We start from the raw sequence: 52,192 nt of genomic DNA on the forward strand, positions 1-52,192 counted from the left end.
TATTCCCTCCGTCCACAATATTTTGCCACTTTTACCTTTTTTGTTCGTCCATAATATATCATTGCCACTTTCATTTATAATAGTAGGGTCCACAAACTCTACTCATAATAATAGTGGGATCCAAATTTCACTCACAAAAATAACCATTACTATCAACTACTCCCTTTGTCCCAATAATAATGTCTCAAAAAAATGAGGCACGCAAATTAAGAAAATATAAATAAAGTAAATGATGAGAGAGATAGAGAGAGTACTAAAAAAGTAAGAGATAGATAAAGTAAATAAAGAGAGAAATTGAGAGAGTAGATAAAGTATTTTTTTTTTTTTTGATTGAGACGTTATAAACAAAACGCTCAAAAAAGAAATTTGAGACGTTATTATTGAAACGAATAAAGTATTATTCACCACTTTCTTAAAATTCGTATTGTTCACAAAATAACAATGATATTATGGACGGAGCCATTATTACTTTTGTAAAGTGTGAGCATGACCAATATTTTAGAGGAGACAACTTAGAATGCACAAAATATTAAATTAATTAAAAAATAATGGGCGCACGGACGAGAATAATGTGAAGGATTAATAAAGAAATGGGTAATGGTGTTGTGGAATCCAAATCATAGTCTTAAGCTCCTTGTATTATGCTATAATGTTTCACTAACCTTAGACAAGGAAACAACTCTATCAACTCAACAATCCCCTAAACCTTCTTCATTATTACATCATCATCCTTTTCCATTGGAAAACTCGCTTCTATTCACAGTTTTATTGTCTTTTTATTTTTTTAAGTTGCAACTTAGATATATTTGTAATCATGGACGAATTGTCTCATGAATTAAAATATGTTAAATTGTAAAAAATTGAGAGGATTGACAAGAAAGTTCACCGCATTCTAACCTCAATAATATTTTCTTCTACTCTCTTCGAGTTTGTGTAACTGTAATTGGACTATTTGTAGATATTTATAATTGATATATGTAATTATCATAATTCCTAATTTATAATAATAGAATCACTAGTCAGGTCATCTTATAAAAATTGAGGTTAAAATTGAACTTATGAGCATGTTATGTAACTCATGAAATGGATCAAATTATTGCAATTAAACTAACCTAAATATACACATGCTTAAATCCTCTGTGAAGAATAAAAATGGGAAAAGAGAGGGGGGTATTTAAAGACCCAACTTTAGTATGTCTTACTACAAAAGAAGGGATATGATTCCCACTTTGCATATTGTGCTAATTAAGCTACTATATTGACCTCTTGCAAGGATCATTATTCTACTCCCACAATTTACCATATCTTAATATGCATCATAAGATATTGATAATTAATCCCACTTACAAATTGCATGGAAATTTTTACATATCATTTATATTTTAATTTAGGGAAAAACTATTGACCACTTTTTCTCAAATTGAACATTGCAAAGATAAGTTTGACTCTTTAGTTCCTTGGCTATTTGGGATGACTAAATCAGTCAATATGACGTGAGTTATGCGTAGAGATGGAAAAAAAAATACTGTACAAGTTAAAATAAATTTCAAATTATGAGATTTTGAAAATTTGACTCTTTATTTTCTTGGAAATGTGATTTGTGGGCAATAATAGCAATGATTAGATGATTGACAATTAAGTAGTAAAATTGGAGTAAAAAAGACAAACCACTAGCATTCATCAGATATGGGTTTTGTTTGCTTAAAACCTTTCAGTCAAAAATAAAGATGAGAATTATTTTTCTCTAAAGTTGATGTGAGTTGGGGATATGAAAATGACTCTTAGGTCCTCTCAAAGATCTCTTAGTTCCCATTATTTTTTTGGTAAATTTAATTAGGGCCATTATTATTAATGATAATTAAAGTTAAGCCAATCTTATCGAGGATTCTCTATCTTTAAACTGTAGATTCCATTTGGATTACTAGATTTTATACCACTCATTTGTCAAATTTGGCCCTAGCCCTTGATCCGATTATGTATTCTTTCCGATTCCAATTCTCCAATAAGGATTTTATTATTATTATTATTGTTAAAAATTATGGGTATCTTTTGAGAATCTTCCAATACCAAATTTCTCGTCTATTTACCTTTTTTGTGATTCGTTGTGAAAATTATTATATCCAAGCATGTCTCTAGTAATATTTTTTTGATAAATTACATAAATAAATAAATAAATTTTAAAGACCGCACGATGGAAGATTCAAACGCAAGAGACCTCAGGTCTTAAACATTAATCTACTACCACTAGGTCAACATACACACTATAGTATATATTTTTGTGCATTAGATATAAAGTCATGATTTATGGGTATAAATAAATTCTCCTTCGGTATTCAGATCGAGCTGTCCAAAGCAAATTAGTAAATTTTGAAAAAAATAAATTTGGAAATACTGTAATTATTAATGTGTACTAGACTAGTGTGCTAAATTGCTGATCCAGCATATAATCACTAAGTACTTATATTAATTATTTATATATAATTGACAAGTTCACTAAAAAGACTCGTTTTGACATATGTAAATTGTCGACTTAAAAGACGAATTGACGTAGGCTATATATTACATATATTTTAATGCATTCTATCAACATAATAATTAATATAACATATAGTAAAAAATATTTCAATAAAAAATATATCATCTTATCTTATATTGTGTACCAAATGAGCCCAAACGAATTTGGGTGTGATTTCCTGAATCCCAAAAATACCCTTAACCATAAACTTGCGACTTCAAATTGTAATTGCTGTATTGTAGATATCGATTATTTGGGAAATTGTGACTAAATTCTCATCATATGAATCCAACAAAAATTATTTGTTATTATCGAATCAAATTTCAAACTAAATCATACCTACTAAATAATCATATTAAATACTAACTATTCAACTCAAATTAATTTAACTTGATCAAAAAATATACAAGTAGATTTCCTTCCCCACCCATGCCTAGAATGCGCATACATCCCACCAACTCCATCCCTATTGGCCCAGGAAATTGTATGGAAGAACCCTAAAAAAGGAGTCTAGCTAGTTTTCACTTTAAAATATTTTTGCACAATTATTGGAATTTTTTGGCTACCTTATTAAGTGACTCTTATAGCTCGTGGGCCCTCCATCACCGATCAAATGTTACTTAGTTGTTAAAATTGATAAACATATATGTATATTTTCCATCAAACAGACCGCACCATTATGGTAAAATTAACTATATATATATTGATAGAGAATTACAATATTTCCACAACTTCATCATTTCGTTTCATATCCATCAAAACTTCGTTTGTTTTCAAGATAGAATCGATTTCGATAGTCCTAAATCACTTTGACATGAATTCGTATGCGGTCACAATTCATAAACATTTGATGTGGAAAATTAAATAGTTTATGTGTAGTATTAGAAAGGGTTGAGCTATAATTAACTTAAAAAATGGTGAAGAATTGGGACGCTTTTGTTGAGAGATAGAGAATCAAAGATGGCAGCACTAAAACATTTATTAGAGTACAATTATGGTGACTCAGTGGCCTGTATGCTACCCTGGTTTAGCAAGTGGATTCCTTTACTTTAATTTTAAATTATTTTTGGAGGGATTAATAATTGATTGAGATTTAGGTCCTGGCGTCCGTACAATTTGACCAACCTTTTGATTTATGTTGACACTTCCCTAACCATTGGATTTGCTCATCAAATGGAGAATCTTCTAGATCCCCACTTAAGTTGATTTAGGGTTTCTTTGAATTAATTCTTTTTAACACAAGTGGAAATCTTCAAAATCCATGTTCAAAACGCCTCCTAATTGCTTCCCAAACTGATACAAAGTTTGTGGTACAACTTCACTATGCTATATATGTGTGATTGACAAACTATTATATTATTTTTCGGATTATCTCATTTCATTTGATGTGTTTCATTTTGAAGTAATCATTTTACACTATATTAATAATAGGTTCACATGCCTTTACACTATAATATTACTCTCTCAAATAATCGTATAAAAAAAAGTAAGTAAAGTAGAGTTAAGGAAGTTGTACTTCCCAAAGGCCCTAGGCCCAGATAGAGGCCCATTAATGCGTTTTATTTTCAAGAACATTGATACTTTTCTGGTGAAATATTGAATGAAGGAAACCTTACGTGTATATGTCATTAGCATGATGCGAGCATCGTTCAAAGTTGAAACAATTTTTAATTTACTTAAAAGGTTTGGCTAAAATGTTATACACATTTATGATTACCAAAGATTCTATCATTATACCACTCACTATAATTATATTAAACAATATCATTAGTCTCTCGAAAACTTCTCCCATTACCTAACAGAGAGGGAGAGAGCTACCTTCAAATGTTATTTTACCTTTACTTGTATTCTCCACCACACCAATAAACATATCATATCAAATGCACAAAAAGCTCCCAATTGTAAGAAGCAAAAATAATATAAAAGCACAACTCATTATCTTAAGAAACCCGACTCATAGATAGATTGATAGCACAGCATAAAATTAAAATTTCATCACAATAAATGATAAGACAGAAATCGACACATACAGCTTGAGAAAAAGCAAACTGTTAATGACTTTAGCCCTCAAGAAAAAGAAGAGACTCGGTTTCTGTCTGTGTTGCTTCACATCACAGAACAGAACAAAAAGAGTTCCATGCAACTATATATAGAAGCATGGTAAGGAAAACCGACAGTCACCTTGAACCAACATAGGTAGTTGTTGACAGTTCCATCCAAGGGGACTTAATCTTGACCGTATGAGCCCACAAAACCAGAATTTTTTTGAGACATACCGACTCATCTGACTGGTTGGTTGGATTTAAGAGCAGTGGATAATGAAACGACCCAGACCTACAACCAAGACCAGAAACAATCCAATTTCCTTCATCCAAACATGATCCTGGAAAAAGAGAAACACGTTAGGAACTGAAATGACTAAACTAGACTTTTTGGAGCCAAAAGTTAGTAAAGAGGATGCAAACAAACAAAAGTATGCACAAAATGCTAGTGCCCTTAAAGTTATCAAATAAAATGCTCCAAGTAAAACGAAACGATGTATTTTACTTTTTACAGGAATGGTGATCCCATTGTGCAGACCATCAGAAACAAAAATCACGAAAAAAGGCTAATTACGTTTTCCAGTGACTTTTATGATTTTTAATGTGCTTCTAAAACTGACTTCACTAAAGCTCAGAAAGTGCTTAGACTAAGGCAGATGTAAGGTGATACAGTAGAATTTCATTGTTAGTATTGTTACAAACCCTTCTCTGAAAGCCGTGGCATTTTAGAAGTCCATAGAACTATCAAATCCAGTGGCATGAGATAATTACAGAAAGCATCCAGGATTTCTCTTGACCCAAATATAATAGAGTTGCAGGCTAGGCAGTCATTTGTGGAAACCAACATGATCTAGAAACTAGTCTTGCAGTCTGTTGGTTTGAGCTAAAGGGGGTACAGAGCACAAATCTTCCAGGCAACAATTAATTTAAGAAACTTATCTAAATTATTTACTCAACAAGTTTTTCATACAATCAGTCAAACTTTTCCCAAGTTCATCAATTAAACAATAAAAAGGCCTAATTGACAGCCTCATTCAGGTCATATTATCACCTATAAGTATTTGTCAAAACATCATATTGGCAAGCAGGAGTTGATTTTAACCGGAATGGCGCATGACTATTGAAAAAGTTATTATAGGTTATAATTAATATCTTATGTATATTAATTATGAGACATTAGAAGTAGGTTCATGGCCTTTATAGCAGTCAATAATGATCAAACAAATAAATATCCAAAACATCTCCAAGACATGCAGGTAATATTTAGGCTCTAGCTTATATCAATGTGCAGCCGATGAGAAAACAAGCATATATGAAACAGGAGATAAGTTCAATAAAGAATTCTAGATGTCAGCATAGCATATTTTTCTTTTCCATTCTCATATATGTAGCCTTTTCATGGTTCGGTACGATCAACACCAGAAATTGTTGTCCCAACCAAATAACACTTTAAAAAATCATTATGACATGGTTGAATTATATTGGTTATCAATAATACACCAAACATCTTAAAGACAACTTGGGCAACAAGTGTAAATCTCACTAACAGGGAAATTGGAAAACATGTAATAGTTCCAATCTTGTTAGTTGTTTTTATCTTTTGTCGTGGTTTGAAACATAGCTGCACCCATAAAGGTTGCCTTAGACACTGACCCCAAAAGTATGAAGTGGAAAATTTAATTGATATCACCACTTTCACATGCTACCCACATTCTGTTGCATCCAAGGCATATTGCACTAGATTACGAAGCAGTTTGTAAACATCCTAACTGTCCAAAATAAGAATTCTTACTGTATCACCCTTAGCTATATGACATCTAACATATAAGACAATCCACAAAGATCAAGAAGTCTCAACTGTTCCAAATAATATAGGCAATAAACAATTCTCAACCTGTAAAGGGGAAAATGAGTGTTTCAAATGGTAAGACTTACACAAGGTAAATTACTCCTCAAACTATGGTGAGATTGTAGGAGCTGCAAAGTTGAAGTAAAGCAGTTTGATTAGCTGGATCAAGATTTCCAGCGATGATCCGAGGCAAAGTTCCAGGGGAACGAGCAGAAAGATTTGCTAAAGATGCAACCAAAAATTGCTTTGGATCTTTGATGTCCGGCAGAGGGTCCTCATCTTTCCTCCCAGCATTGCGCAACAGGAAACGTGCAGCATTAGAACCAATAGTTTCACTAAAATCTGGATCCTCAGGCTCCTCATCCACTCTGTCCTCCTCTGGTCGTGAAATGAGTGTAACAATGCTGTCAAGAAATTTTCCCCAACGTTCTGAATGTGATGGTGACAGATACTCACATAAGATCCTAGTTGAAGCTACTGAAGTTAACTTCAGCTCCTGGGGACCTGTGATTGACTTGAGGTCGGGTATCCAAACTTTCTCCAAAATTTGGATAAAAACATCAGGCTGCACAGCATTCATCGAACCAACAAGTTTCTCAGGACCATGTTTCACCAGGAAAAGTGACATAAATATTATAAGAGACTTGACAATCTTTGTTGTTTTGTTGTTTTGCAGCCGCTGAAACAGGGTAAACCATATATGGCTAATGTAGGCAGAGACAACATCATAACCAAGATTTTCAATCACAGTATTGAGCACATAAAATCCTTGTTCAGCAGTACTCCGTGATGAGACTAAATTTTCAAATATTCCAAGGATATTGGATAAACGCCCCTGCTGATTTAGTTCATGTGGAGCCTTCCTAAGGAAGGCCTGAAGCAAGCGGACAAGAGAAGGTACATTTGCAGACTTTTTCCAAGAATCTTGAAGAAGGAGTATTGCAAATATATCCATATAATTCCCTGGTAAAGGAGATCGATTGAAGTCCACAAGCTGAGCTAGCAGCTGGAATGCATAAGGAAAGAACTCAGTAATATCTCTCGATAAGATCACCTGTAGGATGGGCAGTAACCTTGTTTCAAAAGCTGAAATAATAGATGGGTCTTGCTCACAAGCCCTCCTGATTAAAAGAGCCACCGAATCAAACAGATGATGATTAAAGTCGGGGTTCTTTGGGTTTTCACAAACTCTGTTTAGAACAGTTGCCAGACCATTGATGCAAGGTACCGCAACCTCATGTGAAATATTAGCAACTCCAAGAACCCTCACGATGCACTTCATCACATAATGGTTCTCCTCAGATTCTGGCCTTTGTAAGGCACCAAAAAGATTGGTCATTAATGCTAGCAGAAATGGGCTGATATCTTCAGCTGAATATCTAGCCCTCCCTCCCTCATCCTTGACTAGAAGAAGCTTCTCAATGCAGCTGGCTGCATATGAATGAACGACATTTGACTCAGAGACCAGGAAGCGGACAACATCGGGTAGCAGTGAGACAGCAACACCTTTGGGGATCTGATTCCTGAACATTGTGAAGAACTTTAATGCACCAGCTTTCAACATCGGAAATCCATTAACATCTTGACTTCGCAGCTCTGGCACAATTACAGACCCAAAGAAGCTCTCAACGTCAACAAGGTCAGTGGAAATTGAGGTGCCACTGGCTTTCTTTGTGGCAAGGGACACAACCAAATAAATAGCACAATCTTTGTGCTTCCAGTTAGCGGCCGGATTCTGTGAAAATGAGGCTAGGAGACTCTGTATCTGAGCAGAAGCCTTTTCGGCCACCCTCTCCTTATAGTTTAAAGCAATTCCCTTGAGGAGTTCGCAAGCAATCCTCCTCCTAGTTTCCAAGTCACTGCCTTCCATATCTCTTCTAATGAACTCAATGTAATTCATCTCAAAAAGCTCCTCGTCCTCATCCCTTAGCATCACATTAGGAATCACTATACTCTGACAAATCTGCTGCAAAATATCCTCCCTTGCAAACAAAATATGATGAACACTTGTACTAACCGTAGTCAAAAACTTAATAGCAGTCACGGTGAGACTCTCCCGACTAGAAGAATTAGACGCAGCCACTAAGAGTCCCCACACAGCCTCCACAAACCCACCCAAATACCCCTGAAATGTTTCCTCATCTCTCTTCATATACAGGCTAATATTCTCACAAACCACAGCTCTCAAGTCATCAACTACAGCAAGCCCATCACTTCCACTATCTTCTAAGGCAGAATATTTTACTGTCAAATATTTATTGAACTCAACCATCCATTCATTCATATGATCCTCAAAAAACTCCGGCAAATCCATATAATTGAATGAATAAAAGATCCAACAACATAACGTCTGTGACTCTATATAACCCTTCAGAACGACAGCATTTGCAGCCCCAGAACCCACAGCATGGTCTAGATACCGTGCAGTCCGCTGAAACACTTCTAACAGTGGCCGGGCAAAGTTATCAAGACAATACTTCAGATCAAGTAAGAGATCATTTGTCTTATACTCGTATCTAAACTTCTTCAGCAACGAATCAACCGTAGCTAAAATCCCATTCACTGAAACATAATCATTTGCCTGACTCAATTCATCCAAAGTCACAACTAACTCAGGCAACAAAGCCCGCCATTGTTTTGGGAAATCATGGTTCCCGATGACAGTCAAAGCTTCACTAAGCTGAGCTTGAATTTTCGGCGTCGCAGTAACCATCAGCCTAACAATCAAACCTTTAATTTGCTCCTTCTCAGTGTCCGGCATAACAATCCGGTCCGGGTCATCGGGATTCTGCGCCCAGCGAGCTTTGAGGTGGTTCTTGAAGTTAACAGCGGCGGATTGGCGGATCTGCTCATCTACAGCAGGCTCCGCGACCAGCCGGAGAACCGCCAGCCCATAGTTGGCCCGATCGGCGGCCTCTGCCAATGCTGCTTCCGCGCGGCGGCGGGGCTCAGGGAGCGGCGACAGCGTGTTGATGAAACACTGGGACAGGAATTGTAGGGTTTCGGCGTTCCACTCCATTGCCATTTCACAGTTTTGGGGCTAGGGTTTAAGCTAGGTTTTCAAATGATACTCTAAAAACCTATAGGCAAGAGATATTGCTCAACACATGATAATCTATAGAAATTCGAATATCAAATGTAGAGAGAGATAGAGAAAGAGAGTACCTGAGCTGGAAGATTGATGATGAGAGAGAGAGAGAGCAGAGGGCACAATAGAATTTGAAATAGGGCAAGGAAGAGGAGGGAGGGACTTTAAGCAGCGTAGTTGCAACTATATATAATAAAAAAGAAAATTTAAAAAGGAAAATAAATAGTGGGCTGAATAAGTAAGTGGCCCATTTGCCCTAACATACAAAAATTGCACCATTCTACTTAGAGGTGTTCGACCGGGAAATGAAAGGACGGCCAAGCAGGGCCGTCTCTGAGGGCGGGCCAGCATGGGCGATCGCCCAGGGCCCATCATTTTTGGGGGCCCAAATTTTTTTATATTATCTTATATATACTATTATTATTATTGGCCTAACTTTCTTCTTGTGTATACTATTAGCATTGAATAAAAAAAAATGAGGCCCAAAAAATTTCATTCTGAATAATTTTGGGGCCCCCAAAAATTATAAGGTCTAATATCATTTTTTGTGTATACTATGCGCATTGACTTTATCATGAAACAATTAGAAGGTCTAATATCTAATACAAGTTTGACTATTGCTAAGAGTTTTGCATCTAATATGAATATGGAGCCAATATTTTTAATAAAATGTCATTTAGGATTTGAATATTTTGTAGTTGTTGTGGACATAACGATTACTTCTTTAAAATGTAGATTTAAAGAAATGAAATCATTTGATCATATATTTGGTTTTTCATTTGATTCGAAAACTTTAAAATTTTTGGATAGTGAAAAATTAAGACATTAATGTGTTAATTTTAAATTTACTTTTACTCATTATATGAGTTAGATGATTTATTTATTGAATTAAAAATATTACAAATGAAATTATCAAATAAAATAACTTCAACTATTGAAATTCTTGAATTTATGAAAATTACAGATTGTTATCCAAATGTTGCAATATTGTTAACTATGTCTGTAACAGTAGCTTCGGCTGAGAAGAGTTTATGGAAGTTAAAATTATTGAAGACATATTTAAAAACGTGGATATGGCAAAAAAGATTAAATAGTTTAGCAATTTTTTGTATTAAAAAATATATCTTAAAAAATATTGAAACAAATGTTCTTATAGATGACTTTGCAAGTAAAAAAGGCGAGAATAAGTTATTTTTTTTATAATTATTAATATATTTTTTACCAAAATATTATAATATGACTTTAAAAAAAGTGTTTTTTTGTGTTGTTATGATGGTAAATAGAGGGCCCATTTTTATTGTTTCGCTCTGGGCCCATTTTTCGTCAGAAACGCCCTGCGGCCAAGGCAGGTGGTTGTTGTTGTTCGACCGCCGATTGCAGAGGGAGAGATGGCAGCTTTGCAGTCGTTGGCAAAGGAAGAGATGGGGAGAAGGTTTAAGATTTTGATGAGAGAAGGTGAAGGCCTTTGATGTTGATTTGGGACTTTGGAGTAAAGATAGATGATGAAGGAGACGAGAGTAATAGGTTTTTACTTTTTAGGCACTAATAACTAGTTTTAAATCATGTTGGGCTTTGCTTATTGGATTTGGAACATTAACGTTGAGCTTTAAAAAAATCATCTTGGGCCTTTACTTAATTATAGAAATTGGGGTTTAGAAATATTTAATTTAAATATTAAATTGAATGTTTATGAATATCAAATTGAATATTACGATTCTATATTTGTATGAATCGAATAATATTATTAGATTCATTAAAATTCTAATATTATATAATATAATAATTTTTTATTGTTAGTGTTATATAATAATATGTATTTACAACAACTGATTTATATATATATATATACAAAGAAGAAGAAGATCTAAAAGATTTTGATTATTTTAAGGAGTTTGAAAAGGATGAAAAGGCTTATGATATTCAATATTATAATGATGACATCTTCCTTCAAAGAGAAACAAAAGAAGAGATAAAATATCCATATCTTGGGTTTTTAAAATATTTTCCAATTGAAAATTACCTAAAAGGTTTGCCACCTTTACAAATTGCAAATATCTATTTATATAAGGAAATGCAACCAGTATATGGAAATAAAACTCGAGAATACTTCGAAAAAATTCTTGTTGATACTGGATCCATTACAGTTCAGCATATGGAAAAACCCAAAGAGTTTGCATTTTTCAAACTCATTATTAAGAATATTCTTCCCGCTTCAAATTGGGGTCTTCCACTTTTCCAATCCAGAAAACTTGAAAATTTTCAAGGAATGACGAGAGCAATGATAATTTTAGCTCACTCATTGAGAAATGACGAGAGCAATGACGATTTTAGCTCATTCATTGCTTTTTCCTATTCACTTTTTGAAAGTTGTGGCAAAAGATGCCTTCCACTTTTCTTTTTGACAACTTGAAAAAAAAAATTGTTGGATGCCCCTTTTCTATATAAGGTTGTATTATGTATTAAGAAGGATACGCTTGAGTTTGTTCACCCCCTTCTTTCTCTCTCCTTGTAAAATTGTTGTAATCATTTTCTTCTTGCTTGAAGTGTTGTAATCATTTCTTTTCTTGCTTGAAGATTTGAAGAAATTCTTCAAATGTAAGATATATAGGAGAAGGTTCAATGAAGAAGTAAATGTTTGCAAAAAAAAAGAGAAGCAATCTCAGCCGTTGATCTTATCTAATCTAACGATCAACGTTCGTTCGTTTAACGTTCAATGAGAATTGTGTTGAACTTATACAGGGTTCGAACCTCCAAAACCCCAAACGTTCAACAAAATTATTGGTATGTTCAACCGTTTCTACTGACATGTTCATGACATGTTCAATGTTTCTTCATTCTCTACTTATATATTCTTCTCCATGGAACTTAACCACATATATATACATCTCAAATTGTGTTATTATCATCATAATTTCACTTTTTTATAATTTAATTTTTTTTATATATATCAATATATAATTTTATGTCTGTGTATGAAAATATTTATTTATTTATAGTGACGTAAAATACTCTATAAGAATAATGTGTAACGCTAATTTTCATTATCAAATAAATTTTAATTATTTAATCATAATATTTATATTTATATATTTAAATATGTCGTTCAATTTCGATGTTCGCCGTGCAACGCACGGGGGACATACTAGTTATAATAACGGTGTACATGATTGGTGGTTATTATATTACATAAATTCTCTTGTGTGGACATCTGCACGATACAGACCCCTCACATACTTTAATAAGACACAAATAAATATATTAAAGTATGTGAGCGGTCTACACTATGCGGATATCAGCACAAGAAACATCATTTTTATATTATCTTTGCTATTTATTATTACTCTCTCCATCCCTGAAACATCTTCCTAGGGGGGGCGGGGAGGGCAACACAAGTTTTAATAAAAGTAAGTCGTGTATTTATGAGTGGGGAAGGGGTCTCATAAATTAGAAAAAATAATGATATAAAAAGTGATGATAGTGACTAATGAAACAATTAAAATAAAAAGTGATGAGTCCATTTGCGACATTTGGTGTAAATATGTGAGAATTGTAAATAATAACTTATGGAATTGTTTCCAAAAATGGACTAAGAAAATATTTTGGGAACAAAAATGAAAATAAATGAAAATATTTCAGGGACGGAGGGAGTATATTTTTTTAAAGGATCATTTATTATTAAATTCTTTAATTTACTCTATGTACTAACTAATCAAAAATTATATATGTATATTTAGAGGCTCATTCCATCCACAAAACATATTATTAAGGGAAGTGCACACGAGTTTTAAGAAAGCAATTTATGTAGATGGTGAATGGAGAAGGGGTCCACAAAAAAAAATTATGATAGTTTATAGGGTTACTTCCAAAATCAGTGGGTTCATTAATGATAATGTGTGTAAATATGTAGACGTGAAATTGTTGAGTCTAGGAAACTAGAGTTTAGGAACGTGGTTTGTCTTTTTTTACGGGAAAGATTTTTTGTCCTTATTGTCAAAAGGTATATTGTAATTTTCTCATGGGATCTTATGATATGGATGCGGAAGAAATGGCGAAGCTTGTTCATAGTCGCAAAATCTCATCGAATGCGAAACAAGGTGTCATCACTTTTATTGAGGAAGAAGAGTCTAGATGGAATAAATGACTATAAAAGAATAGTGGTTAGCAAGAGTTTTGAACTAATTTTGAGAGAATAGATTAAGGGAAGAAGCGAGATGTTGGGTCCATGAGGGTCACTGATGTGTGTATTTTAGTTGTTTATATTATTGGATTATTTTATGCTTTAATAGAATTTAATATACACAATTAGGTGATTTTTGGTGCAGGGATTGAAGAATTGATGTCAAAGAAGTTGAGTGGAAGCAAGAGAAAAAAATAAGAGATTTTTAGTGCAATTATGGAAGATCTCGAATTATGGAGTTAATCTGTTGGTGGAAAGGATTTTACACAAGTACATAAATGTCTCTACTTTAAGAATATAAGTATTATTTAATTTAAATTAGCCACAAAAGTTTTAGTTGGTCTAGGAGATTAATGATGTTTTCTCTTAGCCCATTAACTGACGGCAATTTAAATTAAGAGGACTTTGGAGAGATGGGACTTATCTTGAGCATTAGGTTGGGACGACACTTTTGAACTTTAGCGGCTAGGTAATTAGAATAGGAGAGAAGCGCGAGACTTGGCGGCGGTATTTGAGATTTGGCAGCAAGAAGAAAACAATTCTTTTGAGAGATTTGTTCATCGGACTAAACCTCCAACGTTCAAAGGAAGCCAAGTACTCCGGAAGTACAGCCGCATTAAATGCAGAGATCTCAGGATCGTCATTTCCGGAAGTACAGCCGCATTAAATGCAGAGATCTCAGGATCGTCATTTCTCTGCAGAGGAAACTCCTCTTTGGAGATTACCTTTTCAGAGATGTCGCATCTCCTGCTCTTCAAGATAGCCATTCTCACCAAACAAGGAACCTCAAAGATTGAAGCCTCAGCCCAAGTTCGAATTACTCTCTCTTCTCCGCCAACGGATCTATTCAAGACTTCTCCTATAAATAGTGCTTGAGGATCACTTCAATCTTCACCGATTCAACAACATAAGCTGAAACTCTGCCAAAATTGTTTATCAGCTAAGGCCCAAACTCTCCAAAGTTTGAATCGAAGAATAGACTCCCAAAGCCAAAAATCAGTCACTGCTGATTACATAAATTCTCTTAGACCTTAGGTAAACCTTGTTTACCCAAAGCCTAGGTCAAACTAACTCCAAAGAACCTGTTCTTTGAAGTTTAGTTGGCAAGTTTTCAAACCTCCCTTCGACCGATAGAATCAAGTGTTTTAGTTGCAAAGGAGTTCAGGAAGGTACTCTGTCTCCGTGAGATCCTAGTGACCAGAGCGTGCTAGGAGTGAGAAATTCAACAAGGTGTGTTAGTACTGAAGATTGGATCTTCAGTTGTTTCGGTTGTGTGCACCCGCAAGCACACGTTCAGGTTTGCTGTGCACCCGTAAGCACGAGCATCGGTTTGCAATGCACCCGTAAGCACTTGCAGAGTGAAGTTGTTGGTCTAATCAACTGACCGTGGATGTAGGAAGTGTTTTTCGAACCACGTAAAAATCTATGTGTTATTTACAGCTTTCAGTATTTACTTTCTTACTTGTGCTCTTCCTTTCATAAACTGAAAACTGATTAATTGCAAAGAGAAACTTAAGACTAACAACGTGCTCAACTCACAGGCTATTGCGAAACAAAAGTTTTCCGTTGCGTGTGTTATCAGTCTGACTGATCTATCCTCTGATAGTCAGTAAGATTTATAACATCTCTGTTTATCAAACTCGACTGAAGCCTTACGTGCATCAGTTAAGTTCTTTTGACTTAACTGATAACTCCTTACTGAAGAGTATTCAGTATCAGTCGTCAACCCAGTTTTGGTCAAAACTCTTTTCAGTAAATAGGTGTCTGAGTTTGTGTTCAAAGTTTCGTTTTGATCTCTATGTTAAGATCGAAAAATAGCCTATAGGTGTATTCCCCCCCATACACCTATTCGAGACCCTACGGACCTAACACTCTCATAAACTGAAAGTAGTCTTGACTAATAGTAAGGATAAGACGACACAAAATTTCAGTTAAGGTGTTTCAAGTTTGAGAATGAGCACTAGACTGGGATTGAAGAAGGTTCAGTTCAAGACACAGATCAATACACAATTGATCTTATTTTAGACTTCAGTCTAGTGTGAGTTAAAGCATATAGGTGTTACAGATCTTACGGACAAATCAAAGATTTGTCTGTTCAACCAATAGCACACGCAGCGAAAAAACGTTCTTTTACAAAATAGCCTTTTTGAAGGTTGGGTTATCAGTTTACAGAATTCTCTCTTTACTTATACTAGTTTCAGTTGAAATAGAGATTATGCACAAAGGAAAAGTGACAATTGAAAGCAATAAAGAACACATAGAATTTTACGTGGTTCAGATCAACATCCTACGTCCACAGTCAGCTGGTTAAACTGACAACCACTAGCCTTGTGCTTACGGGTGCACAGCAAACCTTACAACCGAAACAACCGTTTCAGTGCCAACACATTGGGTTGGACTTCTCGTCTATTTTCTCAATCTCGCAGGTTTGCTAAGACTTCACTCGTCTTGTACGCGGGGGTTGAGAACTCTTCGAGTTTAGATAACCGTCTAAGACTCTAACTCTCAAACACTCTTTTTGCTCAATTGAAAAGAGAGTTTGTACAACCAACTACATTACAGAGAACAGGCTCTCTGTAATCATCTAGGCTTGAAATTTACAAATGAATGCCTAGAAGTAGGGGTGTAATCGAACCGAGCCGAACCGAATAGTGGTGTGCTCAAGTTTGGTTTGTTTAGTATCGAATCGAATCCCGAACTTTACTTACCGAATACTTTGAGGCTCACGAGCCTATATGAACTTTCTAAATTTATATTTAGGGTTAAGTACCAAATACCCCCCCAACGTTGGGGCCCCTATCGCGTATAGGACCCTATAGTCAGGGTCCGCGCTGTTTACTACCTCAACGTGGCTAAACCTAAGCAAATCCCCCCCTCAAATACCAAATACCCCCCTGCATTAAGTCACCGTTGGGGGGGGGTATTTGGTACTTAATACCTGACTATAGGGTCCTATACGCGATAGGGGCCCAACGTTGAGGGGGGGATTTGCTTAGGTTTAGCCACGTTGAGGTAGTAAACAGCGCGGACCCTGACTATAGGGTCCTATACGCGATAGGGGCCCCAACGTTGAGGGGGTATTTGGTACTTAACCCTTATATTTATATTCAAAATATTGATTATTTTATTTTTAAAATAAATTATTTTATTCAAAATAATAAATATATTAATTATTTTCTTATAACAAACAAAATTAATTAGAGATTTAATACAATTATTATTAATTTTAGTGGATAAATATAAGTTGTATCTACTAATAATTTATATTTTTCAAGCTGAATCACTTGACGAACATGTTCACGAGCTAACGAGTCGAATACTACTAAGCTCAAGTTTGGTTTGTTTATTTATCGAACTTCTCTAAACGAACTTGAACGAGCTTTTTTCGAGCCGAGCTCCGAATAGTTCGCAAGCGGCTTGGTTTGTTTACAACCCTACCTAGAAGTTCTAAGAGAATATATGTAATCAGAAAGTTGATTTTAGGCTTGGTGTATTTTCTTCTTCGATTCAAACTATGGAGTAGTATGAGTAGGCTGACTTGCGGGTTTGGCAGAGGTTCAGCAAGTTGTGCTTGAATCGGTGAAGATTGAACTTGGACGAAGAACCTATTTATAGGCAAAGTCTTGAATAGATCTGTTGGTGGAGATTGTATTCAGGATTTTGTCGTTGTGAGATAATATTGAATTTGGGCTCAGGTCTTCAATCTTACAAAGTCTTGAATAGATCTGTTGGTGGAGATTATCTTCAGGATTTTGCCGTTGTGAGATACTATTGAATTTGGGGTCAGGTCTTCAATCTTCTGGTCTCCTTGGGTCTAAAAGAAGTAAAGTCTTCTTTCTTGGAGATGGTGTTGTAGGCCGATGTGACACAGTAGAAGAGGCTTTGTGTCAGGAATGACGATCTCCTATCTTCGGCATTTAATGTTGTTGTCCTTAGCACTAATTGCATCAAATACATCGGTTGACTACTTTAGCTTCTTGAGGAATAGACTGATGTATTCTAAAGCATCAGTCTGAGTAGTCACGTAGTCTTTAGTGCCATTCCTTCAGCCTGCTATGCTGATCATGCGTCTTCAATCTCTTGCTTCAGTTAACATTCTCTATTATTCAGTCTGGTGTCTTCAGTCTTGCCGCTTCAGACTAAACTAGTGAGGACTAAAACATTTAAGTCTATAAAGAGAAACATAATCTAGAAGGATACTCTAATAGTTTTGGTATCATCAAAACCAGGAGTTGGATTATATCTTTTTATGTCCCAACACGGGAATTGTGTTAGATGTGAAAAATAAAGTGGAGAAAAAGTTGTATATAGAGAAAAAAGGAAATTAAAAGAAAGGGAGTGGGAGGAAGAGTCGTTGCTTTGCAACGGTAAAAAAAATAGCACAATCATTTTTTTAATTATGCATGTGTACAGCACACGCATCGCTTTTCTCCTCACCATGCTCGGCACCAACGAAGGCACCCAGCATGAGATGTCCCGGATCCTCAGCACGACGCACATAACGCATGTCGGCTCGGTCCGGCACGCAAAAAAAAATACTAGAGATGCTCTTAAATAAGGAATTTGAGTAGTAATGGAGGAGGATAGAAATGATAAATTATTATTTATTCCATTCTTTATTTAATGGGGAAATTATTTATTTCATCTTAATAAGATGAACATAAAATTTGGTTTGTATATTAATACAACATTCCTAAATTCCTAATATTTGAAGAAGAGCCAACTTTTGAGATAGTCATATTAAGTAATGGAACTCAATATTTGGCCCTCCCATCTTAAAAACATAAATTTTAGCTATATTTTACAATTTCGGACTATATTGCCCTTAATTTGGACGAACCAGATCGAATTGGGTGTGCGGATTCAGGTGGTACTTTTGGCACTGTTGTTATAATTTATGTCAAAAGTACCAATAGAAAGCAAAACAAAAATACTAAGTAATTTGTGTCAAAAGTACCAAATTACTTGGAACAAATGAGAATATTAGTGCCAAAAGTAACAACATAAATTAAAAAAAAAATCAAGTAATTTGGTACTTTTGGCACGAATGACAATATTAGTGCCAAAATTACCAAATTACTTGGTATTTTTTTGTTCTAAGTAATTTGGTAATTTTGGCACACATTATAACATTAGTGCCAAAAGTCTGCGTCCAACCTGTGCTCTCAAATTGATCCGATTCATTCAGATTAAGAGTAATATAATCCGAAATTATAAAAAAAATGGCCAAAATTTATATTTTTAAGATGAAAGATTAAATATTGAGTTTCAATCTCCAATATAACTATACGGGTGCATATATTATCTTTCAATAATTTTATTGCCTTACATGATTGTGACGAAATGGCTACCTCTAAGAATAAAGAAATAATTTTACCATTACATTAAGAATATTGTTTTTTCGCATATTTACATCTTTTATAGTACTCCGGAAGCAATAATTTCAAATATAGCAAAAGAGGCTTCTGATTTACTATATTAGTATTATATATGTTGACAAAATCTCCTGTACACCCGGGTGTACGGTACACCCGAATCGTACCTGATCCGAATCTAACTCAATTGAACTATCCTACCCGAATGTCAACTGTTACTATCATTTCGATATAATGTTAGTGTCATTTACACGTAGTGTTAATGTCATTTCAATATAGTGTTAGTGTAATTTTATACGTAGTGTTAGTGTCATTTCAATATAGTGTTAGAGTGCGTTCTCTTTGATTGTAAATTTATCATAGGAAAATAAGGGATAAACAAAATTTCACCCTTTAAATCATTCCAATCTTTTTTCTCATTTTCTACTTGACCCTTACTTATTCCTCCTTTACACTACACTACAAATGAGGTGTTGGGAACCTTGTGGAATATCCTAACCCTTGTTTTGATGATACCAAAATTCATAGGACTTAAATGTAATAGACTAGAATCGTTTTTGAACTCAAGTGTTAGAGTTCGTTTCTAGTTTAGTTGCGGTGTCAAAGACTGAAGACTGAAGACTGAAGAACGAAGACTGAAGACTGAAGACTGCAGTTACCAACTGAAGTATCAGTTGAAGAATCAGTTGAAGACTGATTATTTAATGCGCGCCATGGACTGATACTAAAGTCAAGTATCAGTTGAACATTCCTCCTAGGACTGATCTTCCAACGTTCAGAGGAAGCCACGTACGCTCAAGTACAGCCGCATTAAATGCAGAGATATCTCAATATCTTATCTCTGCAGAGGTCATTCCTATCTGGTGGTTACTTTTCAGAGATGTCACATCTCATGTCCATCAAAGAGAGCCGTTTCCACACAGACAAGGAACCTCGAAGATTGAAGCCTCAGCCCAAATTCGAATTGCTCTCCAACGGAAGAAATCTTGAGGACGATTTACGCCAACGGATCTATTCAAGAGTTCTCCTACAAATAGCGCTCGAGGATCACTTCAACCTTCACCGATTCAACGACATAAGCTGAAGCTCTGCCGAAATAGCTACTCAGCCTAAAGCTTAAACCGCCCAAAGCTTGAATCGAAGAAGAGAATTCCAAAGCCAAAATCAGTCACTGCTGATTACATACATTCTCTTAGACCCTAGGCATATATTCTGTGTACCCAGAAGCCAAAGGTCAACTTGCTTCAAAGAACTCGTTCTTTGTAAGTATAGTTGGCACTCGTTTAAACCTCTCCCCCATAGGAGTGTTTGAGTGACTCAGAGTTTCAGAAGGTGTTCTGAACTCTGATAGGGAAGTCTGAACACGAGGTGTGCTTAGCAAGGAAATCCTGCGCGAGCTGTGTAGGTGCTGAAATCCTGCGCGAGGTGTGTAGGTAGGGAAACCCTACGCGAGGTGTGTAGGTGCTGAAGAGAGAGTTTATCTTCAGTTCACGGTTTGCAGTGCACCAGGGAAGTACTTGCGGAGTGGATTGTTGGTCTGATCAACCAGCCGTGGATGTAGGAAAGAGTTTTTCCGAACCACGTAAAAGTCTCTGTGTTATTTACAGCTTTCAGTTTTACATTCATAACTGTGTTATTTCAATTGATAAAACTGAATGCTGACTAACTGAAAAGAGAAACCTTAATCCAACTATCTGCTCCACCGAGGGCTATTCGAAACTAAGTTTAATTTCCGCTGCGTATGATATCAATCTGACTCACTATCCTCTGATAGTAAGGAAGAGAGATATCATCTTCATCTTTGCAAACACGACTGAAGCCCTTACGTGGATCAGTTAAGTTCCAGTGACTTAACTGATAACTCTTTACTGAAGAGCTTTCAGTATCAGTCGTCAACCCTGTTGGTCAACACTTATTTCGGTTAAACAGGTGTCTTGTTTGCTTGTAAAGTTTCGCTTCTATCTCTGACTGAGATCCCTCTGATTGAGGTTTGTAGATAGTCACAAAAATAGCCTATAGGTGTATTCCCCCCCTCCCATACACCTATTCGAGACCCCCCGGACCTAACAATTGGTATCAGAGCAGGTTGGTCGCAAGAACTATCTGTCTCTGACTAGTTCTACTTGAACTAGATCCTTATTAAAGGTCTCGAAAAAGTTTTGCTCTTTCTTATTGTTTTGTGCTTGCTACTTGCTTTATCTGCTGTTACCTGTTCTCTCTTTTTTTGATGGAGACTAACCACAGCAGATTATCTTCTCTACCTATGTTTTGTATTGAAAAATACGACATATGGAAGTTTCGGCTTGAAAGCTTCCTCATTGCCCAACATTGTAGAATGTGGGAAGTCATCACCAGCGGTCCAATCATTATCACCGAAACTGTAAAAAGGGTTCCTACTGACATCCGTCAGGAACCTTACGATGAGGACCAGCCCAAGTCAAAGGCAGACTTCACCACAGAAGAAATGAAGCAAGATGAGCTAGACAACCTCGCCAAAAGCATCATCTCCGGCACCGTTCCTGACAAGTATGTCATGAAGATCATCAAGTGCAGGACAGCAAAGGAGATGTGGGATATTCTGGAAAGAATGTGCGTAGGTTCTGAGGAGATCAAGGAGAATAAGCTTTCCATAGCTTGTCAGAAATTCGACTCCTTCCTCGTGCTCAAGAATGAATCTGTCGAGGAAATGGAACAAAGATTCAATCTCATATTGAATGAAGTTCAATCCATTTCCAAAGACAAATACACTCAACGAGAAATCAACTTGAAGATTCTTCGAGCACTGCCACGAGGAGAATGGCAGATCTACTCAGTCGCTCATCAGCATAAGCCAGGATTCAGTCAGCTCCCGACAAACAAGCTTTTCTCCGATCTCATGGCAAATGAGTTCGATCTTCTGAGAAATCTTGGTAACAAGAAGGCTGGAGGATCAGACGAAGATGGTCCATCAACCTTAAGAGGAGTTGCACTAAAGGCCTCAACCAGAGAAGGCAAGAAGCAGATCAAGGAGCCAACGGAACTCAACCCTGAGGACTTCTTCAGTCAATATGCCTTGTTGACTGACAGATTCAACAAGATGGAGTCCAAGTTCCGGAAGTACAGAAGGTTCCACAAGCAGCACTACAAGGGAAAATAAAGAGAAAGGGACTCCAGACATTCCACAGATCGAAGCGGAGAAAGGAAGTCAGCCGCTTACGACATCAAAGAATTGGAATGTTATGGATGTAGAAAGAAAGGACACTTTAAGCATGAATGTCCTGATCTGACTCCAGCTGAGCGCAGGGAACTGAAAGCAAAGAAAGATCGCAGATCTTTGAAGAAGAAAGCGATGGTTGCTGATGATGCTGACTCTTCCAACGACACATCAGAATCATCCGACTTCGACAGTTCCAGCTCAGATGATGAGAGCCGAGCCCTGATGGCCAACGAATCAGAAAGTGTAGCTGACAACAGCTACGACAATGGAATGAATGGCCCAGAGGTAAAATCTCTCACGAAAACTCCATATACTGATAACTTCCTGATGCTTTCAGGAGACCACTCAGAATCTGGAGATAGCTCATCCGTTGAAACTGACGAGTTTGATCAGCTCCTGACTGATCACTGTCAGCTGAGGAAAATGTTCGAAGATCTCCTCAAGCAGAATCAGAAAAAGGACAAGGAGATCGATGATGAACGAGCTAAACATCAGACAATCATCTACTTTCCGGATGAAACATGTCTTGATCAGCTAATCATGGAGAACAGCCGACTGGAAGAAGAGCTCAGAATCTCCAACTCAGAATGTGAAAGAGCTTCTCATGAAATCAAAAGGCTTAATCACAAGCTGGAAGAAACAGTCAAGAACTGCATGATGCAGTCTCCCATGATGAGCAACTTTCCATCGAAAGGACTGGTCAACAGCATCGGAGGAAAGGTTGCAGCTGCCAAAGGAAAGGTGTAATGCCCCGACTTTTTATTAAGGATTATAGACTTTTAATTATTGATTTAAGGATTTCTTATGGTAATTAGGGTTCAGCATCCATTAATAAAATACGGAGTTATGTGAATTTGATGATTACATACGTGATAATTTATTTTTATTTTTATTTCAACGGATGATGCACTCAAAATATATTTTGAGTCCATTAAGAGAATGATGGAGCTCAAAGATTTATTTTGAGTTTTCAAATCAAAAAAAAAAATTATGTATTTATTTATTTTTACCGAGAAATTTAGGAATGATGAGTTATAAAAATTTTCCATCAATATTTTTCTCAAATTATTTTCCTATGATGTATTTATAAATTGAGAGAGTGCACTAATGTTAGTGCTATTTATTCTAATTTTGATCACAAGAGTTTTATGCTCTAGCATTTTATCAATTGATGATTAGTCTTACATATATTTTTTTTTTACACATGGGTTATTACTACACCACATTTTTATATTTACTTAATGTAACACCCCATTATCCTCCACTAATATTTTCTTTTCCCTACCACTAATCTTTTTCCCTACCACCACTAATATTTTCTTTTCCCTACCACTAATCTTTTTCCCTACCACTACTCCTACCTCTCCACCACACTACTCCTTTTCCCCCACCACTACATTCTTTCTCCCACTCTCACAACTTTTCTCCCACCATTATCACACTCCATAGAAGCCTTTGAAGCCCCAAGAGAAGTAGCAAAGCAAGGGAGAGTGTGGGAAAACTATAGAGTGAAGGTTGTGCTTCGAGGGTGAGTTTTTCTTTGCTTTTTCTCAACTGAAAATGCTTTATGGCCATGGATTTTTACACATTTGTGTGCTATATTATGTGAGGATATGTTTTATGATTTTGGATGATTATTTTGGTAGAGTTTATTGGGTGAAAAACCGTGCATGAGGTAAGGCAGCGAATCTGCCATAAGCACACTGCTCGGCAGTGTTTTGCAAGACGATTCCAGCCATCAAAATGATTCCCAAAAATTCCCAAATTAATTGTGTATCATCTTTCATATGTTTTCTATACTCTGGTAAAATTTCAGAAGGTTTGGAGCTCTTATGATTTATTTATGAATTTGTAAACATCACTGCCCATCTGGAATACATTTTTGGTAAACAATCTTTGGGAGGCCATAAGTAAAGTTTCAATCGGTGAAAACCTTTGAAACTTGAATATGTCACTCTAGACTCCCGTATCGTTCTTTTGACATCAGTCTCACCATTTTTGAGTAAGGGAAACAACCGGTATAAATTCTTGAAATCTAGTTCTTATTCCATGTACCATCCAGTAGATTTTACAAACCTACGACTTTGAGGTGGCAAAGGCCGACTTAAATCTTTGATTCTCAAGCCTATCTTTCTACTGAATATTCACTGACATGTTGGGAACTTACTTGTTCAGTTTTAGAATTTTTGGTGAAGCCTAAAGTGGTTTTTCCGATTTATGTTCTGAATCTGCCAAACTTGAACTCTTTTTGTGCACTGAACTTTAGACAGTCATATCTTCTAAACCATGAATGTTCTTGGAGTAAATCCAACTGGAGAGTGTTATGATCTCTCCCTAGTTTCCAGATTGACCCTTGGGGTTCCCAGTGGAGTTTTGTAAAGGGAGATATGACTTTTTAAAGAAAGCCCACTGACTTGGTTGTAATCTGGAAATCTGAAATTTTCAGATTTTTGCTTGTTAAATACCCATCTTGAGAGGGCATATCTTGCTCGTTTGAATTTTTTTTCATTCGATTCAAATTGGAGAATGATCCTTGAAATGTCTAGTTTCCAGAATGTCTTTTGGAGCCTCATTTGGAGATCCGAGGCAGATTTGATGTCTGTTGCAAAACAACCTCTTAAGAGCTCAAGTTGTTGAATTATTTTCTATGTATCAAAGTTTATTTTAAAGGATGTTTCATGAAAGATTTAGTATATGTGCGTAACGAGTTTGGGACTATTTATTTTAAATGAGGTCCGTTCTTTTATTTAAATTATGATGGACTTTTAATGAATATTTTTGGGATTAAACTCTTATTTCTTGATTTATATAAATTATTTTTTAAGGACTTATAAATATGAATTTCGTAGGCCTACTGACCTACTGTGATCGACGGTTTATCGATGTCTAATAGCTTTGAAAATTGTATAGCAAGTCCCTACATGAGTCTTGAGTACCCTGGTAAAATTTCAAGCCATTCCAACTTCGTTTGATACTTCTTTAAAATGCAAAACCTAAACTGCACATTACTACCGAGAATTTCAGAGAACAGAGGAAAGAGTCATTCATTTCAGTAGCTTCCTGTGTGATCTAGCTTTCCAAATTTTTATGGTATTAACCTTATTGTGTTAGCTAGATATCCACCAAAGTTGAGCCCAGTTTGACAACGTTTACTATTTTTCAAAAATCCAAGTTTTCGATTGTTCAAAACTGCCGAACATGGTAGATCGTGGTAAAAACGTCATATCTCTCAAACCACTTGGATTTTTCGACTCTACTTTTTTTTTATATGAAACTAGACTCGAAGATCTTTCTTTCGGTATGAGTCTCGAGTCCAGGAGATGTCGGAGCCAGAACAGATTAAATTTTGAAGTTGAGTCAGTGTAAAAACAGAGCGTGTTTTGATGATGTTTGATTGTGATTCTTATGTGCCTTATGTGTTTGTGTTGCCTATGTGTTTGAATGAGATTAGACGAGGTATGATTGATTTTTGACTGTCTTTAATGTAACGAATTATGGATTCTAGAACCCTAAAACATTAAAAGATACCCTAGGCACGTAGAATTAGACTTTGTCTTATGACAATTTCTTCACGAACTTATCGACTCTTCATCAATGAAGGTCCGGGCGACAGAAAGTGAAGCCGAAGAAGAAACGACTCCACGCCAGCTTTAAGAACAATTGAGGTGGGCATTACTTTTACTATACGTATATAGAGATCCCCTGCGTGTCGTAGGCCTCTTATACGAATATATGCATGAGATGATTTTAACTGTTAATTTCAGTTTATTATTATGCCCAAATGATAAATGACTCTTATGAAATGAAAATGAAATGTTCATGAAATGAAATGAAATGTTTATGAAATGATTGACTGCCAAAAATGTTTATGTTTTTATATGTATCCTATCTGTGTTGGTTCGCCAACTTTAAAGGAAATCCAATTGGGATCCTATGCTAGACAAAGGTCGCTAGCTAGGATTAACGTGTACACTCATGGAGACCGCGAGTCGCTTGCGACCGGTCTTGGCGTCCGTGGTAAGGAGGCCTCCTTCCCGACGCGTGACAGAAAGGACAGATATGGATCATATAGACTGAAAATGGGATGCGCATCCACCTTTATGAAAATGAATGAAATGTTTTAGTAAGCGCAGGTCATTCAAGAAAAACCCTGTGTGTTACTGTTGGCAGTTCAATTTATATATGTATGCATGTTGTATTTTCGGCTTATGTCACTGAGTATTTTTATACTCAGCCCTGCATGTATTTCTAAATGTGCAGGTTGAGCAGGCGATGGAATGGATCGGTGTTGAGCGGATTTCCCTTTTGATGTTTATGTAATGAAACCTTGAGTATGCATCTCCATATGCATAACTCACACGTTTTTTCGCTGCAAACACTCTGACTTATTTATCATTTCTACTTGAACTTATTACTACTTCATTTTAATTAACTTTCAGTTGGGGTCTAGTCGTTATGGCAGACTCATTTGTGAATTACCCAAGTGGTTATATATATATACCACTAGTTTGTTATTAATGTTGATTACTTAGTAAATCCCCTTTAATTTCCGTTTCTTATTGTTCACCCCAAGTCATAACCCCGGTTAACCCGTCATTGGGATAGTGGGCTGTGACAGAGTGGTATCAGAGCAGTTCGTTTGCTCTGGCACTAGAAACCTTATTCTAAAAAGCCAAGTCTAGTTTGATTCACTAGACATACGTGGGTTAATACGACACCGCTCAACACTCCATTGCATCGTGCTCAATCAAGGAAAAAGGTAACTGCAGTTACAACGTTTTAAAGATGTTATTGTTCTAAACTGTTTCATGAAGATGTTTATGTAAAGAGCATGCTATGATGAAATGTTGAATGTTTTGCCTTTCATGGCATATCATTGCAGTTATGATGATATAATAAGAAGAATGATAGAGAATTGACACATGCTTTCCCCAGAAAACATAGATTGTTATAAGTTGCATGATCACGATTCTAAAAGAACATAGACTGCTGGATTAGTAGGATATCTCTACAATCTAGATTCTTGAAGTGATGATTTAGAAGAATGATAGAGAACTTAGAGCATTTCAGCTTCCACAAGAAAACAATGGTTCTTTTGAATTATAAAGAGGAATGAAAAGACATGTACGCGTTGAAGGAAAAGCATGGAATGATGATACAAGATGAATTCAAGGCAAACATTGCATCAAGGGTTTAAGCATAAGTCTCTACGTTCGAATGTTTACACACGATGGAACATCGAATCGACTTATGTTACACGATAGATTATAAAAAGGGCGTGATTTGATTGTCTGCGGGTTATATATATATTTGTGACATACATGGGAAATGGGATCCGAGTCCACTAGAATAGAAGACCTTAAAATAAGTTTAGTTGTCTTAATGAAACTTATGTTTTGTTATGCATAGTATGTTCATAACCTTGTACATTTAAGAGTTTTACGTCTACTTACGTATAAGAAGACTCACACTTTCCCTTATCTATTAAAGAGGGTTACGTCCAGGCATATTCCGATAGTTAGGAAAGCTCCGCGTTTGACCCAGCAGAGACTACCCGGGCATATCGGGATTTTAGTATAGCTTTTGACGACGACATAAGAATTGTTATAGCTCAGTATACACGCCTTTGGACTGTTGCCCATGTCTTTGGGACTACAAGTTATATAAGAAAATATGGTTCGACTGTCTGTATGTAGACCTTGGGGAATAAGAGTCTAGTTCAATAGGACTAGAACCTTAAGTTTGAGCTTTAAGCTGCCACTACGAACTCAAGTTTCGTTATGTATAGTATGTCCACGACTTCTCAAGTTCGGGACAATGTTTCCCGTGTGACTGGGAAGTGATGATGTTGGACCTGGCCAGTCCACATGATCCAAATCTCAGTAGACGTCTTTTGGGTTGAAAACCTATATGTTTCAACTTTCGGTTGAAAAGCCAGACGGGTTCTTACTCGAGGTCATTTTGTTCGACCTTGTAGTTAATCATTTCATACCCTCTGGTCATTCTTTTGAATCTCTTGAACAATTTCTACAACACCTTGCTTTGATGTTGTGTTGATTTTGAGCCTTGCAACTCGTGAGTTGTCATAGTAGATTCCCTTTATCGATTAGACTAAGAAGTATTAGTCTACTGACCTAGTATACCACCCAAACTATAGCTTTGTATAGTTGTCTCTCATTGTGTTTAAATTAGTTGAGATTAGTCTTTGTCCTATGAATATTATCGACCACTCATTATGATAGAAATTCAGAATCCAAATTGAGACCGTAATATAGTGTTTGCGTACATGAACGACTTTCTGTGTTGCATTCCAATTGACTGAATTTGCAGATTTTGGTTGAAGGCCAAAAGAAAAGCGATGACTCAAGAAGAGCTGTCAGACTTGTCTTAGAAGATTTTCAGACGGGGGTATATGACAATTATATTTCTAATAGCCGTTATAAGAGGAAAGGAAAAGAAGTGTTTAATCCAAAGCAAAACAAGATGGGATATGACCAAGTATGACCATATTTTCTGCAGCATGTCCGTTAGGCCCCACAGTAGGTGGACATAGAAGAAAAGATGATAAACAAGTTTCACTCCGGCCTAAGGTACTCGACAATTATACTGAGTTTATGAACTCTGAATTGTTCAGCCAAGCTCTGGACGCCGAGGTAGTAGGCCCGAGATTTGCCCGACCCAAACTCAACTCAGGAAGCAAATGATCAAGGACGAAGGCAAGACTACTATGATAGTCGAAATGGCAAGAGGCCTCGGTAGGAAACATAGTGCCCAAAGGCAAGGACAAGGACATCAAACAAACATAGGACCTGCTAAGGATAATCAGGGCCAGCCTGGGGTACCTCCATGGCCGAAGTTTTCCAAGTCATATTATGATATATGTTTGGATGATAGTAATACATGTTTTAAATATGGTCAGAAGGGCCATTTTGCTAAAGATTTCCAAGCGAGGCCACAAGGAGGGATGTGAAGATCGAATCAACCGGGTCAAGCACAACCATTTAGGGTCATTCTAGGCCAACAACTACTCTATCCACCACAACCCCCTTAAGTTAGAACCTATGCCCCGCACAAGAATAAATAAGGAAGCAAACAAGGAAACCTAATAAGTATGGGCACGCTACTCAACACACCTGTTATACTTCTGTTCGATACGGGTGCCTCGCATTCTTTCTCTGCAAGTGCATGTGCAAATACCCTAAAACTCATACCTGAAAAGGGCTAATCTGGACATGAGAAATTCTTTACCCATAGGAGGGGCGACGATAGAAACACATGCTTACTCAAACCAAGAGGTAAACATAGGATCATTTAAGGTCATAGTGAACAACTTGCAGTTTATACAATATAGGACATTGATGTAATCCTAGGGATTGACTGGTTAGCTAAGAACTACGCCACAGTTTTATGCAAGGAGCGAAAGATTGCTTTTAACTTTTCGGGGATGGATGCTTTGAGATAAACCTGGGGAACATGATACCAATTATTTCAGCCTTACAAGCGAGGAAGATGATGAACAAGATAGACTGCCAAGCTTTCCTGGTATACCTGATCGGAGGAGTTGAGACCAAAGGGATAATTGAAGACGTAGAGATTGTACGGGAATTCTGAGATATTTTTCAGAAAATTTACCAGGGCTGCCACTCGATAGACAAGTAGAATTTACCATCGATTTAGAACCAGGATCAGCACCGGTATCCAAGGCACCTTACAGGATGGCTCCAAGGGAATTGGAGGAGCTAAAGATCCAATTACAGGAATTATTGGACCTAGGTTTTATCAAACCTAGTGTATCCCATGGAAAGCGCCTGTGTTATTTGTTAAGAAGAAGGAAGGCACCTTGAGGATTATTTATTCGACCAACTCAAAGGTGTGAGTGTAATCTTTAAGATCGATTTGAAGTTTGGGTATCATCAGTTAAAAGTTAGACATGAAGATATACCCAAAACGGCTTTCCGAATAAGATATGATCACTACGAATTCGTAGTTGTGCCGTTCGGATTAATAAACGCGCCAGTGGTGTTCATGGACCTCATGAACAAAGCATTCTATCCTTACTTGGATAAGTCCATCTTGGTATTCAAAGACGATATCCTTATCTACTCTAAGATTAAGAAGAATATAAGAAACATTGAGAATCGCGTTGCAAACACTAAGGGGTGAATGTCTTTATATCAAATTCACTAAATGTGAGATTTGGCTTAAGGTCAGAAGGTATCAAGGTTGAAGCAGTACAAGGATGGAGGTCACCAACAACTCCAAATGAGATAAGAAGTTTCTTAGGATTAGCTGGCTACTATCGAAGATTCATTGAAGGATTTTCAAAAATAGCAAGACCAATGACGCAGTTACTTGGGAAAGGAATCAAGTATACTTGGACTGATGAGTGCGAGAGAAGTTTTCAGCAGCTCAAGGACATGTTAACTACTGCACCAGTGCTAGCAGTTCCAAAACCAGACAGGGAATATGTGATCTACACGGATGCGTCGAAAAATGGACTAGGTTGTGTGTTAATGCAAGAGGGAAAGGTGATAGTATATGCATCGCGACAACTTAGACCACATGAACTGAATTATCCAACCCATGATTTAAAATTAGCTGCAGTGGTGCATGCACTGAAAATATGGAGACATCACCTATACGGAGTTAGGTGTGAGATATTCACCGATCATAAAAGTTTGAAATATTTTTTTTCAAGCAAAGGGATCTGAACATGAGACAAAGAATATGGCTCGAACTAGTAAAGGATTATGATTGTGGTATTAACTACCACCCAGGCAAGGCCAATGTAGTAGCCGATGCATTGAGTCCTAAAGTCTCGTCGAAGTTAGGATACTTTCTCACGAGGGAAGATGAACTCATTAAAAACTTTGACAAGATGAGGATAGAAGTGATTAAACCACCTAATACAATAGCGAGTGTTATTGCGACAATACCCAGTATGAGAAAAATGGTGGTAGAAGCAAAAAGGAAGGACGAAAAGATGGAGAAGCTACGAGGAAGAATAAGGAACTTAAGAATCAGATAATGCTATCTTCTTTGAAGAGAAGATATGCATGTCCATGACAATGAACTTAAGAATAAGATAAAGCCATGGCACCCATATACTGTCACCAGGAAGTACTAAGATGTATTAAGATCTAGAAAAATTCTAGTTAGGAGGAATGAAACGAGATGTAACCTCATTTGTTGAAATATGTCTTGCGTGCTAGCAAGTGAAGGTTTTACAACATATCACATTGTTACTTTGAGTCTTCGAGCTCATAAAGTCAAGCTTAATGTCGTGTTTGGGACAAACTGAGCCCTTAACGAACCAATGAATTTCGTTGTCGAGATGGATTTTTTCGAATCCATCATACTTAAGCAAAGGTTGTCACGAAAGGGGGCAGTCAATGCCCACATGACTCGAGATTCCTTCGATGAATGAATAAAAGTTTATAACGGCGTTTTAGGCTGACTGCCTACATGCTCGAAATGGTTGGTCTCCTTACAAACTGTTTAAGTTGCCTTAAGAATGCTCTAGAGATATTAGTCATTATAGTTCCGCTTAAACGACATAGAAATTATTAATAAGGTATGTTGAGGACGACCGAGCTAAACCGGGGTGAAAGCTGAGAACATGTTTTTGCCACTCATTGTGAGACATATAATACCAGTTATCAATCGACTATCGATAGATTGGCAAATGAGGCGTTATACCTGATGAAATATAGATCACCACTTTGTTGGGATGAAATGGCGAGATGATTGAGATCGTCCGTCAAATCAGAAAAAGGAATCAAGGAGGCCCAGGATAGACAGAAGTCATATGCTGACAAGCGCCGAAAGGACCTATAGTTTGAGGATGTAAAGAAAAATTTTCTGAAGGTTTCTCCATCAAGAGGAATCGTTAGATTCGGTGTAAAGGGTAAACCTAAACCCCGTTTTATAGGCTCATACGAGATTGTAGAAAGGATAGACCCAATAACTTACTGGTTGGCGTTAGCGCTAAGCTTTGAGAATGTGCGTAATGTATCCCATGTGTCGCAAATAGAGAAGTATGTTTACGATTCAAAGCATATGATCCATAAGAACAACATTATTATTAGTCAATATTTGAGTTACGAAGGAAGATCCAAATCTATCTTAGATCGGGAAGTTCAGGTACTAAGGACTAAGTCAATACCGATAGTAAGGGACCTATGAATATATCATGGTCAATAATAGACTACCGTCTAACAGGAAAGTGAAGTACTCAGAGTTATTTTCTGAGGTACAAATTTCGGGACGAAATTTATGTTAAGGGGGATAGTATGTAATGCCCCGACTTTTTATTAAGGATTATAGACTTTTAATTATTGATTTAAGGATTTCTTATGGTAATTAGGGTTCAGCATCCATTAATAAAATACGGAGTTATGTGAATTTGATGATTACATACGTGATAATTTATTTTTATTTTTATTTCAACGGATGATGCACTCAAAATATATTTTGAGTCCATTAAGAGAATGATGGAGCTCAAAGATTTATTTTGAGTTTTCAAATCAAAAAAAAAAATTATGTATTTATTTATTTTTACCGAGAAATTTAGGAATGATGAGTTATAAAAATTTTCCATCAATATTTTTCTCAAATTATTTTCCTATGATGTATTTATAAATTGAGAGAGTGCACTAATGTTAGTGCTATTTATTCTAATTTTGATCACAAGAGTTTTATGCTCTAGCATTTTATCAATTGATGATTAGTCTTACATATATTTTTTTTTTACACATGGGTTATTACTACACCACATTTTTATATTTACTTAATGTAACACCCCATTATCCTCCACTAATATTTTCTTTTCCCTACCACTAATCTTTTTCCCTACCACCACTAATATTTTCTTTTCCCTACCACTAATCTTTTTCCCTACCACTACTCCTACCTCTCCACCACACTACTCCTTTTCCCCCACCACTACATTCTTTCTCCCACTCTCACAACTTTTCTCCCACCATTATCACACTCCATAGAAGCCTTTGAAGCCCCAAGAGAAGTAGCAAAGCAAGGGAGAGTGTGGGAAAACTATAGAGTGAAGGTTGTGCTTCGAGGGTGAGTTTTTCTTTGCTTTTTCTCAACTGAAAATGCTTTATGGCCATGGATTTTTACACATTTGTGTGCTATATTATGTGAGGATATGTTTTATGATTTTGGATGATTATTTTGGTAGAGTTTATTGGGTGAAAAACCGTGCATGAGGTAAGGCAGCGAATCTGCCATAAGCACACTGCTCGGCAGTGTTTTGCAAGACGATTCCAGCCATCAAAATGATTCCCAAAAATTCCCAAATTAATTGTGTATCATCTTTCATATGTTTTCTATACTCTGGTAAAATTTCAGAAGGTTTGGAGCTCTTATGATTTATTTATGAATTTGTAAACATCACTGCCCATCTGGAATACATTTTTGGTAAACAATCTTTGGGAGGCCATAAGTAAAGTTTCAATCGGTGAAAACCTTTGAAACTTGAATATGTCACTCTAGACTCCCGTATCGTTCTTTTGACATCAGTCTCACCATTTTTGAGTAAGGGAAACAACCGGTATAAATTCTTGAAATCTAGTTCTTATTCCATGTACCATCCAGTAGATTTTACAAACCTACGACTTTGAGGTGGCAAAGGCCGACTTAAATCTTTGATTCTCAAGCCTATCTTTCTACTGAATATTCACTGACATGTTGGGAACTTACTTGTTCAGTTTTAGAATTTTTGGTGAAGCCTAAAGTGGTTTTTCCGATTTATGTTCTGAATCTGCCAAACTTGAACTCTTTTTGTGCACTGAACTTTAGACAGTCATATCTTCTAAACCATGAATGTTCTTGGAGTAAATCCAACTGGAGAGTGTTATGATCTCTCCCTAGTTTCCAGATTGACCCTTGGGGTTCCCAGTGGAGTTTTGTAAAGGGAGATATGACTTTTTAAAGAAAGCCCACTGACTTGGTTGTAATCTGGAAATCTGAAATTTTCAGATTTTTGCTTGTTAAATACCCATCTTGAGAGGGCATATCTTGCTCGTTTGAATTTTTTTTCATTCGATTCAAATTGGAGAATGATCCTTGAAATGTCTAGTTTCCAGAATGTCTTTTGGAGCCTCATTTGGAGATCCGAGGCAGATTTGATGTCTGTTGCAAAACAACCTCTTAAGAGCTCAAGTTGTTGAATTATTTTCTATGTATCAAAGTTTATTTTAAAGGATGTTTCATGAAAGATTTAGTATATGTGCGTAACGAGTTTGGGACTATTTATTTTAAATGAGGTCCGTTCTTTTATTTAAATTATGATGGACTTTTAATGAATATTTTTGGGATTAAACTCTTATTTCTTGATTTATATAAATTATTTTTTAAGGACTTATAAATATGAATTTCGTAGGCCTACTGACCTACTGTGATCGACGGTTTATCGATGTCTAATAGCTTTGAAAATTGTATAGCAAGTCCCTACATGAGTCTTGAGTACCCTGGTAAAATTTCAAGCCATTCCAACTTCGTTTGATACTTCTTTAAAATGCAAAACCTAAACTGCACATTACTACCGAGAATTTCAGAGAACAGAGGAAAGAGTCATTCATTTCAGTAGCTTCCTGTGTGATCTAGCTTTCCAAATTTTTATGGTATTAACCTTATTGTGTTAGCTAGATATCCACCAAAGTTGAGCCCAGTTTGACAACGTTTACTATTTTTCAAAAATCCAAGTTTTCGATTGTTCAAAACTGCCGAACATGGTAGATCGTGGTAAAAACGTCATATCTCTCAAACCACTTGGATTTTTCGACTCTACTTTTTTTTTATATGAAACTAGACTCGAAGATCTTTCTTTCGGTATGAGTCTCGAGTCCAGGAGATGTCGGAGCCAGAACAGATTAAATTTTGAAGTTGAGTCAGTGTAAAAACAGAGCGTGTTTTGATGATGTTTGATTGTGATTCTTATGTGCCTTATGTGTTTGTGTTGCCTATGTGTTTGAATGAGATTAGACGAGGTATGATTGATTTTTGACTGTCTTTAATGTAACGAATTATGGATTCTAGAACCCTAAAACATTAAAAGATACCCTAGGCACGTAGAATTAGACTTTGTCTTATGACAATTTCTTCACGAACTTATCGACTCTTCATCAATGAAGGTCCGGGCGACAGAAAGTGAAGCCGAAGAAGAAACGACTCCACGCCAGCTTTAAGAACAATTGAGGTGGGCATTACTTTTACTATACGTATATAGAGATCCCCTGCGTGTCGTAGGCCTCTTATACGAATATATGCATGAGATGATTTTAACTGTTAATTTCAGTTTATTATTATGCCCAAATGATAAATGACTCTTATGAAATGAAAATGAAATGTTCATGAAATGAAATGAAATGTTTATGAAATGATTGACTGCCAAAAATGTTTATGTTTTTATATGTATCCTATCTGTGTTGGTTCGCCAACTTTAAAGGAAATCCAATTGGGATCCTATGCTAGACAAAGGTCGCTAGCTAGGATTAACGTGTACACTCATGGAGACCGCGAGTCGCTTGCGACCGGTCTTGGCGTCCGTGGTAAGGAGGCCTCCTTCCCGACGCGTGACAGAAAGGACAGATATGGATCATATAGACTGAAAATGGGATGCGCATCCACCTTTATGAAAATGAATGAAATGTTTTAGTAAGCGCAGGTCATTCAAGAAAAACCCTGTGTGTTACTGTTGGCAGTTCAATTTATATATGTATGCATGTTGTATTTTCGGCTTATGTCACTGAGTATTTTTATACTCAGCCCTGCATGTATTTCTAAATGTGCAGGTTGAGCAGGCGATGGAATGGATCGGTGTTGAGCGGATTTCCCTTTTGATGTTTATGTAATGAAACCTTGAGTATGCATCTCCATATGCATAACTCACACGTTTTTTCGCTGCAAACACTCTGACTTATTTATCATTTCTACTTGAACTTATTACTACTTCATTTTAATTAACTTTCAGTTGGGGTCTAGTCGTTATGGCAGACTCATTTGTGAATTACCCAAGTGGTTATATATATATACCACTAGTTTGTTATTAATGTTGATTACTTAGTAAATCCCCTTTAATTTCCGTTTCTTATTGTTCACCCCAAGTCATAACCCCGGTTAACCCGTCATTGGGATAGTGGGCTGTGACAAAAGGATATCATGATCATCTCTAAGAATGATCCTTCTGAAATCACAACCTCAGAAGAATCAAGAGATCATGATATGGATGAAGTTCACAAGCGCAGACTGATGGCCAGATCAAATGTTCCACCTCCACGAAGCTACAGACGAGCTAAGGAGGCTCCCAACCAGATCATCATATTGAAAAGGCTGGAAAGCAGATTTCAGTCAAAGATCCGGGAAGGAACATCAGGAGCCAAGAAGAATCTTTCTCATCAACCCAGGAGGAAGATAGGCCACATCAGTCAGAAACTGACATCCTCAGTTCAGTTTCAGAAAGAACAACATCCATGGAGATCAAGCAATGCTGAGTCCAGTCGAGCCATGCCACTTCCTCGACGACAAGCCACTGGACGTCAGACAAATCTCCATAAGTCTGCAAAGACTAAAGTATCTCACGGAAGATACTTCGGCGAGCAAAGAAGACCTCAACCACTCACCAGACAGAACTGCTACAAGAGTGAGGCCTTCAAAAGGATTTCTCAACGGAAAAATGCTCTTATGCCACCTGAAGCGCCAACGACATCGATCAGACATCCAACAATGCGCAAGAAATCAGCCAGACCAATTCTGAAGCAGATTTGGGTTCCAAAGGGAACTCGAACTAACATTGAAGGACCCAAAGCTTGATTGGGTGCCTGAAGCAACTCTTTCTTGCAGGTCAATGTCAGGAAACATAAAAAGAAGGAAGAGGCCAAAGCTTCAATCAGAACGTGGTATCTGGACAGTGGCTGCTCGAAGCATATGACGGGCTACAAAGAATATCTATCCCAGTATGTTGAGAAAGCTGGATCCAAAGTTGCATTCGGAGACAACTCGATTGGAGAAACAAAAGGCTATGGTGTGCTCAACATGGGTAACGCCAGTATCAGTAATGTTAGCTTTATTTCTGGTCTTAAACATAATCTGTTGTCTGTGAGTCAATTTTGTGACAGTGGTTTCACAGTGAAAATAAAAAAGGATGAATTCACTGTTAGAAACAATCAGAAAAAGGTGGTTCTGAAGGGATTCAGACAAGGAAGTCTCTACGTCGTTTCTTGGGAAGACAGCCCACCAGAAACGTGCCTCATCAGTAAAAGCAGCTCAGAGCTCAATTGGCTATGGCACAAGAGACTCAACCATCTCAACTTCAAGACGATCAACAAACTTGCTAAACATCAACTGGTAGAAGGACTCCCTTCTATTGTATTCCAGAAGAAGCAAGAATGTGAAGCATGCCTCAGAGGAAAGCAGACGCGGACATCATTCAAGTCAAAGACAGGACACTCCTCTGAAAGGATTCTGCATCTACTTCACATGGATCTGTTTGACCCGATCACTCCAAGAAGCTACAACGGTAGGAAGTACACCTTGGTAGTTGTGGATGATTATTCACGATATACCTGGGTTATCTTTCTTTTCAAAAAGAAGGAGACACTGGAGGAACTGCCAAAGCTGTTGAAGAGACTGAGCGTTGAAAAGGAAGTCAACATCATCAGCATCAGATCAGATCGTGGGACTGAGTTCCTCAATACTGTCATTCGTGAGTATTGTGATGAACAAGGAATCAGTCATCAAACTTCTGCAGCAAGAACTCCACAGCAGAATGGAGTTGCAGAGAGAAGAAACCGGTCTCTAAAGGAAGCAGCAAAGACGATGCTAGCCGAGTCAAAACTCCCCTTGAAGTTTTGGGCCGAAGCAGTCAACAACGCATGCTACACGCAGAATCGCTCCTTCCTCACTCAGAGACATGGAAGAACTCCATACGAGTTATGGAAGAACAGAAAGCCATCGATTGCCCATTTTCATACTTTCGGTTCTAAGTGTTTCATACACAACAACGATAAGAAGAGGTTGAACACCTTCGATTGCAAGGCTGATCCAGGAGTCTTCCTTGGATACTCCGGAACAGAACGTTCAAGCAAAGCCTATCGAGTGTTCAATACTCAAACTCTATGTGTAGAAGAAACACCTCATGTGATCTTTGATGAGTCTACAGATGGTTTCAGGGAACAAGATGCTGAAAAGAATGTTCAGATCACTGATTATTCCAAAGCTGAAATCCATACTGACGAGCCCTCTACTGTCTTGGTATGGGGACCTGGCAAGGATGAAGATACTGAGATGATTCAGTATCAGAAGATCAACCAACGGTCTGAAGTTCAAACTGGAGCCAATACAGATGGCAATAGTCAAGGGGGAACTCCAGTTGCTGAAGTTCAAGTTGAACACGCAGAAGCCGCCCCAGCTCAACTCTCCCCTGCTCCAGAAAGTGCTCAACATCCCAGAGCTATTCTAACTGAAGAAGCTCCTCCATCTCCTGAAGAAATCAAGAAATATCGAAGATTGTTTGAACTCCACTCTAAGGAGAACATCATTGGAGAACCATCAGATGGCGTCAAGACTCGGAGATCTATGTGCAACCTCGTCTTCGACATCAATCAGAACTGCATCAACGAAGATAAGAATTTCAGCTGTTTCTTATCAACTACAGAGCCGAAGGATATTGAAGAAGCTCTGAAGTCCACAGAATGGGTCATCGCAATGCTAGAAGAACTCAATGAATTCAACCGGAATTCTGTTTGGGAGATTGTGGATCGACCAGACGATGCAAAGGTGATTGGCTTGAAATGGATTTTCAAGAACAAGAAAGACGAAGAAGGAAACGTTGTGAGAAACAAAGCAAGGCTTGTGGCTAAAGGATACAGTCAAGAAGAAGGAATCGACTACGACGAGACATTTGCCCCAGTTGCCAGATTGGAAGCAGTCAGACTCTTCTTAGCTTTTACAGCTCACAAAGGTTTCAAGGTACACCAAATGGATGTCAAGTGTGCATTTCTCAATGGAGTGCTCACAGATGAAGTCTATGTAGAACAACCTCCAGGATTTGAGGCTGCTGGTCCAGAAAAGGTGTACAAGCTGAAGAAAGCGCTCTATGGGTTGAAGCAAGCACCAAGAGCGTGGTATGATACTCTCTCGGAGTATCTAGTTGAACAAGGCTTCAAAAAGGGATCTGTGGACAGAACGTTGTTCACTCTCAAAGAAGGAGAAGATCTCTTGCTTGTTCAAATTTATGTCGATGACATAATCTTCGGATCCAAATCCGAACACATGTGCAATAAGTTTGCTGACATCATGAAGAACAAATTCCAAATGTCCATGATGGGAGAAATGAATTTCTTTCTCGGATTGCAAGTCAAGCAGACCAAAGAAGGAATACTGATCAGCCAGTCCAAGTATGTCAAGGAGCTGATAGCTAAGTTCGGTATTCAGCACATGAAGTCAGTCAAGATCCCAATGAACACAAACTGGAAAGTTGATCCAGGTTCAGAAGGAAGCTCTGTCTCTTCGAAGAAATACAGAGAAATCATTGGATCTTTGCTGTATTTGACTGCGAGCAGACCAGATATCGCATTTGCAGTCGGGGTTTGTGCAAGATATCAATCAGATCCTAAGCAAGCTCATTTAGATGCAGCTAAGCGGATTCTGAGATATCTCAAGGGCACACCCAATTTAGGATTGTGGTACCCAGCAGAGGACGACATCAAGCTCACCGGATTTTCAGACTCCGACTTCGGTGGATGCAAGCTTGATCGCAAATCAACCTCCGGAACATGTCAATTCCTAGGCAACAAGCTCATCTCTTGGTTTTCTAAGAAACAAACTTCAGTCGCCACCTCTACAACTGAAGCTGAATATGTTGCTGCCGGAAGCTGCTGCTCACAAATCCTGTGGTTAGTCCATCAACTAAAGGACTATGGGATCGAGGAAAAGGAAGTTCCTATCTATTGCGATAGCTCCAGTGCTATTGCAATCTCCCAGAATCCAGTTCATCACACCAGAGTCAAACATATTGAGATTCGACATCACTTCATTCGTGATCATGTCGAAAAGAAGAATGTCTCTGTGGAATGGATTCCCACTGCTATTCAGAGAGCGGACCTGCTGACCAAGGCTCTTCCAGAAGAGAGGTTCAACGATCTTTGTGCAAAGATTGGCCTCATCAACCCTGAAGAGTGATGCTGTGTTTGAAGATTTTCTCAAACAGTCATGCTGACTGGTGGTCAACCAACTGCTGCTTCTACGATCGTCGACGTAAAAAGCAATGAAGTCCGAGTGCTCATCTGAAGAGGAAGTCATCCTGATGAATCATCCAGGATCACGTGGTATCAACTGACTACTATGTTCAGTTGATCAGTAAGTATTTTAAAATGCTTACCTTTTCAAAATCAGTTATTTCAGTTTAGAGCTTTAAGTTTTTAGTTCAAAATCTTTTCTCTAACTGATCAGTTTCTTTCAAAAACTTTAACTGATTATTGGAATTGTTGGAATTGGAATATCCGAAATAGGACAAGATTTTTATAAAGTGAAAATCTGTTTTGATTGAACTTGTCCTGATCTTTTTGCCAAAAATCCTTCCAACCTTTTTGCCTCTGCAATAAAATTTCTTGAAACGCTCATTGACATGACATATGTAATGATGCCTTTTGAAGTCCCTCGCAGTGACGGCGGACGCGAAATTTTTCTTCAATTGCATTTAAGGCACAGTTTTCGAAAAACCTTTTCATCTTCTACATGGTTCACATCTTGTCTATTTATACCATGTTGTCTTCATAGTGGTTCTGCCTCAACTAACAACTCTCCACAGCCTTCACTGTGAGAAAAAGTTTCAATTGTTTCCAAAGTTGCAGAAAAATTGTTCCGACTAAAGGAGAAATCTATGACTGCAAAGTCATGGAGTGGAAGAATGACGCTCATAGTCTTGGTCTTCACCGGACCCTTCCACTGGATCACAACGTCTCTCCGGCGTCAAAGTTTGCTCTACCCTCACTTGTATCCAGCGAAGCGAGCGTCATCCATCCTCATGCCCGGCACATGGATTGGAAGTTCCTGTCTAGAATATGGACAGACTTCACCTGTTTCTCAGGAAACTTCTCACCTTTTGGTGAAGACTCCATGTGGTGCAACAGCAATGCGCAAAAGCTCATTGCCATCCGGCGCAAAATCGACAGTGCTAGTCCTCACGACTGTCACTGATTCGATTCTCCATCTTCACATCTTCTTCTCCCCCATGTATGACGAAGGCATGTTCTGATCCAATTCTTTCATGAACGCCTCGTCATATATTTCCTTCGTTTCTCCTTCCCTCCTCTCGCACTTCTAATTCATCTCTTCTCGTCTGTCTCCTCGCTCTTCGGATAGTATGTATAGTTGCATCTCATGATTATCTCTAACGATACTATGCGTACTTTCCTTTCCTTCACACTGCTTTCCATCATTCCTCTGTCTCCCCGCCTTCTCCGTCATTCTTTTTCTTTCTTCTCCACCCACTCCTGACGTCCTTCTCCTTCTGCATTCTCGAGACCTCTCCTCTTCTCAAGACGTTTTCATAACTTGAGAATTGGAGTTGTTGTCTCATTTGATTTTCAGCTTCCATGGTCATCTCTCTCTTTTTGATGTTGCCAAAAAGGGGGAAAGTTGGGAAAGTAAGAGTCAGTGAGTAATCTGTTTGAGAAGATTACTCCTGTCCCTATTTCTTGACTGTAGATGGGATAGCTATGGATCACCAGAAGGATGACGTTTCAGAAGAGACCTCAATTCAACGGAAAACAAGTGAGAGTGGAACAAGCTTAGGAACATTGAAGACACGAAGACAGAAGATGAAGATCAAGAAGTTCAAGGCGCAGCCAAGCAGACTGCTGGAGTCCATGGTTTATCCATGATGTCTTTGTTTTACTTTTTACTCCAATGTAAGTCTTGCTCTGTACCTAGACTGATGGCTTATCAGTCCGTTTAATGAAATGAACTTCTTATTGATCTCACCCTGAAGACAATGACTCTTTGTCCAGGCTCTGATTTATGGTTTTTCTGTCTTCTTGCTGTTCTGTGTTTAGAACTGTTTTCGTTCTTGCTCTGAGTACAAGTTATTTAAGTTCTGTTGTTAAGGGGGAACAACTTTCACCCCTTGTCTAGAACTTGTACTGTGAGCTCAGTCTTTTTGCTGTCTAGAACTGCTGTGTGGTTTTGGCATCATCAAAAAGGGCGAAATTGTTGGGAACCTTGTGGAATATCCTAACCCTTGTTTTGATGATACCAAAATTCATAGGACTTAAATGTAATAGACTAGAATCGTTTTTGAACTCAAGTGTTAGAGTTCGTTTCTAGTTTAGTTGCGGTGTCAAAGACTGAAGACTGAAGACTGAAGAACGAAGACTGAAGACTGAAGACTGCAGTTACCAACTGAAGTATCAGTTGAAGAATCAGTTGAAGACTGATTATTTAATGCGCGCCATGGACTGATACTAAAGTCAAGTATCAGTTGAACATTCCTCCTAGGACTGATCTTCCAACGTTCAGAGGAAGCCACGTACGCTCAAGTACAGCCGCATTAAATGCAGAGATATCTCAATATCTTATCTCTGCAGAGGTCATTCCTATCTGGTGGTTACTTTTCAGAGATGTCACATCTCCTGTCCATCAAAGAGAGCCGTTTTCACACAGACAAGGAACCTCGAAGATTGAAGCCTCAGCCCAAATTCGAATTGCTCTCCAACGGAAGAAATCTTGAGGACGATTTACGCCAACGGATCTATTCAAGAGTTCTCCTACAAATAGCGCTCGAGGATCACTTCAACCTTCACCGATTCAACGACATAAGCTGAAGCTCTGCCGAAATAGCTACTCAGCCTAAAGCTTAAACCGCCCAAAGCTTGAATCGAAGAAGAGAATTCCAAAGTCAAAATCAGTCACTGCTGATTACATACATTCTCTTAGACCCTAGGCATATATTCTGTGTACCCAGAAGCCAAAGGTCAAACTTGCTTCAAAGAACTCGTTCTTTGTAAGTATAGTTGGCACTCGTTTAAACCTCTCCCCCATAAGAGTGTTTGAGTGACTCGGAGTTTCAGAAGGTGTTCTGAACTCTGATAGGGAAGTCTGAGCACGAGGTGTGCTTAGCAAGGAAATCCTGCACGAGCTGTGTAGGTGCTGAAATCCTGCGCGAGGTGTGTAGGTAGGGAAACCCTACGCGAGGTGTGTAGGTGCTGAAGAGAGAGTTTATCTTCAGTTCACGGTTTGCAGTGCACCAGGGAAGCACTTGCGGAGTGGATTGTTGGTCTGATCAACCAGCCGTGGATGTAGGAAAGAGTTTTTCCGAACCACGTAAAAGTCTCTGTGTTATTTACAGCTTTCAGTTTTACATTCATAACTGTGTTATTTCAATTGATAAAACTGAATGCTGACTAACTGAAAAGAGAAACCTTAATCCAACTATCTGCTCCACCGAGGCTATTCGAAACTAAGTTTAATTTCCGCTGCGTATGATATCAATCTGACTCACTATCCTCTGATAGTAAGGAAGAGAGATATCATCTTCATCTTTGCAAACACGACTGAAGCCCTTACGTGGATCAGTTAAGTTCCAGTGACTTAACTGATAACTCTTTACTGAAGAGCTTTCAGTATCAGTCGTCAACCCTGTTGGTCAACACTTATTTCGGTTAAACAGGTGTCTTGTTTGCTTGTAAAGTTTCGCTTCTATCTCTGACTGAGATCCCTCTGATTGAGGTTTGTAGATAGTCACAAAAATAGCCTATAGGTGTATTCCCCCCCCCCCCCCCCCATACACCTATTCGAGACCCCCCGGACCTAACATGAGGGATAATATTATCCCTCCAAAAATGGTGTGATAATATTATCCTTCATTTGAAGTGAAAATGAGTAATAAGTAAGGGTCAAGTAGGAAATTAGGGAAAAGAAATGAAGGATTTAAAGAGTGAAATTTTCGTTACCTCTCATTTTCCCATGATAATTTTACTACCAAAGAGAACGCACCCTTAATGTTATTTTTGAAATAGTGTCATTTGTAAAACAAAATAGTGTTAGTGTTATTTTCGAAATAGTGTGATTTGTAAAACAAAATAGTGTTAATGTCATTCCAAGATGGTGTTAGTATTAGTGTCATTCTGTGTTAATTTTAATGTCGTTTCAGAAAAAAAATGGATCAAAATAGTTTAACTGGATCAAGATCCGGGTTGATTACAACCCGAATGTACAGGAGACCACCTCATATATGTTTAAGTTCAAGTTCAAGTTCAAAATCAAGTTTAAGTTCAAGTCGGTATTCTTAAAAAAAAAAAGGTTCAAATCGGTCAAAATTGACCACAATTAAACGCCAAAAACTACTCATAAAAAATTTCACAACTAACATGCTTTTAATACACTTTTCAAATTATAGTTTATTAATACTCGCCATAGATATGGCGAAAGTTCTATATTATTATCAATAATCAATAATACATAAAATAATTAAATCATCGGGGCTGCTAAATCTAAGCCGTAGCGGTGGTCCAATTAAAAAATGTGTAATTTTCTATGAAGATTCATTATTCAGAATATATGCGATATATCAGTTTATTTCAAAGACATTAAATTCCAATTATTTACCAAACCTAAAACTTAACTATACTATAGTTTGGGGTTACATAAACTCGTGCTAAATATGTATTCAATTAATATAATAAGGCTCAGTTTGATAGCCTTGTTATGGCTATATTACTTTCTTTTTTGGGCTAATATTTCTGTTTGACATCCAAGTAAAATAAACAAGGAAGCCCATGTAAAAAGCTAGGCCCGAGGCTAAATCATTGTTTCACCAAGGAAACACAACCGAGCCTCCCCCTTGGTTAGCTTTTCTGGAGTGCCAAGTTTAATTTTCTTTCACAAATATGCCCCCAATTCATCTCTCTCTCTCTCTCGTACTCATTTCTTCTCCCTCCCGCACACAACACCAAATCATAATCACTCACACACAGGCGGCGGCGCCCCCTTCCCGGCGACAGCAAACACCAGTCGTCCTCTTCTCCCTCGACTTCCCTTTCTCGTCTTTTACAGGTCGATGGAGCTCCCTCGCTGCCTTCTCCCATGGCGACGGCGAAGTCGCCGACGCCTCTGTCTAAATCCCTAGTCCCCAAGGTCCAACTCCACTCCGGTGAGCAGCAGCGAAAGCCGCCACAAACGGGAGTCAAATTTGGGAAAATTGGCACGAAAACCTCAACTTCAAAACAATGGAGAATGTATGAAAAAATCGATCTTTTTCGTGGGATTTGGATTTGAGCTTCGTTGATGGTGGTGGTGGTGGTGGTGGTGGTGGTGGTGGTGGTGGTGATGATGATCTTCTTCTTCTTCCACCATAGGAGGTAGTAGAGCTCTGCAATTAGAGCTAGGAGGAGGCTGCTGAAGACGATGCATAATCGAAGGCCTAATCCGCTTATGGATTTCATTTTATTGTTTTTTTTTGTTGATGAATTGTTTGTAGATGATGGTGGGTATGTGGATCGAATGCTTTCATTTGTTGTTTACCGGAGAAGGAAATGGATTTGTTGTTTTTTTGAGTCAAAAAATGGAGAAATCGGGAAGAAAGGTGAGAGAAGGGATGGGAGGAGCGGCGCTATGGCAGAGACTTCTGCCAAAAGTGTTTTATTCTTCAATTTAAAATTTTCAATTAATTTAATAGAAGGTTAAAATAATAATTTCAGCAATTAATCTAAATTTTAATTTACATTATCAAACAAATAATTCATGTTATCTAGATTTTAATTTTGATTTATCAAACACTAAAATACATTACTAATCTCACCTAATTCATATTATTTTAACTAGGTTTTATTTATCAATCTTTATCTCAAGTTAGATATCAAACATGGCCTAACTTAATTAACCTACCAATAATTGTATGCATCTATCATGTGGTGCAGCAAGACTTGGAAAAGGCGGGACCCACTGTTGCCTCCTAAAACATCGCATGAAATAATATTTTAAGATTAAATAATATTTTATGCCCATTGGATTAATTCAAGACAGGTTTTGGAATCATTTGTAGTCTTATGCTTTACTCAATTTATTTTTTTCCCAATTTTTTAATCTCTTAATCAAGCTGTTCAAGACTTTAAATGTGGCTCTTAACTTCCATTAAAAGATCATCAGTGAATCCTAGGACGCCCTTTTGCTTTAAAGTTGTTAAGGACACCTTAAATCAAAATTAAAATTAAAATTAAAATTAATATTATAAAAATAAAATAAAGCACCAGTTTCTATTCACTTTCTCTTCTCAGTCATCTCCCCTCAACGTCCGACTCCACCTCTAATTTTGTATATTTGTATATATTTATTTATGACGTTTAGAATAAAATATTTGCGCTGAAGTATGTAGTTAGCAGGACTGAACACTATAGTTCTGTCATTTTTTAGCTTAAGCAAAATCTTAATAGATTTAAAATTTACAAATTCATCTGTACACCCGAATTTATCCGTACCCAGATCATGATTCGTATGCTAATCCAAACTCGCATCCTGACTCAAATCGTGTAAATGATATTAATATTCAGTTATACAAATGACACTATTTAATTATATAAATGACACTGTAACATTTTAAAATGTTATAGTGTTATTTAAAATATTATAGTGTCATTTACAATCTTATAGTGTCAATTACAGAATGTGTCATTTATATTTTTGAATAGTATCAATTATACACAGTGTCATTTTTTTTTTTGATCGGAAAAAGCTAAATATATAGATAAGAAAAGAGGGTACCAGAGGTACCAAAAAAACGAAGGGTTACAAGGCAAGCGTCTCACAAGAGCACCAATCCGAGAAACAAGAGTCCGAATCAATAATTCTAAAGATTTTGTTCCAACTCCAGAGTCTACCCTTAATTTCCTGAACCAAATGTTGAATCTCCCAAACCTTTCCATCAAAACGGCTTTCATTCCTAACCTTCCAAAGGAGCCAAGTGGTGCATATCCAAAGAGCTTTGAGGAAATCACTGCTCTTCTTTCCTTTCCCCAAATTAGAGAATGCAAGAAAGTGTTGAGTGATACCTTGGGGGCGAGCCGTAGCAATCCCAATCCAGTTTTGTAGATTATCCCACGCCTCCCCGGTTTTTGGGCAAAGGAGAAAGAGATGGTCAGCTGACTCGACACTCGAAACGCATGCGTTGCAAAAACTCTCCTCGACATGCATCGGTATGTTTCTTTTTAGTAGGTTGTCGTAGGTGGCAAGCCTGTTTTTTATCAACCTCCAAGCTGTGACTTTTGGCTTGTAGGGCGCCGGAGTCTTCCAAACCTTTGTGATTGATTTCTGGATCATGGGCGCCGGCATAGTCTCATTCGTGTCAGCCACCAGAAAAGAGTATGCCGACTTTGTTGAGAAAGCCCCGTCCTTGGTCGCTTTCCATTTCCATCGATCCTCAATACCTGCACAAGGAGAAAGAGAAGAGATTATCTCAAACAGAGAGGCGACCTCTCCGAGTTCCCTACCGAAAGGCTCCCTCCTCCATTTAACATCCCAAGACCACGTCCCGTCAACCCAACTTCCGGAATCCCCAATCGACACATCCTGATTCAAACTCAATTGAAATAATCTCGGAAAGGCATCCCGAAAAGGTTTCTCCCCCACCCATCTGTCCCTCCAAAACAGAGTATTATGTCCGTTCCCGACCTCTCTCGTAACATTCTCCCAGAACCATCCCCCTCCCGAACCACCACCTATGGCAACAAGACTCGGCCACCACCCTCCTCTACCATTTCTTTGACTAGAGCACCTCATCCCCTTCTCTCCCCACACCAAATCCCCGTACACCGCTCTCACAACTCTCGCCCACAACAGACTCCTTCCCTCAAGAAATCTCCAAATCCATTTCAAAACTAAAGCGCAATTGAACTTCTCAAGATTAAAAAATCCCAGTCATCCCTCCCCTTTTTTGGAGCACAAATCACTCCATTTCACCCACGAGATATATCTCGAGTTCCCATGACTCCCCCAAAGAAAGTTGCCACAAATCGAATTGATAGCTTTCACAGTTGCTTTCGGGATGAAGGAGAAAGAGAGTTGAAAAATGGGAATGGCTTGCAGCACTGCCTTCACCAATGTAATACGCCCCGCCAAAGAGAACTTTCTATTACTCCAGCCTGTAACTTTCTTTTTTATTTTTTCCACCAGGAAATTCCAGTCGACCACATGTCTGCAGCGAGCCCCCACTTTAATACCCAAATATTTGAAAGGGAAAGTACCAACCTTGCACTTAAGAAAATTTGCCATCCTTGCCAGCTTTTCATCTTTAATCCTGTGCCCAAACAAACTACATTTATTGAAGTTCACCGCAAGGCCAGAGAGGAACTGGAAAAGTAGAAGAATGTTCTTCACCGCTGTCGCGTTTCCTTCGGTATCATCGAAGATAAAAATAGTGTCATTGGCATACTGTAGGTGTGAAATTTTGACTTTCTCTTTTCCGATTTCAGCTGGGTGAAGCATCTGATTCTTCACAGTTCGATCAATATGGGGGTGGAGGCCCTCGGCGGCGATGAGAAAGAGAAACGGAGATAATGGATCTCCTTGCCGAAGGCCACGCTCCAAACCGAATTCTCCTGAAGGCGAACCATTAATCAAGACGTTAGCTGTTGCCGAGGACAAGCACCCTTTAATCCAACTCCTCCACTGTGGATCAAAATTCAGCTGCTCAAGCATTTTGCCGATGAAATCCCATTCGATCGAATCGTACGCCTTAGCAAAGTCAATTTTAAAAAAGACTCTTCCAATTTTCCTGTTCTTGGCTTCGGCGATCAACTCATTAAGAATCACCACTCCATCGAGGATGAATCTTCCCTTAATAAAGGCGCTTTGATTCTCACCGATGATTGCTTCCATAACTTCTTTCATTCTGCCAGCTAAGGTCTTAGCAATGACCTTGTACAAACTACAGATCAAGGAGATGGGTCTGAAATCATTCACTGAGCAGGCCTCATCTTTTTTGGGAATGAGCACCATAAACGATGTGTTGCAGCCTCTAGGGATTTTCCCGTTGGAATGAAATTCCTCCATGACCCGCATCAAATCCTTTTTGATAATCTCCCAAGATTCTTTCCAGAACGTGAGATTGAACCCGTCCGGTCCCGGGCTCTTGTTGCCTTCACATTTCCAGATTGCTTCTTTAATCTCCTCTTCCTCAAACGGTCGAATCATCCAATTCCTTTTCTCATCTGAAAGTTTCCTGTGAACAAAATCATGAGGCAGAGATGGCAACTCTCTTTTTCTTTTCCGGAAGAAGGACGCAAAGAAGTCTCTAACCTTTCTTTTAACAATGCAAGGATCTTCAATCCACTGATTATCAAAATAGAGTCTTGAGATTTCATTTTTCTTTCGACGGCTCACTATTGCTCGGTGGAAAAAGCTAGAATTGAGGTCTCCTTCCTTGATCCAGTTAACTTTTGCCTTCTGCTTCATAACGCCAATCTTATTCTTCAACTGGAGAAAGATATTTGCTTTAATCTCATTTCTCCTAATAATTTCGGCTTCGTCAAGCCCCAGAGTATCATCAACGGCGTCTAATTCCTGGAGTTCATCCTTAAGTAATTGAATCCTATGATCGATGTTCCCAAAGGAAGTTTTATTCCATTCCTTAAGCTCAAATTCCATCCTCTTGAGCTTCTCTTTAAAGACAAAGCAGCCCCATCCATTTGCAAAATCTCCTTCCCAGACTCTTCTAACAACCTTCAAGAACTCCGGATGAGAGGTCCACGCATTGAGGAACCGGAAATGTTTTGGTCCCCAATCCACAGACTTTGAAGTGAGGAAAATCGGGCAATGGTCCGATAAGGATCTCTGAAGACCTCGAGCAGAAGAAGATTCCCAGATTCTTAGCCAAGACTCGTTGACAAAGAATCGATCCAGTTTGCTCTTACAGGTGCCATTAGGTTTATACCACGTATATTTCCTTCCTTGAATCCTGATTTCCGACAAATCGCTCTCTCTAACAAAGGAGTCAAAAGCCCTAATGTCTGCCATGCCATACATCTCCCCTCTGCCATTTCTTTCATTTGATTGTCTAATTGCATTGAAATCACCCAGAATACAGACACACACATTCACATTTTGCTCCACAATTGACCGAATCACATTCCACAAAGCAATTTTCTCGGCACAGTTCGAAGGTGCATAAACATTAACAAAACAGCATCTAATGTTACCTTGTTTCCAGAATAATGTCAATTACAGGCGGTGTCATTTGTATAATCGAATATTGTCATTTACACGATTTGAGTCAGGATGCGAGTTTGGATCAGAATACGGGTCAAAATTTGATAACGAGTTCAACTCATATATACGATACACCCAGATGTACTCAAGACCACCTCTTTAATATTAGACTATAATATTTACTATTAGAAATAGTTGTTATCTTATTATATTTTGTATTAAAAAAATTATGGCAAAAAGTCATTAGACTAACGTCGCCTTATACATAATCTCGTAGAAATGAGTTGAATAACATATGTTTGTGTTTTTTTTTATATATATATTTATATTTACTCCATGCTCAGGTGTGCATAAAAAGCGTAATAGACGATAGGGAAGTTCGAAATTTATAATTTACTAGCACAAGCCCACTCGTGCGATGCACAATCAGTATAAAAATTGAACGATATTTTAAATAAATAAATAAATAAATATGCATATTAAATATATATAATTTAAATATAAATAAATGTAAATATAAATAAAAAATTGAAATTATCCACGACATAATTTCAATAAAAACATAAATTCGAAAGTATATAAATTTTCAATTTTGTATTTTCAATTACCAATTAATTGATTTTCATTGATAATTAAAAGAAATTATAAAAGAGAAATGAGAGATAAAAGATGAAAGAGAAAAAAAAATTGTAACTTTAATTGATAAGAACTTATTCGTTTTAAATTTATTTTTTATAATTTTTATATCAAATTAAAGATCTTTTTGTTATCTTTAATTTAACATCCATGTTGAATATCTTTTTATTAATCAAAGTTGACGATTTTTATAAAAGAATCAAAATAAAAAAAGAAAAATCAGGAAAGAGATATTTTGGTGGGAAAAAGTAGCCGTTATACTGCTATTTTATATAATATATAGACTTTTGTGAAACACTAAAATTTGGGTTAGACGTTCGTAACCCAGATTTATACATTACTCCCTTCGTACCATTACAAATGTCCCGTTAATTTTAGACATTGACATAAAAAAAATGTGTAGAATGTGGATAATAAATTTGTAGAAATTATTTAAATATTAGGTATAGAGAAATAATATATTGTAAAAAAAGAAATGAGACATTTGTAATGAGACATCTCATTATGAAAAGTGGGACATTTATAATGGGACAGAGGGAGTAATAGTTTACTAGTACGTTCGTCCGTAGGATGCACGATGAACATCGAAATTAAGTCACATGTTTAAATAAATAAATAAATAAATATAAATATTAAATTTAATCAAAATATAAGCAAATATAAATACATTTTAAAAATAAAATAAAATAATCCACATCAATTACTCAATAAAACCCTGAATTTAAAATGGGAATTTTCAACTTTGTATAAAGTGTAATGATAAATATAGCTATTAAATAATTAAAAGTTATTTAATGATGAAAATTAACATTGCACATTATTATTATTATTATTATTAAGCATCATAATAAACCAATAAATAAAAATTTGCATACACAAACATAAATAAAAAATCATATTTGAAACTATATTTTTAATATATATGACTAATTATTCAGCTACATAGTTATATTAAAATTAATACAAGAAATTTACTTTTATAAAAGAGTTATAAAATGAACCAATATATTTTCCTTCACCTCTTTTACATTCTAAACTATTATCAATAAATAAAACATATAAAACACAAAACATGATATTTATTTATTTAAAAACACAA

General features: G+C 37.3%; 1 protein-coding gene and 2 long non-coding RNA genes across 4 annotated transcripts; 2 read left to right on the forward strand and 1 right to left on the reverse strand.

Annotated features, from left to right (window-relative positions):
- Positions 1 to 4,494: 4,494 nt before the first annotated feature.
- LOC130997346 (exportin-2) lies at positions 4,495 to 9,752 on the reverse strand. 2 transcript variants are annotated; one of them, XM_057922638.1, is made up of 3 exons: positions 9,572 to 9,752; positions 6,493 to 9,486; positions 4,495 to 4,898 (listed from the first exon to the last, which is right to left on the reverse strand). In XM_057922638.1, exon 2 carries the CDS (start codon positions 9,429 to 9,431, stop codon positions 6,510 to 6,512), a length of 2,922 nt encoding a protein of 973 aa, XP_057778621.1. In that variant the 5' UTR covers positions 9,432 to 9,486; positions 9,572 to 9,752; the 3' UTR covers positions 4,495 to 4,898; positions 6,493 to 6,509. The 2 variants fall into 2 exon arrangements, with proteins under 2 accessions (XP_057778621.1, XP_057778622.1); XM_057922639.1 differs by having other exon boundaries at positions 6,493 to 9,752.
- A 13,788-nt stretch (positions 9,753 to 23,540) lies between these two features.
- LOC130997347 (uncharacterized) lies at positions 23,541 to 26,760 on the forward strand. The gene is made up of 3 exons (XR_009093055.1): positions 23,541 to 23,770; positions 25,843 to 25,907; positions 26,503 to 26,760. It is a non-coding gene; the product is annotated as an uncharacterized LOC130997347 (long non-coding RNA).
- Positions 26,761 to 33,091: 6,331 nt separating this feature from the next.
- On the forward strand, positions 33,092 to 36,311 carry LOC130997348 (uncharacterized). The gene is made up of 3 exons (XR_009093056.1): positions 33,092 to 33,321; positions 35,394 to 35,458; positions 36,054 to 36,311. It is a non-coding gene; the product is annotated as an uncharacterized LOC130997348 (long non-coding RNA).
- Positions 36,312 to 52,192: the final 15,881 nt, after the last annotated feature.

The sequence above is a fragment of the Salvia miltiorrhiza genome, chromosome 8 (assembly GCF_028751815.1).
Source record: "Salvia miltiorrhiza cultivar Shanhuang (shh) chromosome 8, IMPLAD_Smil_shh, whole genome shotgun sequence".
In the NCBI taxonomy this organism is placed as follows: domain Eukaryota; kingdom Viridiplantae; phylum Streptophyta; class Magnoliopsida; order Lamiales; family Lamiaceae; genus Salvia; species Salvia miltiorrhiza.

Coding starts and splice junctions, on each gene's coding strand:
- LOC130997346 (XM_057922638.1), bottom strand. CDS start 9,431: ATGGCAATGGAGTGGAACGCCGAAACCCTACAATTCCTGTCCCAGTGT.